Below are 72,089 nucleotides of genomic sequence, written 5' to 3'. Positions count from 1 at the left end.
TGGTGGAAACATTTAGCAGCTGGGATGCTCCTGCAGGTGTGCATATACATCCCTTGGATGGAAAGTCCAGGCCAGGTAGACAAGGGTGGCATTAACATCTGCTCAGGTAGCTTTTGATAGCCACTGGTCCCAAAATCTCCTGCAGCAGCCCATCAATGCTGATCCCCTTTTGAGGAGGGGTCGAAGAGAAGAGGGGAAAAATATATATATATATATTTTTGCATGGCTTAGGAGACATTATTCAAGGCTGTAGTGCCACCATTTGGTCTAAGAGGTTGGAATGCAAACGATCCCGCTCATCAGCAGCATAACAGAGCTAACCGTATGAGTCACTAATAAAGATTGTGAACAGGGTGATAAAAGGGGTAGCAAGAAAGAGAGCAGGACATTCAATATGATTGCAATCTCATTAATGCCATCAGGGGGAGCCAGCTGATACAGATAGGACAGCAAGAACACACACACTCTAGTCTGGGGAATCTAAAATCCTTCTACTCCTCTCCCCCCACCCCCCACCCCGCCCCAATTCTTCCTTCACTGTCTCCCTCGGCCCACATGCACACGTGGAGGCTACACACCGTTTCCCTTATTCCTGGCCTCATGACACAGAAATTTTCCACCAACCTGCACCAACAGCACACAAAAGCAAGAAGCAGCTGCCACTGAGGAATATTGGTCACCTCTGAACAAAGAGAGCCAAATTTCACAGACCACCAAAAATACAAAAATTGATCCAACTAAAAGATAGGGGAGAGGAAAAGAAGAAAGAAAAGAAAGGGAAAAAAAGGAAAGAAAGAAAGAAAGAAAGGCCACAGAATTGGCATCCAACTCCCACTTGTCCCAACCCTCCCACCACACCCATATATTTTATTATCTCTCTATATATATTTATCACACACGCACGCGCACACACAGAGACCGTGCAAAAAATCCTGGCAGAACCAGAACATGAGAGAGAGAGAGAGAGAAATCAAAAGTTAGCCCCAACCATCCCCCTCCCGCCCCCAACAGCAACCGGTGCCGGCAAGAAAAGCAAACCCAACAGGGGAGGAAGGGCGTGACAGGGGAGGACAGGAGGGAGGGGATCAACCCAAAGTAGAACCAACAGTGAGGGGCTTAGCCCACCACCCTCCCTCCTGCACTCATTTCTTGTTCTTCAGCTGGTTGGCCAGCCAATCTAAGCCCTCGTAGAGGCCATCTCCGCTGGTGGCGCAGGTGGCCTGGATGTACCAGTTGCGATGGCGCAGTGAATGCAGGCCCAGCTTGTCCGTGATTTCTGCCGCATTCATGGCGTTGGGAAGGTCCTGCGGAAGGAGACAGAAAGGAAAGAGATGAGAAACTAGATACGACCAACAGTGCTCCAAGACTTTCAGAATGAAGACCCTAGAACAGAGGTCTTCAAACTTGGCAACTTTAAGACTTGTGGACTTCAACGCCCAGAATCCCAACTCCAACTCCCAACGATGCTGGCTGGAGAATTCTGGGAGCTGAGGTCCACAAGTCTTAAAAGTTGTCAAGTTTGGAGACTCCTGTCCTAGAACAAAAAGAGGGCTCAGGAAACAACCCCTGGATTTGGTGAGGAGCCTATGCCTTTTGAATACCCCCTTCTTCTGTCTGGGGTGGGCTAAACCAGTCCCATGCAGGGAGCTGGTAGGAATCTGCTGAAAGAAACCGTTTTTGGCCTGCAAAGCTTCTCCAACTGCTTCTCTATAGTAAGTTTTTCTCTTTCCCGTTTCTTTCTTAGCTTTCTTGTTCTGCCATCCGGTTCTGTGGACTTCATTCATGGCCTCTATGGGTCTCTACAGAGTCCAAATCCCAGAAACCGAAGCATGTAATTTTGAGGCACGAAGCTCATCAAAGCAGAGATATCAACCTTAAAATAGCTTTCGTAAGAAAGCTCTTGAAATCGCCTCCTGCTCTACACAAAGGCCTGAAATAAACATTGTAGAATTGCACAAACAATCCTCTCCCTCTGCTAGTTAGGAAGGATTTTATATGAAAAATCCAATTGCTGGCATGGAGGAAGTTTACACCTATTCAATGTGTTGTACTACTCAGTGATGTGAGCTTTTTATGAATTCCTAGTTCAAGCTCTAGCTCTCCTACCACATTCATCCAGTTGCTTTACGCCGAGGATTTACTCCCAAGCAAGCACTTTACAAAAAGGTATTTGGTGCTGTCACAAAATTGAAGCGGCACAAACTGTTTCTGTAAACAGTAACCATGTGTCAACTTTCTGTCCAAGTGACAGATGAAGAAGACAGGAGAAGACAAGGAATGAGAGGGAAGAGGCACCTGGATAAATCCCCATCCCATTTCACTTTAATAGAAACTTTTGATGATAGGATTAGAAGTACAATGTTAACTTCTATCAACATTCTCCTTTTCATTCTATTCATATGTGCAAGCTGGGGAATAATGCAGACATAGTTCAAACAATACTATTTTGCATAATTTAAACTGCTTTTGCCAATGACAGGGCATCAGAACCTGAATTTAAACCTTGTTTAGTATCTATTTTTAATTTCCAAGGAGTAGCAAAGTTACAGCATCCACTCTGAAGCATATTTTTCCAATGGAAGGAGATCATAAGAGGTGTTGAACAGACCCTAGATTCCCCTTCAGAAACCAAATTTAACTCTCAATCCCAGAATTGCTGGCCTTGGCTCCTTTCTACAGCACACACTTGCCAATGAGTGAGATTTGTTTTCCCTCAGTTTTCAGTTGTCCTTACTCGCACAGCAGAAGTGACGTGACCATTCATTTTTAATAACAACACAGAAGAGTGCACCAAAGCAAGGTAAGAGCAACCTCTCTTAACAGAGATAGCAACTGATGGAAGAAGCAAATGCTTCTGCACATGTTTGACACAACTCTTTGCCATGGAAAAGAATTATTTGCACCCATCTCCCACATCACTTAATGTGTTAACTATAAGCCACTTGCATGCTGGCCAGCTACACAATGTAGCAAGGGAAAAACTTTACAATCTAAGATAACACATACCATATTTTTCGTAGTATAAGACGCACCCTTTTTACCCCCCCCCCCAAAGGTTAAAAACTTGGGTGCGTCTTATACACCAAATGTACCCCCATCCAGCCACCTTCGGTCTTTGATCTCTGCCTCCCAGAATTTATCTCCTTGCCACCAACAGCACAGTCTGATTAGCACAAGCAACTGATCAGCCTCCCAACAGCAGCCGATTAAGGCTATAGGCAGGCCCATGTGCTAAACTGAAAGTGAAAATAAAACTGCAAGGAGGCAAATTGCTGGGAGGGAGAGGCAGAATTTTATTTTCTTGTGCTAATCAGTTGCTGAAACTGGATGAAAGGAAGTAACTCTATTATTATTATTATTATTATTATTATTATTATTATTATTATTATTTATTAGATTTGTATGCCGCCCCTCTCCGCAGACTCGGGCGGCTCACAAATCTAATATTAAAAAGTGTCTAAAAAACCCTTATTTAAAAAACAGACATACGCAAAAAATACCATGCATAAATTATATAGGCCAGGGGGAGATGTCTCAGTTCCCCCATGCCTGACGGCAGAGGTGGATTTTAAGAAGTTTACGAAAGGCAAGGAGTGTGGGAGCAAACCTAATCTCTGGGGGGAGCTGGTTCCAGAGGGTCGGGGCCGCCACAGAGAAGGATCTTCCCCTGGGTCCCGCCAGACGACATTGTTTAGTCAATGGGACCCGGAGAAGGTCAACTCTGTGGCACCTAACTGGTTGCTGGGATTCGTGCGGCAGAAGGCGGACCCGAAAGTATTCTGGTCCGATGCCATGAAGGGCTTTATAGGTCATAACCAACACTTTGAATTGTGACCGGAAACTGATCAGCAACCAATGCAGACTGCGGAGTGTTGGTGTAACATAGGCATACCTAGGGAAGTCCATGATTGCTCTCGCAGCTGCATTCTGCACGATCTGAAGTTTCCGAACACTTTTCAAAGGTAGCCCCATGTAGAGAGCGTTACAGTAGTCGAACCTCGAGGTGATGAGGGCATGAGCGATTGTAAGCAATGACTCCCGGTCCAGGTAGGGCCGCAACTGGTGCACCAGGCGAACCTGGGCAAATGCCCTCCTCGCCACAGCTGAAAGATGTTTCTCTAATGTAAGCTGTGGATCGAGGAAGACGCCCAAGTTGCAGCCCCTCTCTGAGGGGGTCAGTAATTCCCCCCTCCCAGAGTAATGGACAGACAGGTGGGATTGTCCTTGGGACAATAACTATAAAGGTCTAGAATGTTCAAATTATTAGATATTTTTAAAGACTGCTTTATTATTGTTCTAGACAACTTAATAAAATGAAGCTTTTTAAAATAAATGCTATTGCTATTGTATCTTCTTTTAAATACCAGAGAACAATGTATACTTTAAACAGGACCTGTGCAAGTCTAATCTGAAATGTAACACTGTCCTGTTTAGTATTAAGATAAGGCAGCTGAGTTAAATCCTGACATAGTCATGTTTGGAGTAGATCTATTTAAATAATTGGGAGGAGTTTAGTGTGACTACATTTAAGAAAACTTTCTGGCATTAATACTGCCATAATGTACATTTCTCCAATTCTTTGCTGTTTCTATTAGTCAGGCACACATGCAGAGAAATACACAGCAAACAGCGTGCCCCCACCCTCCTCGCCTTTCGTAAGCTCCTTAAAACCCACCTCTGCCGTCAGGCATGGGGGAACTGAGATATTCTTTCCCCCTAGGCCTTTACAATTTATGCATGGTATGTTTGTTTGTACGTATGTATGTTTGGTTTTACAATAAGGGTTTTTTAGTTGTTTTAGTATTGGATTTACATGCTGTTTTTATTACTCTTGTTAGCCGCCCCGAGTCTACGGAGAGGGGCGGCATACAAATCCAATAAATAAATAAATAAATAAAATAAATATCATCTGTGCTGTTTGCTGGGAGGCAAAGGCAGATTGTTTCCCCCTTGTATCCCTCCCTCAAAACTAAGGTTCGTCTTATACTCCAATGCATCTTATACTCCCAAAAATATGGTATGCAAATGAACATTTTTTGAAGGCGGGAACTGAAACGGCCCTGGACTACAAAAAAGAGGATTCTTGATCATTCTTGTCTGTTATATACACATGGGCCAGTAATTTATCAAGTAGAGTCCCCAAAGAAGTGACCTAGAACAGGGGATGGCTTACTTCCTGTCGCCTCATGGGTTACATGGAAAGAGCTCTACACCTGTGATGGTGAACCTATGGCACGCATGCAGGAAAAGTGGCATGGAGAGACATTTCTCGGGCACGTGAGCTTGTGCACCAGTTGGTTTCCGGCACATGCATGTGTCCCAGCCAGCTGGTCTTCACATGTACATGTGTAGCAGAAACCAGAAGACCAGGTGGCCAGTGTTCATGCCCACACCAGAAACTGGAAGAGCAGCCACCTGGTGTACACATGGGTACCGGGCAGCTGCTCTTCCGGTTTCCGGCATGAGTCCATGCGTGTTCCCGTTTCGGCACTCAGTGCCGAAAAGGTTCACCAACACTGGTCTACGCAATGTAGCAACCACAAGAAAGGGTTGGGCTTGCTTCTCAACACTCATGAGACAGGGAAACGCAGACGGAATGATGCACCTTACCAAGAAGAAGCTGCATGTGCCAATGTTAAATAGACTAATATGAAAGTCTCTTAATTAACTGCACCTGATACAGAAACTTTATTTGTGTGTATTAAGTAAAGGTATTTTCGAGTTGAAGAATTCTGAGTTCAACTTTAAGTTTGTAGATATGAAAGGGGTTCATTTGGGAAAAGAAACAAGCAACCTTTCTTTGCTAAGCTTCTTAAGTAAGGCATCATTAAAGGTCCACCTATTTTCTTCTTGGGGAAAGAGATGCTGTGGTGGGTGAGGTGTTTCATAGTTGGGACATCTAATACAGGTAATCTCTGACTTACAACAGTTTGTTTAGTGAGCAATCTAAGTTACAACAGCACTAAAAAACCTCACTTATGACTGGTCTTCACACATAGTCACATGATCAAAATTCAGACAGTTTGCAGCCGATTCATATTTATGACGGTTGCAGTGATCTCCTTTTGTGATCTTCTGACAAGCAAAGTCAATTGGGGAGCCAGATTCACTTAGCAACAGTGTTATTAGCTTAACAACTGCAGTGATTCACTTAGCAATTGTGGCAAGAAATGTCAAAAGAATAGGGCAAAATCCTCTTTGTAAATGTCACACTTAGCAACAGATATTTTGGGCTTAATTGTGGTCTTACGTTGAAGACTATCTGTAGTGACTTGTTTCATAATGTATGGAGAAAAAAATACAAATGGGGAGAGAAGAACAGAAGGAGGAATGGGGGGCGGGGGCGAGGGGGAATGTCAGCCCTTAAGCTTGCCTAGATCAGGAAACATTAGATTAACAATGTGGTTGTGTTTTTCCTTCCCTCTTTCCAACACTACTCCCCTCCCAGGACTCAAGGAATCCTTCTGCCCTTTTTATTTTTCTAATCCCTTCTGAGTATTTCCCTTAAGGCTTCTACATCATTCTCTATAGAGCAAAAGCAGGGGTCTCCAACCTTGGCAACTTTAAGACTTGTGGACCCCTGGAGCAAAACTACCATACATGGACACGGGTGGATGTATGCATTGAATGGAAGAGAGAACAAGTAGTCCTCTGGAGCTCTACCTTCCTTACGTATCTCACAAATGAACCCAAAATCTTTTCTCCTGAAGGAGTGTGATTCTCAAAACACCTACCATCTTCCAAACAGGGTTTCTCCTGAATTAGTGCATAAATTGGTGACACGCTGTGAATCCTAAGCTCATCCATCAACAGAAAAAGATGATACATGCCCTTTTCAAATCTCATTGTCAAAATTATTCCTGATCCACAGCAAACTAGTAGACAGAATGTACTTAGGTTGGATGCAAATATCAACTATTCTCCATAGTTGGGAGAGACCTGCCAAACGTTCCTGCCCCCAAAACAGACTTGACCTGGAACCAACCAGCCTAATCTTCAAAGCAGTCGGCCCGTTCCACACTCACCTGCTTGTTAGCAAAGACAAGGAGAACGGCATCTCGCAGCTCATCCTCTGCCAGCATTCTCATCAGTTCCTCACGTGCCTCATTTACTCGTTCTCGATCATTGCTGTCCACTACAAAAATCAGGCCTGAAAGAGAATATAGGTCTATTTATTTAAGAGTACAGAAGAAATATACAATTAAAAGAAACTGGGTACAGTGGTACCTCTAGTTACGAACTTAATTCGTTCCGTGACCAGGTTCTTAAGTTAAAAAATTTGTAAGAAGAAGCAATTTTCCCCATAGGAATCAATGTAAAAGCAAATAATGTGTGCGATTGGGGAAACCACAGGGAGGGTAGAGGCCCTGTTTCCTCCCAGGAGGCCCCACAGAGGCTTCTCCCCGTCTTTTCCAGCCCTGTTTCCTCCCAGGAGATTCCTAGAGAGGCCCCACGGATGCTTCTCCCTGCCTTTTCCGGCTACAGTTTCAGAAGCTCGGGTTTGTAAGTGGAAAACGGTTCTTGAGAAGGGGCAAAAAAATCTTGAACACCCGGTTCTTATCTAGAAAAGTTTGTAAGTAGAGGCGTTTGTAGGTAGATGTATTTTGTAAAGCAAAGTATGAACACATGGAAGGTGGAATTATGACTCCTTCAAAAGAAGGCAGGTTAACATATCAGAAGTTCTGATTATTACAATGGGAAGATCAGTCACTCAAAAGTGCTGGAAACTTACAGAGAACAGCAAGGATATGAAAAAGCCACCACTTTGCATTCTTTAATGGGAAGAGGAAGAAAAGACTTTCCCTTGGAAGCCCACAAGTTATTTACTAAACAAGACAGATGGAAAGAAAAAAAATCCACTGGACTTTGAGTCACATTTCCAAAACAACAGTCTTAATAAATTTACTACAGTGTTTCCCTGAAAATAAAACCTTGAAATAAGTGCTTGGCTTTATTGCCATGCACTCAAAAGCCTGATTGGGCAGGAGATGTCTTATTTTGGGGGAAACAGGGTAGTAGATTAATTTTGGGCTGACAATCATAACACATTTTTACTTTTCCCTTGTCCTAAATACAGTACATGAATTGGCCTAGTTTTCACACTTGATTGGCAGAACTATGCACTAAATGAAAACACCAGCTTTTTAACTCTTCCCTTATTTAAAGACATTGCCTTATAAACCAATGCCCAAAAAGAAGATAGAAGTCCAATCAAGGTGTTTAAATCAGCCAATTAATCTTATACCTTAATCAAGCAGCCCACGTTAAGCTGCCAAATTCAAGAAATCAAGGGTTCTTTTATAGTGCATGGATTTCAAACTGTATCAGATTATCATAAAACCCTAATTCTGCAGGCTAGAAATGTTCTACTGGATCATACTGAGTAACTCCGATTAGAGCCACTACAAAGCAGGTTATTCTACACCAGTTTTGCAAGACAGGCAAAAAAAGCAACTACTTCAAAGATTTTTTTCCCATGTATCTAGCTTGCTCACACATGCCTGAATAAGTAATTTGTGGACAGAACAGAAAGTTTGAAAAAATGCAAAAAGGCATTTGGTCAATTAGATGCAATTCCTAATTTGCCTGAAGTGAGTAGCTATTTAAAGCCTTGAAAATTAAAGGAATAGGTTTTTTTGGTCGAGTTGCAAAGCTTATTTCACCGCCAGATTGTTTTTAGGGTTAGCAAGGAGTTCATAATTCTCAATATATGCATACCATTGTATAACCTATAACCACTGCATAAATTTAAATCTCAGCCGAGTCCAAGATAATTATCTCACAGGGGGAAAAAAGAAATTAAGAAACAAACAGCAGTGTTATCAGACACGTAAACTTGCTGAGCATCTTGGCTGCTTAGAAATCACTGCTTCATTTTGAAACTGAGAGACAGCTACTGCTTAATCATTGCCTCCCTTGTAAAGAATGTGTCAAAGGCTTCAAATGGACTCTGCAATTAAAGTTGTTTAGACAGCTCTTCCTAATACAACATTCTCTAGTTGGCTTACAAAACAGACCAATCAATTGAAAGCTTTTAAAAATCACAAAAGTGTGCAAAGGGAAGGAAGCTAACAGACTACTTGTGGCTGTGTTTGGACCTATTATATATATTGCCTCTATATGGATTCAATAATTTTTCAAAATATAAACAGTTCCAGTACAATGAAGCCATATAATTAAAACAACCCATTGCCTAACAAACCCATGTCAGCTAAAAGATACCTGGTGTACAGATGCCTTAGAAAGCACCATTATCTGACGGGTGTTGTGAGTGCTCCTCTGGTAATGCCAGATTCTGAGGAGGATGAGCCAGGCCCATCTGGATACCCTTGGGCCAGTGGGGTTGCCAGCTGATGCAGAGAGTGAGAGTGATGGAGAAATAGACCTGGATGAACCCGAGAAACCACCAGAGGGGGCAGATATGTCAATGGGGGATTGTTCCAAGTCAGAGGACGAAGGAGACATTAGAGTGAATGAGCCACTCTTAGATGCTAGATTCAGGTTACAAAGCAGACAACAACACTTGTATGGTAAAAGGAAATAATTTGTAGTTTTAACTCTAGGGGTTTTGCTGATCACTCCCAGCTGGTATAAAAGGGAAGGATCTTGGGTTCTAGGACACGCTCCTCTAAATACCTGATTTCTGCTCTGCAAAAGTCCTCTGCTAGAAGCTGCCTGCCTATCAGAATGTGGTGAACTGACTTTTATACCCTACCACTCATTGCCTATTTTATCTTGCTGGAATGCAATTAGGCCTGAAGCTGGTGCCTTTCCCAAAAGCTTATCTGATAACTTCGCAGCAGAGAAATCTCTTCCACGAACTTTTAAAGACTGAATTTTTCTTGTAAATGTTGCTTTTTCAAATAAAGAGTGTAATTCTAAGCTTAAATCGTGGCTTTTAGCTGCTTGTTTCAATCTGAAAAACCCGGGATAGAACAGAGGGTGGACATCTTTAAGTGCCGCACAAGAGCTTAGCTCTGAAAACAGCAGCAACTTCAAATGGGTTTCTAGTTAAGAAGCAAAGGAGCCTTAACCCTGCTGTTCTGTTCGAAAAAAGTTCCTAATGTTATGTTCCCGGGTCACCCTGACCCGGACCGAAAACTCTTCATTTGCAGTGCTTATGTTTGGTCTTTTTGAAAGCTTTTTTCACCTGGAAACATGTTTGAACATTTCTGCACACAATGGAATGAAAATTGAACTGAAAAAATTAATCCTTATTGGTTTATTTTGCACATAAATGTGCCTCCCCCCCCCCGTTTTTGTGGAAGTTTTTTCAATTTATGGATAGTTTTGCTTGCAAAATCCATTCTATTTTACTAAAGTTGGTGTGGGATTGGTAGCTTGAACATTTCTGCACACAATGATATGAAAATTGAACTGAGAAAATTAATCCTTATTGGTTTATTTTGCTCATAAATGGGCCCCCATGCTTATACTCAAATAGGCTTATACTCGAGTAGGCTTATACTCGAGTATAAAATGATATGGTCTTATATTCAAAAATAAACCAATAAGAATCATTTTTTTTCAGTTCATTTCTATTTTTCTTATGTTTAGGATTGTTCAATTTAGTATATCAAAACTTTTGAGTTTATTGATAATTTTGCCTGCAAAATGCATTCTATTTTACTATTCTATTTTGGTGTGGGATTGGTAGCTTGAACCTTTCTGAACATAATGATATGAAAATTAAACTGAAAAAATGATCCTTATTGGTTTATTTTGCTCATAAATGGGCCCCCATGCTTATACTCAAATAGGCTTATACTCGAGTAGGCTTATACTCGAGTATAAAACAATAAACCAATAAGAGTCATTTTTTTCAGTTCATTTATATTTTTCTTATATTCAGGATTGTTCAATTTAGTATATCAAACCTTTTGGGGGAAAATTCCTTAGGGATTTGTAGCCTTAAAAAATATAAATTGACACGAAATTCAAAAAGGATGGGGGGAGGGGCTTTTTGATCAAAATAAAAATATAAGTCTCAATTTTTCCAGTTCAATTTTCATATCATTATGTTCATAAATGTTCAAACTAGTTTTCCAGTGGAAAAAGTTTTCAAAAAGACCAAATTCAAGTACCTAAAAAAAATCATTTTGATCCGGGTCTATATGACCCGAACAGAGTAAATGTGACTTTTTTTTTGCCAAGAAAAAATTTTTTCCCCCACCCCCACAAATATTTTTTTGATGATCAGCATTGTTAAATTGAGTAAATGAATGCATAAGATTTTAAAGAATATTTCGGATTTGGAGCATAAAAAAATAAAAAGTGAAAATTGTTGCAAGCAGCCAGGGGGGGGGGGAGGCCTTATTTCTGATGTTAAAAAAACAGTAAGAATCATTTTTTTCAGTTCCTTTATATTTTTCTTATATTCAGAAATGTTCAAGGTACCATTCCCACACCAACTCCAGTAAAATAGACTGCATTTTGCAAGCAAAACTATCCATAAATTGAAAAAACTTTCACAAAAACGGGGGGGGAGGCACATTTATGGGCAAAATAAACCAATAAGGATTAATTTTTTCAGTTCAATTTTCATTCCATTGTGTGAAGAAATGTTCAGACTACTTTCCAAGTGAAAAAAGCTTTCAAAAAGACCAAACATAAGCACTGCAAATGAAGAGTTTTCGGTCCGGGTCAGGGTGACCCGGGAACATAACATTAGGGAGGTTTTTTTTTTCAGCAAGAAAGAAACCTCCCACCCCCCCAAAAAAATTCTCATAGAGAGAACCCCTGAAATGATGAAAAGTCATGAAATTTCAAGTTTCAGATATGCAGGGAAAATTTTTTACAGGGTCTCAAACCTTGATTTCGGGTCTCACAGACCCGAACAGAACAGCAGGGTTAAATATCTGCTAGTGTGAAGAGCAGGGGGAAAGGGAAAGCACCACTTCATTAATCCCAATAAAGGAAATATTTCCCATTTGCTCTTCCCATACCTTGGGTATTCTGAAAGTAGTGTCGCCAGAGGGGGCGTATCTTGTCCTGGCCACCAACATCCCATACAGTGAAGCTGATGTTCTTGTATTCAACTGTCTCAACATTGAAACCTGAGGAAGAATAACATAGTCAGAATTTGGGCTGCATAGCAGAAATATAGCCCACTCTGGCAAACAACACAGAATATGAAGGGGCATCCAAGAGCAGAACTGAGAATCAGCATTGCAGAAGTCATAGCTAGTCTTTATATTCAGAAGTAACATCCCTAGTCTTAACAGGACTTGGCCTATATTTATAAAAGTGCAGATGGATGTATTGCACCAAGATTAAGTTGGCAGGCCTGCTTTTCCATCTAATGCCATCTCTATGTAAAAATGAAAGGAGATAATTCTCCTGCTTACATTTATAATTTAAAAGAGGACCTTAAGCTTCAACATTCATCAACAAGAAGTACTTACTGATAAACACGTTGCAGTGAGAGATCTTAAAAGCACACCACATCCCCAATCAGAATCCCAGCTGTGGAAAAACAGCAGGTTTCAAGCAACCAGAAGCCCCATAACATTACTAGCTCTCAGTAATCTCCACAAGTGAGTCATCTTTTCCCACATACTTGGATGAAAATCAAAAGATGCAATCCATGAAGCACCATTGCTATGCAATCTGTTCACAGGGGTCCAGCATAAGCACGTCTAATGAATGGAGTCTGCGCAGCAACGTTGTACAGCCAATTGCACTCCAAACACCTTTGGAGGCCCTTCAGTGTATAACAATGCTATTTTTCCAACATCTTTTGCAAACACATTAGCTCATTTTCAGTGTTAAAAGGGGGACAGGAGAGCTCTGTTGTATTCAGAGACAACAATGACATTTTGATGGTAATGGTCTATGATGGGTAAAATGGAGTCTCCAAGCAGAAAACCAAGGGACGCGGTGGCTCATGGGCTATGATGCTGAGTTTGTTGATCGAAAGTCGGCAGTTCCACAGTTCGAATCCCTAACAGAGTGAGATCCCATTACTCGTCTCAGCTTCTGCCAACATAGCAGTTTAAAAGCATGTAAAAAAAATGCAAGCACAAAAAATAGGGGCCACCTTTGGTGGGAAGGTAACAAACATTCTGGCCCCTATTTTTGTGCTTGCATTTTTTTACATGCTTTTAAACTGCTATGTTGGCAGAAGCTGAGACGAGTAATGGGCCCTGCATAAGACCAATATAACGAGAATTACAGCACACAGAAATCCACAGATGGTGCTGGGGGCAGGCTAGGCTTGTCAATACAAGGACAGTTTCAAAACCGAAGAGCCAGTGCTGTCTGTTAGGGATTCGAACTGTGGAACTGCCGACTTTCGATCAACTTTCGATGAACTGTTTTGAAACAGATGAGCATTGCCCCCTAGAGTTGGGAATGACAAGCACCTATGTGCGAGGGGAACCTTTACCTTAAGCAGCCTGAGCAGCAGTTGCATGGAAGAAGGTTTTTTCATTATGGGGGTTGCATGCTCTTTGCATTTTCTAAAAAGATCTTAGTAATCCCTTAAGATATTCAGATCAGATAGATCTCTGGATCATTTCAGATCGATCTGGCTGACATTTTTACTGCACAAAGGCAATTTCAGAATGACTGTGTGATTAGAAGCCAAATATTCACTATTAGGAAGACCTTGCCCTAGTAGCCCTCGTAAAATGCCAATAATAAATCACGTATATGATGGCATCACAGGCAGGTTTTGCCCATGTGTGTGTGTGTGTTTCATTTTTCATCTAACTGATGCCCAGAACTGTGAGTCACCCTCATTAAGTCTAATGTGTGCCACATCAGGGAAAGAAAAAAATAGTAGTTCAGATGACAAAATGACAAGGAAATGACATTAAGTCAGCCTTAACTTGACCTGGTGCCCTCCAGATGTGTTGGATTTCAACTCCCATAATTCCAATCAACTGGAGAAAGATTATTTCAATTTATCGGCTTACATGGCTACAACATACCAATCTTTCCAGAAATTGACACAAAATCCCTGTAAAGTACACAGGAAAGATCCCATGGGAAATAAGATATTTTCTTATGCTACTGCCCTGAAATGACAGTCCAGATTCATTCTGCAACCATTCTCATGCTCACAGTTCCACTTTAGAAATGAAAGGAAAGTACTTTCCAAAAACAAGGAAGCCATACCAATAGTAGGGATAGTGGTGACAATCTCTCCCAGTTTCAGTTTGTAGAGGATGGTGGTTTTCCCAGCAGCATCAAGACCCACCATAAGGATTCTCATCTCTTTTTTGCCAATCAGGCTCTTCAGCAAGTTGCCAAATATGTTCCCCATGGTAGCAAGTTCCAACAGTGCAGGATTAGGCTTCTTCTGTTCAGCTGGTGTCAAAGGTCCTGCAAACGTGGACAATGCTATTAGATGGAGAAACAATAGCTGCCCTTAAAATGTCTTGGGGTGATCAACAGAACCATAGGAACAAATCTTGAGACTAGAGTGGCTCTTCAAACACTGTAGAACTTCGCCTCAATCAGTACACTTGACAGATTGGCTAGAATTGACAATAGTGAGCATCTACCTTTGTATTAGCAGACCTACAAGAAGGTAGGTTAGAGTAGCAGATAAATTATGCACCTTCTTATAGATCTTCTATGAGGTTTCCTGGTTCTAAAACATTTCTGAAGTCCAAATACATTCAGATACTTAACCACAAAATCTCTTAACTCAAATGCAATAGGCACTCCTTGAAATCAAAACAATACTCTCAATGATTGACAATACAAAGACATATAGGGAAGTTCTCTCTTATTAACTCACTCACACACATATTTAACATGAGAACTCAAGTTGCCATCAAAAACCTCTTGAATAAGGGTGCACAATTGGTTTCAAGCTTAGGGCTTACTTTTAAGTGAGTAGCAACCAGAGGCTATACTCCAAAAAATGCTCTGAGCCAAGACAAAGAAATAGGTACAGGACAAAAACAATGCTTTGACATTGTTTACATTTAAGTGTAATTACGATATAATTAATATATTGCTTGCATTGTTTGCACTTAACAACAGTAAAGATTACAAATTGATAACTTTTCAAGTAGCTCCGAGGATTATGTCCAAAACTTTGGGAAGCTGCAAAAAATAAAAAAAATCTCAAGGCTACCTGTTAACTTCAATCAAAAGAAAAAAAAGTATAACATGAACTGAAAGCTTGCTTTCCTGAAACCTTCTACAATTAAAATTTAACAAACCCTGTTTACCTACCATGCATTTTCCCACAATATTGTCTACATACATTTACAGCACTGGAGTTACTTGAAAGAGAAATATATCAATTTTTATGGTTAGGCATTTTTTAGTTAGTTGGTCAACTGGTGGCCATTCTTGGTCAAAGAAAAATGAAAACAGCAACTCATTACAGTAGCCTCATAATTTGTCTGCCTTCCCTTCAATAATCATGGAATATTAATCTCATTTGAACATTTCCTCACTGAGGCTTAACAACATTCATTTCTTTTAAAGCTCTCTGATACATACAAATCACTGCCTAAGTTATCAAGTGCACATTAACTTCTAAAAGCAAGTAAAACAAAATAAAATCAACCCTCATTATAAATCATACTTTTTCACCAAGTATGCAACTTTGAGTAGGGTCAAGTGCAGTAGTGGGCTACATGAATTTAATACAGCACACCCAGGCCTGAATATTAAGGAATAAAAGGAAAATTCTATTGTGTATTCCTATAAGAATACAAGGCCAAAACCAGTATACCTTAGTAGAAGGAGACATACAGAAGATAAAAAATGCATTTAAGCTTCAGATTATGTGTTATGTTTTCACATAGATGCAATCCAATTTGGAAGAGTTCAGGGCATTTACATGAGATAATTGCTTATTTTTCATCTCATATTATTTTTATCTCCTAGTCCCACTAGAAAGTTATTTTTGAGGAAGTCTGCTTTTTTAGGAGGCAACTGGACTTTCTTGGTTTTTTCCTTTGAAGACATTTCACTTTTCATCTAAGAAGATTCTTCAGTTCCTACTGGATGGTGGATTGAAGCTTCTTGGATGAGAAGCAAACCGTCTTCAAGGGGGGAAACATAAGAAAGTCCAGATTCCTCCTGAAAAATAGCACCTTTTGGATAATCATGACCTGGATGACTGAGAATCTTTACAATCCGAGGAAAGAACATGCATACATAAGACCAGGGGTTGGCAAAGTTGGCTCTTCTACGACTTGTGGACTTCAATTCCCAGAATTCCTGAGCCAATCTCGCTAGCTTAGGAATTCTGGGAGTTGAATTCCACATGTCATAGAAGAGCCAACTTTGCCTAGCCCTGCATAAGACCAATATAACGAGAATTACAGCACATAGAAATCCACAGATGGTGCTGGGGGCAGGCTAGGCTTGTCAATACAAGGACAGTTCAGTCCTGTGAGAAACCCTTTCATATTAGTAAAAAGCAAACTCGAGGCAAGGGGACACATGTGCCAGGCACCGCCTGTCACACAACGCATGCCAAGCACACTTCACAGGGCCAATGCTTAGACCTTGGCTGATTCCCCCCCCCCAAAAACACATGCCCAGCAAAAACATGGGCGTTTAGAAATGAGGCTTAGCTTCCCTGCCCCAAACTCCCCAGGGCAAGAAAAGGGACCCCTAGGAGCCTTGATGGCACAGTGATTAGAGTTCAGTACTGCCAGCCGCTTCTGCTGACTGCTAGCTGTAGTTCACCAGTTCAAATCTCACCAGGCTCAAGGTTGACTCGGTCTTCCATCTGAGGTGGTTAAAATGAGGAGCCAGATTACTGAGGGCAAAAGGCTGACTCTGTAAACCGCTTAGAGAGGACTGTAAAAGCACCGCGAAGCGGTATATAGGTCTAAGTGCTATTGATTTTGACTTTGGCAGTTTCGGGAGGCGTATCATCCACACAGCGCAGAATCCCAGCTCTGGTTTAGCCTGGAAGATGCCCCCCTTTTTCTTCAAAGACGCTTTGCCTCTTTTCCATAGCTCTTCAGTGGGATTTTTAGTTGGGGGAAAGATCAGAAGCAACGTGAGAAAATATTAATTTACTGAAAGAGTAGTAGATGCTTGGAACAAACTTCCAGCAGAGGTGGTTGATAAATCCACAGCAACTGAATTTAAACATACCTGAGATAAACATAGATCCATCCTAAGATAAAATACAGGGAATAGTATAAGGGCAGACTAGATGGACCATGAGGCCTTTTTCTGCCGTCAATCTTCTATGTTACTATGTTAAACCACAATTATTGCAGCCTTTCCCCCCCCCCCCCCGTCCACCCACCCCGCTTCTTTTCCTACTTACCTTAAAAAATGACGCCCGGGCCTTAGCAGTCAGGAGGGGTGGACGTTTCTCTCTCTCCACCTTCCACCCCCCAAAAAACACCTCTTTTTCAAACGGCTACCCGCCCGGACTCTCCCCCTCCCTCACGACGCCCCGCCTGAGCGGCACCCACCGAAAGGGGCACCCGGGTGCCATCCCTTCACGCAGCCACCCGCGTGGTGCAAAACACGCAGCCCCCCCCCCCCCCAATTCTCCTCACGGAAACCCGCGCCTACGGCTGTGGGAAGAATCCTTCGGTCGTCGACGGTGGCGCCGTCTCCGTTGCCACCGAACCTGCGACACCCACCCACCCGCCACCCCGGTCGTTGCGGAGAGCGCGCGCGCGCGGTCCCGTGGCCCCCGGCGCTGCAGCCGTTTGGACGCCCGCCCGCCCTCCCTTGTCATTGTTTCGGCTTCCAAAGGACCGACCGCCGCTAAACCTCGCTCCCCGTTTAATACGCACGGCCTCCCTTCCTCCGTCTCCCACCCACCCACGGTAAACGCCAGGCAGCCGGCACCCCGGTTCTCCCGCCTCCAACCATTGGCCCAGCCTCTCCTTCCTCGCCCTTTGGGTGACTTTTTTCCGGCCGCCGACCGGCCTCCTTCCATTTTCAGCCCCCCCACACCCTCCGCCCTCTCCCTCCGCCCCGCTGTCGACGCTCGCCTCCTTCTCCTTTCAGCGGCGGGGTTTCTTCCTTCTACAACCGCCCCCTCCACCCCCACTTCCCCAGCCCCCTCCCCCCGCTTTCACTCTGGTCACCCGCGGCGGCTTCGGTCGCAAAGCGAGACCGCGGTGGGGGGGCGGCCCGGAGAGCGAGCAAACCCACCTGCTCCTCCCGCGTGCGCGCCTCCGCCTCCCGCTTGGCCCCAGCTGACTCGGCACTCTCTGCGTCGTTCCCCTTCCAGCCGGAAGCAGCAAGCGGCGGCGGCGCGGCGGAGAGCAGCAATCAAGCAGGCCCGTGGACACGAAGCTCTCGCGATATCTCCGCCCACCCGCCCCCCTCGCCCAAATCGGGTCGAGGGCGTTCGTCTCGCGAGACTGTGTGCGGCCGTCGTCTCCATGGTAGCAGCTGCTCTGCTGCGCGCGCGCGTGGGGGGGGGGGGCGGAGAGGGAGGGGGAGCGGGGAACACTGCCGCATGGAGGGGCGTTTTTGAGTTGCATCTTTGATGCCTTTGAACCCTCCAGTTTCAATGGTTTCAATTGGTGTTTGCTATCGGAGGGCTGCTGTGTGGTGGAATGGCTTGTCAGCTCTTATATTGATTTATTTTATTTTATTTTTTATTTGTCGAAACGTGTACGAGATAGCAGTATATAAGAGGACATATGTATATAAAATAATATTTTTGTGTATAACAATATGCCTGTACTATTTTGCCTTCATGCCTGATTTAAATATTGATCGAATATAGATTAAATTTTGGGGGCAAAAAATATCCAAATGAAGAAAATTGTGATATGACTAAGTTCTAATACACCTTAGTTACTAGACTTACAATCCTAGGTTTAGAAAGCTTGGAACTACGACGCCATAAACACGACCTAAGCATAGCCCATAAAATCGTCTGCTACAACATCCTTCGGGTCAACAACTGCTTCAGCTTCAACCACAACAACACACGAGCACACAACGGATACAAACATAAAGTAAATCACATCAAACTCGACTGCAGGAAATACGACATTAGTAACCAAGTACAGTAGTTGCAATTGTTTTTAATGCTAACTATCCACTGAAGTCTGTAGCTGCCCTGTTTGGTTGCTGTACCAAACCAGACAGTTAAAGAAGTACACATGACTGACTCAATAATTCCTCTATAGAACTGTATCAACAGTTTCTGAAGCAGTCTGAACTTTCTGACTTGACAAACAGTGGCAAGCAACTTCTACATTGTGGCCAAGAAAGCAACGTGACTTACACAGATGGTTTAGAAAACAGCTTCAGTTGAGAAATTGATTCAATTTACGCACAAAAGCCTATGAGCATTGCACCCACCAGACAGATAACTCTACATCTGTTTTAAAATAGCGGTGTTGGAAAGAAAATCTTGAATTTCCTTCTATTTTCCACATCAAAAGAAAAAGTAATATTATAGTAGTGCATCAAATCACATTTCATGCTATTATGAAGGGATGAACATAATAGGTCTTAGATCAATCTGTATTACAATTGTTGTGGTTCAGCATGAGGCTGCTCAGGGACCGGCTGTGTCTCTGCTGGCTCCATGCCCGGAGGAGGATGACAGCAAAGAGAATGGGGCTGAACAGTCAGACGGGGGAGAGGAAAATCAGGAATGGGATGAAGGAGAACAGCATGAGAGCCCGGGGGGGGGGCTCTCCCCAGCCAGCAGTTTGGAGTTGCGTTATCCTGTCTTGTTTCTCGGCGTCTCTGTTCCTGGCTTGTGGCCCAGCAGCTTTGGAAGACCTGTGGGAGGTGTAGGCCTGCTATCTACAGCCTCGGCTTGGCAGTAAGAATTCTGTATTGCTGCATGGACTTTTGCCTTCATGGATATATCTGAAGATACAGCATTTTCCTGTTTGTAAGGACATTTTCTGTTACCTGTGTTCTTCTTGCATTTTATAAAACTGCCTTTGCCTTTTACCAGTGTGTCTGGCTTCTCTTTTTGGGTTGGTATTGGCTTCTGGAGTGACCTGGACAGAACATACAATGCTGAGATAATGTGTGGATAAATAGCAAGTAGGAGCTCTAAATGCTTTAGGTTCCTCTTATTTTAAATATGCTGAGTTTAAATAAAATAATACATTTAGCATTCTGTTGTGTCATAGATTATTATTTCCTGTGTTCACTGGTATCTTTTCTCTTCCTCAACTATGATTTGAAGCAAGAATAAAATGCGCAACTTCTCACAAGAAATGCCTTTAGTGGACTGAGCCATTTCCATTGATCTATTGCAGGTGGTGATTTGCTCCAAGTCTTAGATTCTTCCTGCTGCAATGGCAAGATTTTGGATCTGATCCCACTCTGACAACTGATTAACAGAGACCTTCATTTACATCACATGAAGTTCTGAAGCTACATTTAATGATGATGACAGATTGTGAAGACGTAAGTAGAATAATGTCCTGCGTGTCAGATTCTGTAGCACAACATTCATATACAGTTTGCTAATGGCGTAGTGCCGACACAGTTGTGCTTAGCTTTTGCCAGTGAAGCAGGCAGAAATTTAGAGACACGCAGCTGAAATAGCAACTGAATTCAATGGATAAACCCAGTTATTGACATATATCTTTAACTCTGACTAATTCACTAACGATCGTATTTTGAATAGAATAATTGAATTCTATAGCAAATTAATGATTGACAGAACAGTTCTGGAGAAATCTATTAAAAGAAAATCCTACTGAGCTTTAGTTGCTCCCAGGCATGCATAAAATTGCAAGCTATGGACTTAATATTCAAATTCATTTTGTATTGGTGTTATACCATTATACAGTGACATGCACAGCTAACACAAAAGCATGCTGAGAAACGTTGTAGGCAAGTTCTCTCACAGATCCTCACTGAACTGTTTCTTCTTACTCATTATAAGGTAGTATTCCTAGAGCATAAGATTGTCAAAATAGAAGATTTGTACTGTTGGAATGATATAAATTCTCATAAATGTACTGCACCCTAAGATTTTATAGCCAGATTTCATTCTGCATTTTGCCTAAAGGGATTTCAAATATTTGGTAGGTAGATAGGGATAAATAAGGAAACATATCTGTACCAGATTTCCCCCCCACCCCCCCCAAGAATTGAAGTTGGCTTCTATTGGAATAGTTGCTCATTTTGTTTGCACCTATCCCACTTTCACCTGCACTAAAATGTTTTTGAGCCAACACTAAAACCTGCAAAACATGTTTGACCAGAGATGACAGTTAGTGGGTGAGAATTATGTATACGTAAACCACAGGAAGTGAGTCCTCTCTCAAAACTACACTCAGTCTTTAAAATTTCCACTATGTGGAACATCTGTTGAAATACACAAATCCCTAAAAGGTCTACCCAAAAGTAAGCCCCCATTCCTTATTCCCTATAAGGATAAGGACAAACTTCAATGATAGGATATATGCAGTCACTCTATAAATCTTTCACCGCAAGAGAAATGGGAAAGACGGTATCAGATTCAGCGGAGATTTTCCTTCAAAGCCAGTTGTAACAAAGCAATTAAGAAACATGTCAACATAAGCATGATAGCCAAGGGACAAAATCCAAGAAGGTGTAATGTAGTTCATTGGGTGACAAGCTACTTTCTGTCCCCCTCTGTAGCTTATATGCTAATTTGTCTCTTTATGTCACCTACATTAAAATGCTCCTTTCTTTCTTATTAAGTACCCCCGTCACACATAGTTGACTGTGTGCAAACCAAACCACTCCCTGCTGAAGTGCAGGGAAAGTCGTGCAATGAAGTCATGGTCATGGGTGGAGACCAAGCTGAGTTCAGCGAGGAGACCTGGTCCAGCCTGACTCACAGCTTGTGGGTCCCTCTTGGGCTGGGACCAGAATGAGGAAACTGGGGAATGCTAAACAATTCTGCCTTCTTTCATAAAGAGCCTCCTCTGGTTGGCTTAATGAACTCAGTCTCCAGGCGTCTCTCAGCACATGAAATTTCTTAATTTAAGGAACTAAAGATGGTCAGCTGCTAGTTCTCCTTGAGTGCCACTGCGAGATGCAAGAAAGGGGGAAAGCATCAATTTGTATCCTATAAAGCAGTGTTTCCCAACCTTGGCAACTTGAAGATATTTGGACTTCAACTCCCAGAATTCCCCAGCCAGCGAATGCTGGCTGGGGAATTCTGGGAGTTGAAGTCCAAATATCTTCAAGTTGCCAAGGTTGGGAAACACTGATATAAAGGTCTGCCTTCAAAATCTGCTTCTACCGACATAGTGCTCTGCCCATGTTTTTCTCATTACTTTTTGTATGTAGAAAGAACATGCTCTATCCAGTCATATATTCTAATGTATGTGTGTATCTATATACCATTATTTATCATAATTATATGACACCCATCTCGACCAAAGCAGCTCTATGTGTAATGCATATGTATATAAAATTTTTATTAAAAGATGCTTATGTAAGAATAAAAGCAATATAAATTTTGAAAGCGAAAAGTAAGGAAAGGAAAGCAACAAGTAAAAACAGAAAAAAGAAAAATAACAAAACAGTTTCAAAGAAGTGGCTTCTGGTCTTCTTAACAGAAGTTAGAAGTACACTAATATTTTACCTTCTCCGAGGCTTACTAAACTCTCAGCTATCTGCTAGAACATCATTGAATTGGGAATGCATTCTAGGTCTTGTGGACATATCCCAACTCTTCTAAAAAATGTATTTGATTGCTCACGTTTCTATTTGGGTGCTTATGTATGAGTATTTTATTGTAAAAAATTGCATAGAGTAGATATTGCGTGGTGTTTACTATTCATTTTTCCATTTTATTCTCCTTCACCATGTAAAATGTGAAACATACACATGCAAGTAAAGAGTACTCAATTTCTTTTCTAGACAGTTGCCTACTTCTCTTTCCTTCTCATATCCTGGTTTTAATAGGTAAAATCCTCATCAAAAAGAATTTCTCTCCTAAACCAGGACTTTGAACACTAACATTTGAGTAAAAAAGTGCCCCAAAGCATATAAAAATGTTATTCTCTACTCACCCAATGCTCTTAGTAATGAATCAATAACCACTTGAGTTCAAAAAACTCTCTTTAATAACTAACATACAGATATAAAGGAAATATGCTGCAAATATAGCTTTAGCTTTATGAAAGCCTAGTGCGGCTAGCTAGGTAGATTGTGAAGAAGCTATTCCCATGTGGAAGTTGCACTACCTTGAAACAATGTGAGGCAGCTACCAGCAGGTACACCCTTATGGAAAAAGAATCCCTTTGAAATGGAAGAACAATCCCTTATAGGGTATATTCTGGGCAGATCCCATTAAATAAATGGGGCTTTAAGAGAGTTGGTATAGCCCAGGGGTAGGCAAAGTTGGCTCTTCTATGATTGGTGGACTTCAACTCCCAGAATTCCAGAACCAATCATGCTAGCTGAGGAATTCTGGTAGTTGAAGTCCACATGTCAGAGAAGAGCCAACTTTGCCTACCCCGGTATAGACCAATGATGGCAAAGATAATATGCCACATTATTTTGGATGAAACACTAGGGCTCATCCACAACTATTCTTGAAAATACACCCTGTACTCATGGAATTTTTGGAGGCTGCGGTAGAAGTGCATAGGTTCTTGCATGGCCCCCAGAGCCCCCCAATATCATGTGAGAGTGGGGTGTGCTTTCACACCATTTTTGGAGATTGCAGAGGCTGCAAAAAGAGCATACTCCAAAACTGCTTCAAAAACGAGGGCTTTATGAGATCTGGAGCAGCCTCACATAGGCTACAAGGCCCTGTCAACAGAAAGGAAAGCAGCATATGGCAGGTCCTGAGGAGCGGTGGGCTGCAAAGCAATTGCACCATCCTCTAAGGCAGTGTTTTTCAACCAGTGTGCCGCGAGACATGGTCAGGTGTGCTGCGAAGCTCAGAGAGAAAGAAAGCAAGAGAGAGAGAAAGCAAGAGAGAAAGAAAGCAAGAGAGAAAGAAAGCAAGAGAGAGAGAACAAGAGAGAGAGAAAGAAAGCAAGAGAGAGAGAAAGAGAACAAGAGAAAGAGAGAAAGAGAGAGCAAGAGAGAGAGAGAAAGCAAGAGAGAGAGAGAAAGAGAGAGAGGGAAGGAGAGAGAGAGAAAGACATAGAGGGAGGTAGAGCGGGAGAGAGAAAGAGAGCAAAAAAGAGAGGAAGGAAGGAAGAGAAAGAAAGAGGGATGGAGAGAGAGAGAAAGAAAGAGGAAGGAAGGGAGAGAAAGAGGGAGGGAGAGAGAAATAGAGCGAAGGGAAGGAAGAAAGAGAGAGATAATTTTTTTGTCCAAACTTTTTTTAGCCCCCCCCCCTTGCCCCCGCCCCGCTCAATGTGCCCCAGGGTTTCGTAAATGTAAAAAATGTGCCGTGGCTCAAAAAAGGTTGAGAATCATTGCTCTAAGGCTCCGGTGACTTGGGGAATGGCATAAGGAGATCTTTTTGAGTGGCAGTGATGATCCGGGTCTTCACGTCAGGCTTAAGTTTGGCACTGTAACCAAGTGCCACTTTTCAGGGTGACATAGGTCTTGAGAATAAAGGAGAAAGAAAATTGTTTCTCTTTTGTTTCAGATGTGTATGTGTCATACCAGCACTCTCAAATTAGGCATTTTTCAATTTTTTGACAGGCTGACCCAAAAGGCTCACCATTACTGGCATGGGCTAACTCTGGTAGATATGTCCTCCATTCAAAGCCAGCAAGGCAGCAGGAAAGGGAAGGAGTGTAATTTTCAAATTAGGCATCAAAAGGAGCAACTTTGTCCAACCTCTCAATCTCAACAAGGAACATGGGATAGGCACTATCACGGTTACGTATTAAAAAACAGAATCTGATAGCAATGTTTGGATGGATTCTGGAGGTTGCATGTCATTCAGACCCTCAGACTGTTGTATGCTTGTTTGTTTGTTTGTTTGTTTATCTATTTATTTATCTATTTATTTATCTATCTATCTACCTACCTACCTACCTACCTACCTACCTACCTACTTACTTACTTACTTACTTACTTACTTACTTACTTACTTATTTATTTGATTTGTATGCCAATATGTTTTCATTTTAGTAGCTGGCATTCTCACACTACCACTACAATCCAAACATCTTCTTGTTCAAGTGGCAGTGTGCTTTAGTGTAGCTTTTGGGGAGCATCTGGTCTATTTAGGTAACTGCAGCATCCTGAGCTGACTGGTGCTGCAGCCTTGCAGAGGCCACGTAGTAAATCACTCCAGGAAACTGGCTACAGCAAGTGCCTTGCTCAGAGGCCAGAGCCAGGGTCTGACAGAAGTCAACAAGAATTTCCACAGGCTGTGGTTTGGACTCAAAGAAAGCAATGTTTTGGCACTTAAATGCATCAAGCTAATTGCAAACACATATACATATACACACACACACACCATACGAACCACATGTATTATTATAGTCCACGCTTTTCCCACACTAACTAGACAGCAAACACTTCTAGCATGTACCTGTAACTCCTAAGCCCACCTGGTTGCATTACTGCCTCCAAACGGTAAGATATACTGCTAAAAAAAAATAAAGGGAGCACTCAAATAACACATCCTAGATCTGAATGAATGGAATATTCTCATTGAATACTTCGTTCTGTACAAAGTTGAATGTGCACAACAGCATGTGAAATTGATTGTCAATCAGTGTTGCTTCCTAAGTGGACAGTTTGATTTCACAGAAGTTTGATTTACTTGGAGTTATATTCTGTTGTTTAAGTGTTCCCTTTATATTTTTGAGCAGTGTATATGTTGAGCGACAGGCTTATATGTATACTGTACATTTTCCCCTTTTCCAGTATTTACCTGCAGTGGCATCTCCTCAATCTAATGTTACTTTAGTTTAGAGGAATATTTCTCAACCCTCATTAACTTCAACTCCCAGATTTCCCTGGTTAGCATGCTGGCTGGGGAATTGTGGGAACTAAAGTCCACAGAGTTTAAAGTTGCTGAGATGAGAAACATGGCTGTAGAAACTGGCTGCAAACCTTTTTATTACCTTCTGCTCAAGGCTTCACTTCTCAGACATTTTCAAACCAAGAACTTTCCCTGTTCAGAGTTAACCACAGCACAAAAGCCCCTTGTAAGCTCGTGAGAAAGCGTAATTCACCCTCAGTTGTAATGTAGCAACCCCTTTTATTCTGACACCATCCCAGGATAAGCTTCATGTCGGGCAAAATCTATTAGGCTTTGTCCCCTATTCCCCTGAAGGGAACTTATGGGATGGCAGTGACTTGAAACAGAGGCAGAATAAAGATGAATGGGGAAGTGTAAGACTATGTCTATTAAGTTTCTGGTGACCTAAAGGCAGGTAAACAGCATTTCAAGCATGTGGCTAAGGAGGATCCTGAAAAAAGTTTTCTTCTTGGGTACAACTGCAGAAGAAATCCCTCTCCTTTACAAAGAATTCTGCAAGCATCCAAGACAGAATTCTAAGTCCCAGCGGGCCAGAAAACCTCTAATACAGTGGTTCTCAACCTTGGGGTCGGGACTCCTTTGGGAGTCGAACGATCATTTCACAGGGGTCACCTAAGACCATGGGAAGACAAATTTCCAATGGTGTTAGCAATTAAAGCTTCTATTCTGGCATCTCGGAACATATTTTTACATTCCAACCAATCAGGCATTTAGTGGGAGTGTCCCTCTGACCTTCCTGCCAATCAGCTTAAAGTTCTGTTGGGAGAATTGGCGCTAAACTTATAGTTGGGGGTCATCACAAGACGAGGAACTGTATTAAGGGGTGGCGGCATTAGAAAGGTTGAGAACCACTGCTCTAATACAAAGAAAATGTAAATTTTGATCCAGCTTAGTTTTTGGATTTTAACAGTGTAGATATTTGTTTCTCCCCCACCCAATAGTTAGTTCTCCAGGTAATGTGCTCTGACCAGGGGGGAAATTCAGTAGGTTCTAGAGAACCAATAATGGAAATTTTGAATAATTTGGAGAACTGGAAAATACCACCTCTGGCTGGTCCCAGAGTAGGGTGGGAATGGAGGTTTTGCAGTGCCCTTCCCCCAGGAGGGGGATTTTGCAGTATGCTTCCCCTGCCACGCCCACCAAGCCACACCCCACAGAACCAGTAGTAAAAAAAAAATTGGATTTCACCAATGGCTCTGACCCCATGGATACTAGTTTGTATATCTTTCTGTTCTGGTTTCTGGTCGAAATTTAGCAATTACAAATAACTCTTATTAAATGCATTATTTCATGAAAAAAGAAACTCCATTTATTTCTCTGCTCTTCTGGAATTCAAACACATTTCATACAGGCAATTATCTGTTGGTCTGTTCTCTCCCTTAACTGCATTTCTCACATTCCTTCTCCTTCTCTACTTAACAAGATTTATTTTCCTAACAGCATGATTTCTAAAACAGCAGCCCTGACTGTTAATCAACACCGAATACTTTTGCTTACTTGGGAGCGGCAAGAAAAACCTCAATTTCTCTTCCGCAACGTTGAAACTCCACCCTTCTTCCCCACTGACCCCCTGCCATGCCAAATACATCACTACAATATTTAACCCATTCCTCTCCTTAATATCTTCTTCCAGACACCTGTTCTCTACGTTTTTGGGCCCTTCTGAATTTAGGGTTAACCCAGTGAGCATCTGATTCTCCCTCGCTAGATCCTGAACTCATAGCCCCATCCTGTGGCTGGCCTCCCACCTGTTCTACTACCTGTAACCCCAGGCCCCCACTAATTCATAAACAGTATCTGAATCTGAGTCCTCAATATCTTCATCATCCTCCAACTGACCAGGAGTATGTACAACACTTTCTATCTTGGAACCCAGTTTCCCAATCCATTCAAGTTAGTCTATAGTTAGATTTCATGGACAGGGGTTTTAAAGTTATGATGATGATGATGATGATGATGATTATGATTATGATTATGATGGTGATTGTGATTGTGATTGTGATTATGATTTAGATTTAGATTTCTATGCCGCCCTTCTTGGAGCAACTCAGGGTGGCGCACAACACTCTAAATACACACAATATATATAAGAAATCTAATTATTTTAAATGACATATGCAAAATTAATAAAAAATTTAAACCCCTTATGCAGTCATCCACATCCATCCAATTCATCATTGATACAGCCGGGGACAATCTCGTGACTCACAGTCCCCATGCCTGCTGGCAGAGGTAAGTCTTCAGAGCTTTAGGAAAAATCAGGAGGGAGGGGGCGGTATGTATCTCTGGAGGGAGTTCATTCCAGAGAGCCGGGGCCGCCACAGAGAAGGCTCTTTCCCTAGGGTCCGCCAGATGACATTGTCTGGCCGACGAGACCTGGAGAAGGCCAACTCTGTGGGGCCTAACCGGCCACTGGGATGCATGAGGCAGAAGATGGTCCCATAGACAGTCTGGTCCCAAGCCATGTAGGGCTTTATAGGTCAGAACCAGCACTTTGAATTGTGCCCGGAGACCAATTGGCAACCAATGCAGCTCACAGTGTTGTTGAAATGTGGGCAGATCTTGGGAGCCCCACAAAATAAAAATCTTCTCTATCTTTTGAATTCTAACTGGAGCAATTTCCTAAAACCAAACTGTATTTTTACTAATTGCATTGATGTTATTGTGGATTTAAACCTCAGAATTGATTTCTATAATTACAATGCTCAAATGTGCTATACTTTATGTACGAGTAGTGTTTGGTGTGAAAATCATTAAAACCATTTTATTTTAACCAAGAAACGAATACTTGTGTAAGTGAGAAAGGTAGTAAAAAAAAAATCTGTTTTGGCCAATTGACTCTGAAATCTTTAATCAAACAGAAGGGATGGGGAACTCATATTTACTGAGGGGAAGCACATAACATATGCAGATTGACAAAAGAAAAAGATGTAGATAAAACTAGAGACCGTCTTTCCCTCCATTAACTATAACAAACAGTTTTACAAATATAGATTAGTAAAAGAGGAAAATAATAAATTAATCTTGCAATACAACACCCCAGTTTCAATCTTGCCAGTGGGCTGTGCTATTAGCAAGAGCTGCAACTTTTGCAAATCTGCTGCTAATTTTTGCCCCCAAATGACCCTCTATTTCTCCTACTAATGGTAGCTGCAAACAGCAAACACCCTCCAACTAAAACTTTAATGTTCCAAATCCTTATATAGGAGAACTGAGTTTTTGCCACTTGGGTTCTTTTAGTTTCTTCCTGCAGTGCAGGACAGGATCAAGTCTATCCTCCACTCGTTAAATCATACAGGGCAGTTTGCAATAAACTGAGATAGGACCAAGCTGGCGGTCAAGAGAAGAAGAAAAAAGAGAATCTCTTTGAGGAATTCTTCTTTGCTGCTCTATTGGAAGCAAGTCTTCCCTTGGAAGGATCAGGTATGAGCAAGGGATCCACTGAAAGCAGGTCAGCAGCCCCAAACTCGCCTTTTGATCACTATGGCTGATATTGCAAGCAGGCACTTGTCACATGGCTGGCTGGAGAACGGTGGGAGGGGTTAGGGCCTTCCCTTATTCATTTGCAGACACTAACCCACTCTGTGGAAGGACACTCCTCGCACTGGACATGGCAGCACCAATGGAAACGGCACTGGCAACGCTGAGCGCGCACCTCTTGCAGCATGTTGTGGCCGCGCCCACAGCACAGGCTGCCACAGCCATCTGGCTGTGGGCTGCTCTTGACGCAAGGGCGGCCGTGGGTGCCGGAGGAACCCAGGCTCGGATCCGGCTCGCAGAAATCAGGGGAGGATTCGTAGAAGATGAGGTGCTTGGCCAGGTGGGAGCTGTGGAGTCGTGGCCAGAAGGCTCCCGAGTTTCTGTTGTCCAGCCGCGAGAGTGCGGCGTGGTCCATCCGATCCCGTAAGATGGAGCCCACGTGGCGGAAATCAGGGGCTGCTAACCAACATGTCCGAAACTGGCAGCTCCCAGAAGGGCCGTGACATTTACATCTGCGCTTGCTCAGCTCTGACACCACCTGTCAAGAGAGATCAGAAGGGAAGGTTAGCTGCAGGAAAAGGTGGAAATCCCCTGTTTCTTTTGATCCCACCAAGGAGCTGAAAATGTACCATATTTTGGGGAATATAAGATGCACCTTCCCTGCCCCCCAAAAAAGAGTTTGAGTGAGTCTTATACTCCGAATGTAGCTTTTTCGAAGCTTTCCCTCCCCTCCAGTCCTAAAGAGGTGCTAACAATCTTCCCTGCTTGCAGGATTTTTCATTACTACTCAGAATTATTTTCCCCCAGCCATAAGATTTTGTAGCCTTGTTTTTATTACTATTCTCTCCCAAAATGTTTTTTCAGCCCTAAGGAGGTGCTAATGATCTTCCCTTCTTGCAGGCTTGTTTTCATTGCTACTCCAAAGTTTTTTTTTCCAGCCCTAAGTCTTTGCAGGCTTGTTTTCATTGCTATTCCCTCCGAAAAGGGTTTTTTCAGCCTAACTAGGTGCTAACAATCTTCCCAGCTTGCAGGATTTTTTCATTGCTACTGCGAAGTTTTTTCCCAACCTTAAGTCTTTGCAAGATTGTTTTCATTGCTATTTCCACCAACAAAGGTTTTTTTCTCAGCCCAACCAGGCGATAAAATGATGTGCTGAAGCTGACCAGACTAAGGATACTAGCCAGATGAATACATGGTAGGTAGATTCCCCCCCCAATTTGCCCCCCCCAAACCTAAGGTGCGTCTTATAATCCGAAAAATACAGTATCGATGAGAATCCAAAGCCAGCATATATTTCTTTTTTTTTAAATCATGCCAATCCATAATTTAGCCATGCACTTATATAAGAGAGCTAAGAAAGCATCAGCCAAATAAGTTGGAAGGTGCTGACATCATGTGAAATTGATTGTCAATCAGTGTTGCTTCCTAAGTGGACAATTTGATTTCACAGAAGTTTGATTTACTTGGAGTTATATTGTGTCGTTTAAATGTTCCGTTTATTTTTTTGAATATATATGATTGGTAGTAGTGCATACAATATATTCATGGATAAGTCCATCTGCAGAGAAACTGAATCCAATTTTTGAGTGCATTTTGGCACCTAAAAGTCTTGGTTTGTGTTGTGGTTAGCTCTGGCCCTGCTCTGTGGATGTGGGGGAGACATCCACATGCCGCAGGCCTGTTTTGCCCCCCCTGGTGGAATCTTCTGATGAAGGCTCCTCTGTCCAAGAAGACATGAGTGACAGGGAGGAGGAGAGTGTGGCAGACAGCTCAGAAGGAGATCAATTATCTAGCTCCTCCTTGGATTCAGAACAAGAGTTAATGATACAGCCACGCATGAGGAGAGCGATGCATAGGCAACAACAACTGAGAGATTACTATCAAAGAAAATGAGGCCACCTGTGATTGGGGGGGGGGGCTGTGGTACTGGTAATTAGTGAGGCTGCTATAAAGAGCAGCCTGTGGATTTGGCCATTGTGGAGGATTATCTGATCTTTGTGTTTCGTGACTGCTTTACTGACTTTGACTTTTTGTGTGCTGATTTTCCCCCGCTTTGAAAGTAAACCAGAGCAAAGTGTGTGTCACTTTGTGAAAGAAGAAGGACTGTGAATTGCCTCACAGCTGCAAGCTAAGTATCACAGAACTGATAAGGGACTTGTACAAATTACCAGTTTGTTTGGAGACCAGTGCTCTTTGCTATACCAAAAGAGGGCTTAGGTTAAGTGAATTTTCCTTATAAAGAATATTGTTTTGAATTTTCAAACGTGTGTGTGTCTGAAATTTGTACCTGTGAATTTCTGGGAGGATTCTACCAGAGAGCCCGACAGAACAGTTTGTTTGTGAATATATACCATAACCTATTCAGGTGCAATGCACATGACTGCTTAATGTCTGATCTGGTAGCTGTTAGAGAATATAGGTGGTCTTCAAATTACAATCACAATTGGGACCAAAATTTATGTTGCTAAGTAAGATGTTTCTTAAGTAAGTCTTGTTCCATTTTATGACCTTTCTTGCCACAATTGTTAAGTGAATCATTGCAGTTGTTAAGTTACCGTAGTAACCCGTTTGTTAAGTGAATCTGGCTTCTCAATTGACTTTGCTTGTCAGAAGGTTGCAAAAGGTGATCACATGACACAAATATGAACTGGTTGCCAAGCAGACAAATTTTGATCATGGTCCAAACAGTCATAAGTGTGAAAAACGGTCACAAGTCACTTTTTTCAGTGCTGTTGTAACTTTGAACAGTCACTAAACAAACTGTTGTAAGTTGAGGGCTACCTGTACTTGCAATATATAGCTTTCATGTAGACATGTTTGCCACCTGCCTCTCAAACCTTAGCGGTTTTGAGAGTACCAACTACAGCTGACTCTGTCCACACAATATACCAGGATTTTTTTTTTTTAAAGAAAAATCTTTAAGAGGTTTCCTTTTCAAAACTGTCAAAGTAAACTTAACATCAGTGGATAAGAGGATATGTCCTTTAAAAATGAACTTTTTTTAAAAAAAATCCCCCAAATAGGATTAAATGGGTAATTTTCTAAGAGGAAAGAAGTGGAATCCCACAAGGATATTCATAATCTTGAGAAATAAGTAATGAGCTGGCTGAGTTTATGGATGACGCTGAAATATTCTAGGAGGTAAAAACTAGGCGGGATTGTGATGAGCTCCAGAGGGATCTCTTCAAGCTGGGCGAATGGTCAGCCAAACAGCAAATGGAATTCAATTTGAGTGTTAAGTGATACATCTTGAAACAAAGCCCTCTAATTTCACATCTATGCTGATGGGCTTTGAGCCATCTTTAACCAACCAAGAAAATGATTTTGGGATTGTAAAGAGTAGCTCAGTGAAAAGGTTGACTACTCAATATAGTAAAGACAGATTTCAATTAGGAAAGAGACAGAATAATAATAATAATAATAATAATAATAATAATAATAATAATAATAATTTATTGGATTTGTATGCCACCCCTCTCCGTAGACTCCGTAGATGCTAACCCTATCATAACCCTATATAAATATATATTTATAGTCGTTTGAGAAGGGTGGCATAGAAGTCCAAATTAGTAATAGTAATAGTAACAGTAACAGTAATAGTAATAGTAATAATGATGATGATGCACATCTGGAGTGAGATTTTTTGTTGACACATTGGGGGAAAAATGTTTAACAGAACTGTGGGGCAAATATGTTAAGAGGAGGACCCAAATTCAAACATCTTCCTTATGATGACAAAACCTAGTCTTCAAAACTCTTAGCTTGGGGGCTTGGGGAGAGGGATCTAATAGATCAACGGTTCTCAACCTTTCTAATGCTGCGACCCCTTAATACAGTTCCTCATGGTGTGGTGACCCCCAACCATAAGTCTGGCGCCAATTCTCGCCAACAGAGCTTTAAGCTGATTGGCAGGAAGGTCAGAGGGACACCCCCACTGTAAACACCTGATCGGTCGGAGTGTAAAAATATGTTCCAAGGTACCAGAATAGACGCTTTAGTTCCTAACACCATGGGAGATTTGTCTTTTCCCATGGTTTTAGGCGACCCCTGTGAAACGGTCATTTGACCCCCAAAGGGGTCCCGACCCCCAAGTTGGGAGCCACTGTAATAGATGAATAAAAACATTCATGGCATAATGAAAAGTTTTTCACCATGTCTCAAAATACTACAAATGCCATTCTACAAGGTGGATGAGAAAATTTAAAACAGATTGCAGAAAGCACTCCTTCACATAGTGAATAACGAACCCGAGGTAATTCTTTACCAGAAGACATGATAATGATCACTTACTTGGTGACTTGTAAAGGTGTTGGATAATTTAATGGAGGACGGGTCTATCCAAAGCAATTGATCATGGAGACATAGCATTTCCTCTACAACATGACTCCAAGGACTACCATATTTTTCAGAGTATAAGATGCACTTTTTTACCCCCCAAAAGAGAGTGAAAACCTGGGGGCATCTTATGCACCAAATGTAGCCCCACTCAGCCACCCCCATTCTTTGGCCTCTGCTCCCAGCAATTTATCTCCTTGCAGCAAATAGAAAGAGCCTGTTAAGCCAAGCCACTCATTATCAGTTTCCCGACCCTCAGCTGATTTGAGGCCACTGATAATGAAACTAGCTGCAAGGAAGCAAATTGCTGGGAGAGATACACAGATTTTTTTTTCCTGCTGAATTGGATGCAAGGAGGTATGTCAATAACTATAAATATCTGTAGAATGTTGAAATTGTTAGACTTATTTTTAAAGATTGCTTTATTATTGTTTTAGGCAACAAAATGAAGAAGCATTTTTAAAATAAATGCTTGATCTGAAGAGGTCCAGTGGTATTGTATCTTCTTTTAAATAGCAGAGAATAACTATGTTTCCAAGAAGCCACATCAATTTAAAGATCTGTAAAAGTATAATCTGAAATGTAGCAGTGTAACAATGTAATGCCGAACAGTGTCCTGTTTAGTATTAAGATAAGACAGCTGAGTTAAAACTTGACTTAGTAGATCTATTTAAATAATTGAGAGGAATTAATTGACTACATTTAAGAAAATTTCCTGACATTAATACAGTGATCCCTCGATTTTCGCGATCTCGTTCTTTGCGAAACGCTATATCGCGATTTTCCCCACCCGATGACGTCACTCTCTTCCTTCCTTTCTCATCTTTCTTTCTCTCTCTCTTTCTCTATCTTGCTTCTTCCTCTCTCACACTTTCTTCCTCCCTCTCTCATCTCTTTCTTTCCTTCTCTCTCTTTCTCTATCTCTCCCCCTCTTGCTGGCGGGCGGCGGGCGGGCGGCGGGCGGGCGGGCAAGCGGGGGCATCAGCGAGGAAGACCCAGGGAAGGTTCCTTCGGCCGCCCAGCAGCTGATCTGCTCGGCAGCGCAGCGAGGAGCCAAATTGGGGTTTCCCCTTTGCGTGGGCGGCGGGGAAACCCCGATCTTTGTCTGCTCGCTGCTGCTGCGCTGCCGAGCAGATCAGCTGCTGGGCGGCCGAAGGAACCTTCCCTGGGTCTTCCCCGCCGCCCATGCAAACTCCACCATCTACGCATGTGCGGCCATGAAAAAAAGGGCGCGCATGCGCAGATGGTGTTTTTACTTCCGCAACAATGCACAATGCCTCAATTTTGGATGATGATATACTGTACCCTGTTTTCCTGAAAATTAGTCACCCCCGAAAGTAAGACATAGAAGAGGTTTCATAGAATTGCCTAATATAAGGCATCCCCTGAAAGTAAGACGTAGGAGACATTTCGTTTTGCAGCATTCCCGAACAGAACATATATAACATATATTTGAAGAAAGTATAATTGTTGTACATGGAAATACATGTAATGGTACAGTAATAGTAAGAAATTGTTGATAGGATTCACAGTTTGTTGGGTTATGTTGGTTTGTGATGACAACTACTCTATAGTATATATTAAATGTTCATTTTTTTTTGTTCAGCAATAAATGTGAATTTTTCTTCAATGAAAAAAAATAAGACATCCCCTGAAAATAAGATGTAGCACATCTTTGGGAGCAAAATTAATTAATTAATTAATTAATTAATTAATTAATTAATTAATTAGATTTGTATGCTGCCCCTCTCTGTAGACTCGGGGCGGCTAACAACAGTAAAAAACTATATAAACAAATCTAATAGTAAAAGTAGTTTAAAAACCCCAATTTAAGAAACCAATCATACATACATGCAAACATACCATGCATAAATTTCGTAAGCCTAGGGGGAAGGGAATATCTCAGTTCCCCCATGCCTGATGACAGAGGTGGGTTTTAAGGAGCTTATGAAAGGCAAGGAGGGTGGGGGCAATTCTAATATCTGGGGGAACTTGGTTCCAGAGGGTCGGGGTCACCACAGAGAAGGCTCTTCCCCTGGGTCCCGCCAAATGGCATTGTTTAGTTGACGGGACCCGGAGAAGGCCAACTCTGTGGGACCTAACCAGTCGCTGGGATTTGTGCGGCAGAAGACGGTCCCAGAGATATAATATAATATAAGATGCTGTCTTATTGTCGGAGAAACAGGGTATGTAGACAACATCTTAAGCAAGTCTATAAACTTGCTCCCAAATGTCTTATTATCCAGAGGGTTACATGGATGTAAGCACAGTTTACTCTCTCGTATGAGAAAGTTTCATTTACAGGAGCCAAACAATTGTAATTCTGTTGGCTCAGCTACTCCAATCATACTGCCTGATTAATAGAAGCAAGCTCCATCAGAGGTTCATGCAAAAGAAGAAAACCCTAATGGTTCCCTGTATCGGGAATAAATAACATAAATAATTGTGCTAAATCTCTACATTTAATGTAGAAATATAGTAGAATTCCTCAACGGAAGCAAGCATAATTAGAATGGTAAATCATGCAGAAACACAGCAGGCATCTTCCTTCTGAGAGTAGGTTGTTGGAATGTATTTCTCTTGAACACTATGGTGTCTCAAAACATGGTTTGGGAAAAGAGTCTGAATTTAGTTGAGCCACATTTAATATTACCAACCTTATGTTCTCAAACTCATCTCCACAGCCATGATAACTGCACATTAGCAATAAACATTAAAAAATTCTGAGAATATTAAATACTGTACCATACACCAGTAATAGATTAACTGTTATGAACACCCAGTAATGCAACTATGTCAGAATTGTAGCCATGTATGCCCATGTTACACCAACACTCTGCAGTCTGCATTGGTTGCCGATCAATTTCCGGTCACAATTCAAAGTGTTGGTTATGACCTATATTTTAAATGTTTTTATTAAATATATACATTAAAAACAGGGTACAGAAAGGCAAAGGGAATATATATAATGTACATTCTAATATTTATAATTTTCTTATATAGTATAAGTAGATGGGGAAGGAGAAAAAAGAAAAGGGAGGGGGTTGGGGAAGAAGGGAAAGAGATATAAAGGGAAGGGGGATAGGAAATTGGAACAGAAGAGGAGTAGTAAGAAGAGTGTATAGGGCCAGCGTTAGAGCTGGGGCTTTCATGCTTTGCGGCCTTTGTTTTAAGTACATAGGTGGTGTAGATTTCCCTAAAGTTTTTATCTATATGTTTTTGATGTAATTGTTAGTGCCAACACGTATCAGTAGTTTAAGGGTTTGTTCATTCAGTTTCTTTGTAATTTAAAATTCGTGTCAATCGATGTTTACAATTTGTCGTTTCAGTTTGATATTATGATTTGTGACGTAGTAAACATGGGCTTTCCCAAATATGCCCATGTCATACCAACACTCCGCAGACTGCATTGGTTGCCGATCAGTTTCCAGTCACAATTCAAAGTGTTGGTTATGACCTATAAAGCCCTTCATGGCATCGGACCAGAATATCTCCGGGACCGCCTTCTGCCGCACGAATCCCAGCGACCAGTTAGATCCCACAGAGTTGGGCTTCTACGGGTCCCGTCGACTAAACAATGTCGTTTGGTGGGACCCAGGAGAAGAGCCTTCCCTGTGGCAGCCCCGACCCTCTGGAACCAGCTCCCCCCGGAGATCAGAACTGCCCCCACCCTCCTTGCCTTTCATAAAGTTCTTAAGACCCATCTCTGCCGTCAGGCATAGGGGAACTGACACATCTCCCCCGGGCCTATACAGTTTATACATGGTATGTTTGTGTGTATGCTTGCTTTTAATAATGGGGGTTTTAGTGTTTTTTAAATTATTAGATTTGTTCTTACATTGTCTTTGTTATTGTTGTGAACCGCCCGGAGTCTACGGAGAGGGGCGGCATACAAATCTAATAAATAATAATAATAATAAGATTTGTCTCTATGATTACCCATTAGGCCACATATTACTGTCAACACTTCCATCCTCCAAAACCCTGCCCAAGATTCACATCTTACCTTTCTGCCCACACGATGACTGTGTAGCTGCATCCGAGCATGGGCATCACGGGGTTTTCTTCGTGGGTCCAAAAAATGACGGGCAAATCTCTGGGCATATGCAAAATCTGCACTGCAGCCACCCCATTCCCAGGTGTCCTGCGGGCTAGGCTGCCCCCACAGTGAGGATTGCATAGGGGGCAGGCTCTTGCCCCGGCTCAGAGATTGCAGCTGGCTGAGTTTCAGTTTCTGGGTCTCCGTGCCTTGTCTGGCACAGCCACAGCTTTGTAGTTCCCCCAGACTGCAGGCAGTTGCCACTGCATGGGTCACACCAGCTGCTAGCAAGGAGAAGACAAAGGCACTTTCCCGGAAGCCTAGGAGAAAGACACAGTGAAGAGTAGAAAGTTTGCTAGCGCTTCAAGCCAAGAAGCCTTTACATAAGAAGTACTTGTGTTCAAGGTGATGTTGACTCCTGGGCATTTAGGTGTAAGATCTGCAGGGGTCAATGCAGGGGTGAAATGCTTTTTTTAAAAAAAATTTTTTATTAAGTTATATATTTTAAAAACAAACTATACAAAAGAAACAAAAGACAAAAACATCACAATAACAAAAAACACATAGAAATCATTAAAACACCACATCATTAATTAATATATCAATAATTTACACTTTACCCCATAGGGTTTTCTTACGGCTATTCCTATTGACATATTCCCAGGGTCCCTGGGGAAGAGCCTTCTCTGTGGCGGCCCCGACTCTCTGGAACCAGCTCCCCCCGGAGATTAGAACTGCCCCCACCCTCCTTGCCTTTCGTAAACTCCTTAAAACCCACCTCTGCTGTCAGGCATGGGGGAATTGAGACATCTCCCTTGGGCCTATACAATTTATGTATGGTATGCTTGTGTGTATGTCTGTTTTAATAATGGGTTTTTAAAATGTTTTTAAATTGTTAGATTTGTCATAAATTGTTTTATTTTGTTGTGAGCTGCCTCGAGTCTAAGGAGAGGGGTGGCATACAAATCTAATAAACAAACAAACAAACAAACAAACAAATAATGATTACTACTTTGGTTATTTATATTATACCTAATGTTGTTTACCTTTTTTCGGCCTTTCTGTTATCATTTCCAAAATAATTCAATTAATACAAATCTAATTTGTATTATTTGTTTATTTTATTATTTGTTCTATTAAGTATCATTTTTTAGAAAATTATTCTTTGGACATAATTAGTTTCTTTACTTTTATAGTTATTTCATTAATATACTCTGGTTTTGTTTTGTTTTTCTTATCTCTAACCATTCATAAAATATATTCCAAAATTATAATATTCCGAGTCTTCTCGGTCGTTTAATTTCATTGTCAGCATATCTGTTTCCGCGCAATCCATAGTTTTTCTAATGCAGGGGTGAAATGCTACCAGTTCGGTCCGGTTTAGGCAAATTGGTAGCGGTGGCAACCAGTGGTTCAGTGAACCGGCAGCGATGGCAGTGCGAGGCTCCACCTACCCGCTGCCATTTTCTTTTTTAACCCTCTGCGCATATGCAAAGCCTTCTGTACATGCATAGAGGGTTAAAAAGAGTGCAAATTGTGTGCTTTCGAACTGGTAAGGAAGGTAAGTAAATTTCACCGCTGGGTCAATGTCTCCTAATCCCACCATAATTCCTTAATTTTTTAAAAAAATGAGGACTTCACTCCAATTTACATCATCCTCATATCTAAATCCAAAACTGAAATAATCCTCATTTGGAAGGTTGAAGAAAGCTGGGTTGTCATTCTTTCACCAAATTAAGCATACGTGCATATGTAACAGCTAATAATTCAAACTGAATTAAAGCCATGGGTGGTCTCTGAAAATCTACTCAAAAACTATTTATCTTCACCATATAGGTGAGTTATTACAGCTTGCTTCCCTAAAGAACTTCTGGATCTCCCTGCCTCACTAATGCACTAATCCCAGGATTCCCTTGGGAAAAAAACAATTACTCCTAAATTACTCCATAGCCTAAATATGCCCTTGTCTACCGCTTTCTGTAAGCTGATGCCTCCAGATACGTTGGACCTCAACATTTCGTAAAAATCACACAGACACAACTGTTGGGCAGGTTGAGAGTTAATGTGCTGCAGTTCAACACGTCTGAAGAACATCGGGTTGAAAAACATGTATTCCTAGTTATGTTGCGTTGAACTCATTAGTATTCCTAGTTATGTTATGTTGAACTCATTAGGAGTATTCCTAGTTATGTTGCGTTGAACCCATTAGTAGTATTCCTAGTTATATTGCATTGAACTCATTATGAGTATTCCTAGTTATATTGCATTGAACTCATTAGGAGTATTCCTAGTTATATTGCGTTGAACTCATTAGCATTCCTAGTTATATTACGTTGAACTCATTAGGAGTATTCCTAGTTATATTGCGTTGAACCCATTAGTAGTATTTGTAGTTATATTGCATTGAACTCATTAGGAGTATTCCTAGTTATATTGCGTTGAACTCATTAGTATTCCTAGTTATGTTATGTTAAACCCATTAGTAGTATTCCTAGTTATATTGCATTGAACTCATTAGGAGTATTCCTAGTTATATTGCGTTGAACCCATTAGGAGTATTCCTAGTTATATTGCGTTGAACCGATTAGGAGTTTTCCTAGTTATATTGCATTGAACTCATTAGGAGTATTCCTAGTTATATTGCATTGAACTCATTAGTAGTATTCCTAGTTATATTGCATTGAACTCATTAGGAGTATTCCTAGTTATATTGCGTTGAACCCATTAGGAGTATTCCTAGTTATATTGCGTTGAACTCATTAGGAGTATTCCTAGTTATATTGCGTTGAACTCAATAGGAGTAGTCCTAGTTATGTTATGTTAAACCCATTAGTAGTATTCCTAGTTATATTGCATTGAACTCATTAGGAGTATTCCTAGTTATATTGCATTGAACTCATTAGGAGTATTCCTAGTTATATTGCGTTGAACCCATTAGGAGTATTCCTAGTTATGTTATGTTAAACCCATTAGTAGTATTCCTAGTTATATTGCATTGAACTCATTAGGAGTATTCCTAGTTATATTGCATTGAACTCATTAGGAGTATTCCTAGTTATATTGCGTTGAACTCATTAGGAGTATTCCTAGTTATGTTATGTTAAACCCATTAGTAGTATTCCTAGTTATATTGCATTGAACTCATTAGGAGTATTCCTAGTTATATTGCGTTGAACCCATTAGGAGTATTCCTAGTTATATTGCGTTGAACCAATTAGGAGTTTTCCTAGTTATATTGCATTGAACTCATTAGTAGTATTCCTAGTTATATTGCATTGAACTCATTAGTAGTATTCCTAGTTATATTGCATTGAACCCATTAGGAGTATTCCTAGTTATATTGCATTGAACCCATTAGGAGTATTCCTAGTTATATTGCGTTGAACCCATTAGGAGTATTCCTAGTTATATTGCGTTGAACCCATTAGGAGTATTCCTAGTTATATTGCATTGAACTCATTAGAGGTATTCCTAGTTATGTTGCGTTGAACTTGTTAGGGCTTTTCCTAGTTATATTGCATTGAACTCATTAGGAGTTTTCCTAGTTATATTGCATTGAACTCATTAGGAGTATTCCTAGTTATATTGCATTGAACTCATTAGTAGTATTCCTAGTTATATTGCATTGAACTCATTAGTAGTATTCCTAGTTATATTGCATTGAACTCATTAGGAGTATTCCTAGTTATATTGCATTGAACTCATTAGGAGTATTCCTAGTTATATTGCGTTGAACTCATTAGGAGTATTCCTAGTTATATTGCATTGAACTCATTAGAGGTATTCCTAGTTATGTTGCGTTGAACTTGTTAGGGCTTTTCCTAGTTATATTGCATTGAACTCATTAGGAGTTTTCCTAGTTATATTGCATTGAACTCATTAGGAGTATTCCTAGTTATATTGCATTGAACTCATTAGTAGTATTCCTAGTTATATTGCGTTGAACCCATTAGGAGTATTCCTAGTTATATTGCGTTGAACTCATTAGGAGTATTCCTAGTTATATTGCGTTGAACTCAATAGGAGTAGTCCTAGTTATGTTATGTTAAACCCATTAGTAGTATTCCTAGTTATATTGCATTGAACTCATTAGGAGTATTCCTAGTTATATTGCATTGAACTCATTAGGAGTATTCCTAGTTATATTGCGTTGAACCCATTAGGAGTATTCCTAGTTATGTTATGTTAAACCCATTAGTAGTATTCCTAGTTATATTGCATTGAACTCATTAGGAGTATTCCTAGTTATATTGCATTGAACTCATTAGGAGTATTCCTAGTTATATTGCGTTGAACTCATTAGGAGTATTCCTAGTTATGTTATGTTAAACCCATTAGTAGTATTCCTAGTTATATTGCATTGAACTCATTAGGAGTATTCCTAGTTATATTGCGTTGAACCCATTAGGAGTATTCCTAGTTATATTGCGTTGAACCAATTAGGAGTTTTCCTAGTTATATTGCATTGAACTCATTAGTAGTATTCCTAGTTATATTGCATTGAACTCATTAGTAGTATTCCTAGTTATATTGCATTGAACCCATTAGGAGTATTCCTAGTTATATTGCATTGAACCCATTAGGAGTATTCCTAGTTATATTGCGTTGAACCCATTAGGAGTATTCCTAGTTATATTGCGTTGAACCCATTAGGAGTATTCCTAGTTATATTGCATTGAACTCATTAGAGGTATTCCTAGTTATGTTGCGTTGAACTTGTTAGGGCTTTTCCTAGTTATATTGCATTGAACTCATTAGGAGTTTTCCTAGTTATATTGCATTGAACTCATTAGGAGTATTCCTAGTTATATTGCATTGAACTCATTAGTAGTATTCCTAGTTATATTGCATTGAACTCATTAGTAGTATTCCTAGTTATATTGCATTGAACTCATTAGGAGTATTCCTAGTTATATTGCATTGAACTCATTAGGAGTATTCCTAGTTATATTGCGTTGAACTCATTAGGAGTATTCCTAGTTATATTGCATTGAACTCATTAGGAGTATTCCTAGTTATGTTGCGTTGAACTCATTACGAGTGCAAAGCATCACACTTGCCTAGAGCTGGTATTTTTCTTCTTGTATTGTTGTTTACAAATTGACACAGACTTGCTTTATGATGTAAATTAGCCACGGTATCTATCCTCCCAATGCCTTCGCCTAATCCCTGGCACCCACCAGGCATTTCCTCCTTAAACCATTCTTCACCAGCCTCCCGATGCTTCCCCTATTCCTGTGAAGAAGAGCCCCGCCAAACGCCTGACACATCAAGCAGCAGCTGACACATCAAGCAGCGGCTCAGCCCAGGTGCTTGGGTTGGAGCTTGCTCCAGCTCTTGCCTGCCCAGAGGCCTCGCTTTGAACTCGGGTTTAAATTTAGAACCGGCTCCTTCAAAAGCTCGATTCATAAAAGAGATGCGGAGGACAAAAGGGAAGGGACGGCTGCCAATTTGCCTCTGGAGTCAGGTGTTGGCCACTCTTGACACAACCCAGGCAGGAGGCCTGGGTGAGGCTGCACCTGGGAAGGAAGGCAGGGGCGTAGTAAAGAAGGGCAGCCGTGACCAGGCAGGCTTTAGCAAAAATGCTCTCGGCTGCTCCCTCCACCTGGGAGACGAGGCTCGCTGCCCTGCCACCCACAGAACACAGATGCGGCCGGGCATCGGAGTCACTGCTATTTCACTGCTCCCAGCTGCCGTACCATAGATTCGCCATCACCAAGGCATGTTACTCACCCCGTGTCCTTTTAGTCACAAAAATATCCCCCTTACTGTCAATCATAAAAATATCCAGGGGTGATACATTTAGCCTCATGCACTTTGATAACCCTAATATGAAGTCCTGGAAATGTATCTCCCCTGGATATTTTTACGATTGAGAGTGACTAAAAGGACACATGGTGAGTAACGTGTCTTAGTACTTCAGCTTCAACCACAACAACAGAAGAGCACACAGCAGATTCAAGCTTAATATTAACCGCTCCAAACTTGACTGTAAAAAATACGACTTTAGTAATCGGGTTGTCAAAGCGTGGAACTCATTACCGGATGCTGTAGTATCATCCCCTAACCCCCAACATTTTCCCCTTAGACTATCCACAGTTGACCTCTCCAGATTCCTAAGAGGTCAGTAAGGGGCGTACATAACAGCACTAGAGTGCCTTCCATCCCCTGTCCTATAGTTTCTCCTATATCTCCTATATCTTCTCTACTATATCCTCTATAACCTTCATTATTGTGTATTGGACAAAATAAATAAATAGATAGATAGATAGATAGATAGATAGATAGATAGATAGATAGATAGATAGATAGATAGATAGATAGATAGATAGATAAATAAATAAATAAAAAGAGTGAATAATTCCTAAAATCCAGGGAAGCTGTTTGAGGGGTCCATTAATGGAGTTGGCCTCAGTGCAGAGATGCAGCAAGTAAATTTTACTATAGAGATGCTCTTTGAAGCCTTTTGCCTTTCTTCAGTCTCCTTATTTCTGTGACTTACCAAGGCAGAGAATTGCATGCCATTGCAATTGCTGTCTCCAACAATCTGGGACCTCATTTTACCGACCAGGGAAGAATGGAAGGCTGAGTCAACCTTGAGCCATTCAGAATCGAACTCCTGGAGGGAGCAGTGAGTTCGCCTGCAGTACTGCATTCTAATCGCTGCCTCACCATGGCTCTTTTAATATCTATTGCAGCATTCTAAAAATAATCCAGGAGGGGGTAATTAAATGCTAATATTTCTAAATGACAAAGACAGATTTCTGATGCTTATTCTCACAATACTTTCTAGGTGCAGAAGCTCATGATCCAGGTCAATTTCATCCACCAGCCTTTTAAATTTCTAATGACCTACAAAGTATGTTGATGAAACAAATCAAAAGTTGGAAGGAATTTATATTGAAGACTTTAAGGAGCCATAGAGGAAAGAAAGGATTTTATCCAAGAGGCATCATCATCATCATCATCATCATCATAATAATAATAATAATAATAATAATAATTTGAAAACCATCAGAATTGACAAAATCTCCATCTGTCAATTGCAAAAGGCCGCTTTGCTGGGATCTGCAAACATAATTCGCCGCTACATCACGCAGTCCTAGGTGCTTGGGAAGCACCTAGGTGATGAAATACAAAATCCAGCATAGTGATCTTGTTTGCTGTGTTGTATTGACATAATAATAATAATAATAATAATAATAATAATAATAATAATAATAATAATAATAATGGGACTTCCGACTTCAGACTGACCGAATTCTGAAGCATAACACACCAGACATTGTGAATCGTGGAGAAAAAGAAAGTATGGATCATTGACATCGCAATCCCAGGGGACAGCAGAATTGAGGAGAAGCAGCTAGAGAAATTAGTGAAATACGAAGATCTAAAAATTGAGCTGCAATGACTTTGGCATAAGCCCGTGAAAGTGGTCCCAGTGGTACTTGGCACGCTAGGTGCAGTGCCAAAGGATCTCAGCGGACATTTAAAAACCATTAGAATTGACAAAATCTCCATCTGTCAATTGCAAAAGGCCGCTTTACTGGGATCGGCAAACATAATTTGCCGCTACATCACGCAGTCCTAGGTGCTTGGGAAGCGCCCAACTGGTGATGAAATACGAAATCCAGCATAGTGATCTCGTTTGCTGTGTTGTACTGACATAATAATAATAATAATAATAATAATAATAATAATAGTAGTAGTAGTAGTAGTAGTAGTAGTAGTAGTAGTAGTAATAATTTATTAGATTTGTATGCCCTCCCTCTCTGAAGACTAAGTAAATCGGGGGTATCAAACCTGATTTCATTGAGAGCCACATCAAGGTTGGGTTTGATCTCTGGTGGAGGCAGAGGGTGGGCATGGTCAGTTCTACGTAACTTGTATCGAGGATGCCTATGGGGGCCTGAGCACTCTGCGTGAAAAAATGGACTCCTGAGCTCTGTTTTTAGCTATGCCGGCCTCCTGCAACCCTCTGCCCGAAAAAACGGAGCTTGGGAGGGCCCCATGCACACAGCCCTCTTGAACTCTATTTTTCCTGGCAGAGGCACCACAGGCTGGTCCTTCGCTGTTTCTAGGTCAGGCCCATGGGGCAGATCTAACCACCCTGTGCATCAGAGGTGGTCTGTGGGCCCTGAGTTTGTCACCCCTGAACTAAATGAAGACCAGCTAGATCTGAAACCAAATACTGCAGGTTCCTTTTCTACAGACAATGATCCACAGGCATGGTCTTGCCATATCTTCCTTTAGAGTGCTTGCCAGTCCTGGGTTGCTACCTGGTACGCATTATGCTGCGCACCGGTAGCGAAAATGCAGCTCCAGAGGGCGCGCACACATCCCAGTGAAATTTTGTTTCTGTGCAGGCCCAGGAAGCAAAATCTCGTGAGGGGATGTAGGCGCGCATGAGATTTCAGCAATTTTTTTGCTTCTGCTCATGCGCAGAAGCAAAAAATTTTTTTGCAAAATCTCTCTCACACACACACATGTATCCCCTTGTGAGATTTTTCTTCCTGCACATGCACAGAAGCAAAATCTCTCTGGGGCGCATGTGCATGCACACCGGTGACCTGAAGCTGCGCATGCATCGCACTGGTAATGGCGGTAAGTAGCCTGGTGCTTGCATTTACATTTTTAATTCGTGTCAAGTTACTCAGGTATACTGACATCATCACCATCATCTATTATTATTATTATTATTATTATTATTATTACTATTAATATTTTACTATATTATTATTATTATATTTATTATATTTATTATATTTATTATATTTATTATATTTATTATATTTATTATACTTATTATCAGTACAACACAGCAAACGAGATCACTATGCTGGATTTCGTATTTCATCACCAGTCGGGCTCTTCCCAAGCACCTAGGACTGCGTGATGTAGCGGCGAATTATGTTTGCTGATCCCAGTAAAGCGGCCTTTTGCAATTGACAGATGGAGATTTTGTCAATTCCGATGGTTTTCAAATGTCCGCTGAGATCGTTTGGCACGGCGCCCAGCGTGCCAAGTACCACTGGGACCACTTTCACGGGGTTATGCCAGAGTCATTGCAGCTCGATTTTTAGATCTTCGTATTTCTCTAGCTGCTTCTCCTCAATTCTGCTGTCTCCTGGGATTGCGATGTCGATGATCCATACTTTCTTTTTCTCCATGATCACAATGTCTGGTGTGTTATGTTTCAGAATTCAGTCAGTCTGAAGTCGGAAGTCCCACAGTAGTTTTGCTTGCTCATTTTCAACCACTTTTCCGGGATTATTATTATTATTATTATTATTATTATTATTATTATTATTATTATTATTATTATTATTTAGATGTGTATGCCGCCCTTCCTTGTTTTTCTTTAATCCCAGGTTACTTCATTTCTCTGTGGGCACTGTACCAGTAAAGGGGAAAAGGAGAGGATAGAATGGGATTCATGGGCAGTGAGAGATTTATTTTATTTGTTTCTTTTGTCAAGTACTCATTGGTGGTATACAAAGATATAATAGAAACATAGAAGACTGACGGCAAAAAAAGACCTCATGGTCCATCTAGTCTGCCCTTATATACATGATACCTTTTCATATACATGATACTAGTAAAAGAGAAACATTAGGACAGGGGACAGAAGGCACTCTTTTGCACTTATGCAGGCCCCTTACTGAATCGGGAGAGATCAACAGTGGATAGTCTAAGGCAGGGGTAGGCAATGTTGGCTCTTCTATGACTTGTGGACTTCAACTCCCAGAATTCATGAGCCTATCATGCTAGCTCAGGCTTGCTGGGAGTTGAAGTCCACAAGTCATAGAAGAGCCAACTTTGCCTACCCCTGGTCTAAGGGACTAACTCCTAATTTTATTCCCCACCCCAACTCCAACCCCCACCCCAACCAAGAGGGAAGAAAATCTCAGTCCCCCTGCCCGGCATTTTCTCCCACTTAGTCCTCCGCTCACCTCTCTTCAGGATAGCACTGTTAAAAAGCACAGTGCCCCCACTGCTCAGGTCCGAACAATCCCAGCGCCTCTCTTGCAACTGGTGTTGGCACTCGTGCAGGGCAAGGTGGATGCCCTGTAAGGCTGACGCCATCACCTCTGGGCTGCGTACACAGAGTCCAAATTGGCGCCGGGTCAGCCAGGGCAGAGTCATGCACATGGCATTAGAATTCAGAACAGATTCTGCCATCCCTTTGGGTCCCAAGGAACTGTGGCCCAGCATCCTAAAAGAGAGAGAGAGAAAATTGAGAGGAAAAGAGTCAATGGGCAGGAAGCATTGTATTCAGAGGTGACCTTCAGCCGGTTCGGGCGAACTGATAATAGCAACCCACGAGTGGGCCTGCTCACCCACCCAGGCCCTATACTGTTCTTTTTAGGCATGTTTTGAAGTTGCATGCACAAGCAAAACACATGTGCGGAAGGCCATATACATGCACTAGAGGGACATGTGTGATGGAAGCAAATATGTATGGGCACTCACATTTGTGAACCTGTGGGGAAAATAAATGAATACCATCCAGTAATGGGCTGCTGTCCCCATGGTGTGTGTGTGTGTGTGCAGTGGGGGTAGTAAGTTTATGCACTATTTTATCTATCTATCTATCTATCTATCTATCTATCTATCTATCTATCTATCTATCTATCTATCTATCTATATATCATCTATCTATCTATCATCTATCCATCCATCCATCTATCATCTATCCATCCATCCATCCATCCATCTATCTATCTATCATCTATCTTTCATCTATCCATCTATCTATCTATCTATCTATCTATCTATCTATCTATCTATCTATCTATCTATCTATCATCTATCTTTCATCTATCTTTCATCTATCTATCTATCTATCATCTATCTATCATCTATCTTTCATCTATCTATCTATCTATCTATCATCTATCTTTCATCTATCTTTCATCTATCTATCTATCTATCTATCTATCTATCATCTATCTTTCATCTATCTTTCATCTATCTATCTATCTATCTATCTATCTATCTATCTATCTTTCTATCTATCATCTATCTTTCATCTATCTTTCATCTATCTATCTATCTGTCATCTATCTTTCATCTATCTTTCATCTATCTTTCATCTATCTATCTATCTATCTATCTATCTATCTATCTATCTATCTATCTATCTATCTATCTATCATCTATCTTTCATCTATCTTTCATCTATCTATCTATCTATCTATCATCTATCTATCATCTATCTATCTATCTATCATCTATCTATCATCTATCTATCTATCTATCTATCATCTATCTATCTATCTATCTATCTATCTATCTATCTATCTATCTATCTATCATCTATCTTTCATCTATCTTTCATCTATCTTTCATCTATCTATCTATCTATCTATCTATCTATCTATCTATCATCTATCTTTCATCTATCTTTCATCTATCTATCTATCTATCTATCTATCTATCTATCTATCTATCTATCATCTATCTATCTATCTATCTATCTATCTATCATCTATCTTTCATCTATCTTTCATCTATCTATCTATCTATCTATCTATCTATCTATCTATCTATCTATCTATCTATCATCTATCTATCATCTATCTATTATCTATCTATCTATCTATCTATCATCTATCTATCATCTATCTATCATCTATCTATCTATCTATCATCTATCTATCTATCATCTATCTATCTATCTATCTATCTATCAATCATCTATCTATCATCTATCTATCTATCTATCTATCATCTATCTTTCATCTATCTATCTATCTATCTATCTATCTATCATCTATCTATCATCTATCTTTCATCTATCTATCTATCTATCTATCTATCTATCATCTATCTATCATCTATCTTTCATCTATCTTTCATCTATCTATCTATCTATCTATCTATCATCTATCTATCATCTATCTTTCATCTATCTATCTATCTATCTATCTATCTATCATCTATCTATCATCTATCTTTCATCTATCTTTCATCTATCTATCTATCTATCTATCTATCATCTATCTTTCATCTATCTTTCATCTATCTTTCATCTATCTATCTATCTATCTATCTATCTATCTATCTATCTATCATCTTTCATCTATCTTTCATCTATCTATCTATCTATCTATCTATCTATCTATCATCTATCTTTCATCTATCTTTCATCTATCTTTCATCTATCTATCTATCTATCTATCTATCTATCATCTATCTATCTATCTATCTATCTATCTATCTATCTATCTATCTATCATCTATCTTTCATCTATCTTTCATCTATCTTTCATCTATCTATCTATCTATCTATCTATCATCTTTCATCTATCTTTCATCTATCTATCTATCTATCTATCTATCTATCTATCTATCTATCTATCTATCTATCTATCTATCTATCTATCATCTTTCATCTATCTTTCATCTATCTATCTATCTATCTATCTATCTATCTATCATCTATCTTTCATCTATCTATCTATCTATCATCTTTCATCTATCTTTCATCTATCTATCTATCTATCTATCTTTCATCTATCTTTCATCTATCTATCTATCTATCTATCTATCTATCTATCTATCTATCTATCATCTTTCATCTATCTTTCATCTATCTATCTATCTATCTATCATCTATCTATCTATCTATCTATCTATCTATCTATCTATCATCTATCTTTCATCTATCTATCTATCTATCTATCTATCATCTATCTATCTATCATCTATCTTTCATCTATCTATCTATCTATCTATCATCTATCTATCTATCTATCTATCTATCATCTATCTATCTATCTATCTATCTATCATCTATCTATCTATCTATCTATCTATCATCTATCTATCTATCTATCTATCATCTATCTATCTATCTATCATCTATCTTTCATCTATCTATCTATCTATCTATCATCTATCTATCTATCATCTATCTTTCATCTATCTATCTATCTATCATCTATCTATCTATCTATCTATCATCTATCTATCTATCTATCTATCTATCTATCTATCTATCTATCTATCATCTATCTATCTATCTATCATCTATCTTTCATCTATCTATCTATCTATCTATCATCTATCTATCTATCATCTATCTTTCATCTATCTATCTATCTATCTATCATCTATCTATCTATCTATCTATCTATCTATCTATCTATCTATCTATCATCTATCTATCTATCTATCTATCTATCATCTATCTATCTATCTATCTATCATCTATCTATCTATCTATCTATCATCTATCTATCTATCTATCATCTATCTTTCATCTATCTATCTATCTATCTATCATCTATCTATCTATCATCTATCTTTCATCTATCTATCTATCTATCTATCTATCTATCATCTATCTATCTATCTATCTATCATCTATCTATCTATCTATCTATCTATCATCTATCTTTCATCTATCTATCTATCTATCTATCTATCATCTATCTATCTATCATCTATCTTTCATCTATCTATCTATCTATCTATCTATCATCTATCTATCTATCTATCTATCTATCTATCTATCTATCTATCTATCTATCTATCTATCTATCTATCTATCTATCTATCTATCTATCTATCTATCTATCTATCTATCTGGCTTCCATGCTGCTCCTCTCCGAAGACTTGGGGCGGCTTTCCAAATATTTTTTTATTGTCCTTCCTTCTCTAGTACCTTAGTATGATCCTTAATTACTTTTAAAATAGGAAATAATTAAAGAGTACGTTTTTACCCATAAACGCTTAAATCATTTTAATCATTATCTAGAACTGAACTTTTTTAGCAATTAAAGAAAATTGAGCTGTTTGCCTAATCTGTTATCATACTGAACCTTGTGGGTTCAGTACAAAAACCTTAAAATGTGACTGTGCACCTCAACCAATAATGCTGTCTATCATTTGTTCTTTTTGTGGCTATTCAAATAAAATAATGTGACTTAATCGACTGAAAAAAGAGTCCAAGCACCTATTTGAAAACTTATCTTGGTCGGTAAGCCACTCCCACCCAGTCACATGACCTTTAAGCCACCCGGTCACATGATTGTCAAGCCACTCCCACCTATCACATGGCCTGCAAGCCACTCCTACCCAGTCACATGACCATCGAGCCACACCCACAAAATAAGCCACGCTCACAGCGTGGCAGTAAAAATTTGGGATACCTCCCCTAAAGTTATTGCTTGATCTCAGATTAAGAATGAGTTAGGAAAGAGAGAGGGCGTGGGAGAGAGAGTGAGAGCATCCCTTGATGTAATGGAATATGTGGATCACCTTGGCCAATAAGAGAAAGAGATGCTCATTGGAAAAAAAAATCAGTAGCTTAATGGTCAGAGAAAGAAATGGATCAAGCAATTAAATGTGACGGTGGGAGGTTTGTACTCTCAGACTTGCAAGATTCTGTTCAAGTAACCTTACAATTAAGAAGGATTACTTTATCTAGTTGTATTTCTTATCTGGTGTGTCTGGGAAGGCTGACATCCGAATTGTAACATCAACATGCCCGGTAACCATTTTTTAAATCTGTTGTCCACCCAGGGTGTCAGGCTTCCCAGGTAGATCAGAAGGAAACACAACCAGATGAGGTCATTCTACTTTATCGCAAGGCTATACCGTATTAATTTGTATATTACAAAACTGAAAGTATAAATCTCTGGTTGCATCCGTTAACAGCTTGATACGTTAGAGGGAGTTTATTTCTGAGTTTCTTTCTCTGCCTGTTATGCAACTGTGGGCTCCCTCTCCTCGCCTTACTTATCTTTCCTAGGCAGCATCTCATTCCCCTGTCTCCCAAGGCCATTCCCACATACCATAGACCAGGGTTGCCTTTGCCTTTGCCCTTTCAGCAGAGCTACGGTGATTTGGAGCTATCTTTAGCTGGCCTAGTTTCAAAGTCGTGAAAGGGTTCCTCTCCTGAAACCATTTTGACCACTGATACAATCCAGATGTGAAACTCAGCACGTTCTAACAGGTTCTGGAGAACTGGTAGCGAAAATTTTGAGTAGTTCGGTAGATACCACCTCTGGCTGGCCCCAAAGTGGGGAGAGAATGGGGATTTGGCAGTATCCTTCCACTGCCATGCCCACAGAACTGGTAGGGAGGAAAAATTGAATTTCATCCTGATCTAACACAGCTTGGCTGTGGGTGTGGACAGAGTTGGGATCTGCCAAAGTCCTATAACCCATTCACATTGCTGAAAAACTGCCCTTAGTACAGTAGCCATTTGGGTTAGGTTGTGGGAAAGACTGCATGCCAGGTGCCTACCATCTGTGTTTTTCTACAAATTGTTGATGCTGCAATTTGGCAGCTCTAAGACTTGGTGGTCTTTTCAGAATTGCAGCAAATCAGACACTGATCTAGGAGGTACAGTGGTACCTCTACCTAAGAACACCTCTATTTACAAACCTTTCTACATAAGAACCGGGTGTTCAAGATTTTTTTGCCTCTTCTCAAGAACCATTTTCCACTTACAAACCCGAGCCTCCGAAACTGTAACGGAAAAGGCAGGGAGAAGCCTCCATGGGGCCTCTCTAGGAATCTCCTGGGAGGAAACAGGGCCAGAAAAGACAGGGAGAAGCCTCCATAGGGCCTCTCTAGGAATCTCCTGGGAGGAAACAGGGCCAGAAAAGGCGGGGAGAAGCCTCCATGGGGCCTCTCTAGGAATCTCCTGGGAGGAAACAGGGCCAGAAAAGGCAGGGAGAAGCCTCCATGAGGCCTCTCTAGGAATCTCCTGGGAGGGAACAGGTCCAGAAAAGGCAGGGAGAAGCCTCCATGGGGCCTCTCTAGGAATCTCCTGGGAGGAAACAGGGCCAGAAAAGGCAGGGAGAAGCCTCTGTGGGGCCTCCCTAGGAATCTCCTGGGAGGAAACAGGGCCTCCACCCTCCCTGTGGTTTGCCCAATTGCATGCAATATTTGCTTTTACATTGATTCCTATAGGAAAAATTGCTTCTTCTTACAAACTTTTCTCTTTAAGAACCTGGTCACGGAACAAATTAAGTTCATAAGTAGAGGTACCACTGTACATAGTTACTCACATATGACCTGACCAGCACTTTTCAAAAATCTAACAGGGTCTTATGTACACTCCTAATAAGTCAAGTTCTAGCATTCTTTTGAAAGGCCTGTTTTTTTTAAAAAAAAAACAAACAAATATGAGTTTAACTTTCTTTCAGAGTAGGTCTGGATCCAATGTTTAAAAATTAGGACTAAAGCTCTCACGTGATCTACAGTGTAAAAAGGAAATTAGGGTTCTGCTAATTGCATGTTATGGCTTTTGTCACATTACAATTTTATTTTCACGCTTCTGCCAACAAGGGATTTCATATGGCTGTCCTTATTACTATTTTAATTACCTGGGGCTTGGAATGGAAGAATTCTGCCTGCTCTGCTCTAATACCACGGTGGTTCTTCATGTCCTTCCAGGTGCGGCCAGCCATGGGAACAAAACTGGATTAGCTGCAATCACTGGAATCCCATTGCAGGGCTAGCTAAATATGCAGGTAGCTCACTGTCAATGGCCACTTTGCTTTATATTGTGCCCTTCTGCCTCCATCCAGGGACACATGCTTCGCTCTCTTTCAGAAAAGTGCTAGACCTGTGTTCAAAATTAGCCAACGGATCACAAACTGTGCATCTGACATCCATCTGGCAATCTGACAGGTGGATAAATGTATTATTATTATTATTATTATTATTATTATTATTATTATTATTATTATTTATTTATTGGATTTGTATGCCGCCCCTCTCCGCAGACTCGGAGAGGGGCAGTACAACAAAATCCAATACTAAAAAAACAGTTAAAAACCCATTATATAAAAACCAATCATACATACAAACATACCATGCATAGAATTGTAAAGGCCTAGGGGGAAAGAGTATCTCAGTTCCCCCATGCCTGAGGGCAGAGGTGGGTTTTAAGCAGCTTACGAAAGGCAAGGAGGGTGGGGGCAATTCTAATCTCTGGGGGGAGTTGGTTCCAGAGGGTCGGGGCCGCCACAGAGAAGGGCTGTTCCTCTGGGTCCCGCCAAGCGACATTGTTTGGTTGACGGGACCCGGAGAAGACCCACTCTGTGGGACCTAACTGGTCGCTGGGATTCGTGCGGCAGAAGGCGGTCTCTGAGATATTCTGGCCCAGTGCCATGAAGGGCTTTATAGGTCATAACCAACACTTTGAATTGTGACCGGAAACTGATCGGCAACCAATGCAGACTGCCGAGTGTTGGAGTAACATGGGCATATTTGGGAAAGCCCATGATTGCTCTCGCAGCTGCATTCTGCACGATCTGGAGTTTCCGAACACTCTTCAAAGGTAGCCCCATGTAGAGAGCGTTACAGTAGTCGAGCCTCGAGGTGATGAGGGCATGAGTGACTGTGAGTAGTGACTTCCGGTCCAAACAGGGTCGCAACTGGTGCACCAGGCGAACCTGGGCGAACGTCCCCCTGTAGTCTCTCAAATACTCGCCGACACTCACTCAACTGTGTCTGATCCCTGATGGGAATGTGATTGGTATTTGCTGTCCTACCAGCAAGTGATGCTTGGTGAGAAATGATCAGCGATAACATTTAGACTTATATACCACTTCATAGTGCTTTGCAGCCCTCTCTAAGCAGTTTACAGAGTCAGTCTGTGGTCCCCAACAATCTGGCTCCTCATTTTACCCACCTCGGAAGGATGGAAGGCTGAGTCCACCTTGCGTCGGTCAGGATCGAACTGCTGGCAGTCGGCAGAATTAGCCCGCAGTACTGCATTCTAATCACTGTGCCACCATAGGCTCAAGGTCAAGGTTGGAGGACTCCACCAATCACATTTCTTAACTATTCCCACATTAAAACTGTAATGGTAGCATCAATTGCCATACTTGTTAAAGAGATAGAATAGGATTCATGAGTCTGGGCAGGTGTACAGTATTCTGTGAGGTTGGAGGTGGGATTCAGGAGGTTTTGACCAGTTCTGGAGAACCGACAGTGGAAAATTTGAGTCGTTTGGAGAACTGGTAAATACCACCTCTGATTGGCCTGGCCTCTGTCTATTCTCTGCCTCCCAAGTCCCAGCTGATCAGGAGGAAAAGGGGATTTTTCCGTAACTTTCTCCTGGAGTAGAGTGGGAATGGAGATTTTACAGTATCCTTCCCCTGCCACGCCCACCAAACCACGCCATACCATGCCCACCAAGCCATGCCCACAGAACCGATAGTAAAAAAATTGAATTCCACCACTGTGCGAGATACTTTTCTACCAGAGTAGTAACTGATGAATATTACTTTCCTATGGTCATTGAGCTATGTCCAGGATCTCCAATTAAGGGACCAGTCACTGACTGAGTAAAAGTATTCCTAACCACCAGACCAGGGAACAGAAGAGAATAGTTGTAACAGCTGGTAGTAGCTGCTTATTGTGCTATGCTGCTTATTTTTTATTAGAGGAAATTTGTATGTATTATAAATAACCTAACCCAGCAGGAAATGGTCGTGGCTCTCTGGCTTAAATACCAAGCAAGAGGGAGAGGCTTGTGAATCAAGGGAAGGCTTGCGAGGGTAGCTTCTAACATGCCACACAAAATGCTGGAGCAGCACAATTTCTGCCTCTTTTCCCAGGCACCAGAATTCTTTCTTTTCCAAGTATTTTCAGATAGGGGAGGTATTCTCCACTTCCAGGTGAGAATTGAAGAATGAAGTTGACCCGTTCTGAAACTCCAAAGACCACCGGAGTTGGTCGGCTAATAAATTTAAATACAGGTAGTCCTCAACTGACAACAGTTCATTTAGTGACTGTTTGAATGGTGCTGGGGAAAAAGAGGGACTGATGATCGTTTTTGACATTTACAATCATTGCAACTTATTTATTTATTTATTAGATTTGTATGCTGCCCCTCTCCGTAGACTCGGGGCCAGTGTTCCCTCTAATTTTTTTGGGGGGTGGGCGGAAAAGTATACTGTCTGAGCGGCAGTCCCTTCGGGACTGGGCGGCACAGAAATAATAAATAAATAAATAAATAAACAAACAAACAAACAAATAAAAAACCCACCCTGTTTTGCCTCAGAGAATTTCAAAATAAAATACTGTACTGTGTGTCTATAACAGTGAGCTCATAATAGGGCAACTCTATCAATATCAAAATGCCACTTAAATAGTTGAGCTAGTTTCAAACTAGATTTTGATTTTCTTTCTCTCTTCCTTACTCCCATTCTTTTTCTTTCTCTTTTCCTTCCTCTCTTTTTTCTATCTGTTTCTCTCTCTTCCTCTCTCTCTCCTTCCCTCTCACTCTTTCCCTCTCGACTTCTGGGCAGGTTTGGAAAACTCTTAGTTGATGATGATTTTTAAGTGAGCGATTGGTCACTGCTCAGCTTAGAGGGAACTATGCTCGGGGCGGCATACTATGGTCAAAATCCAGACACTTGACAACTGGTTCTTATTTATGGTGGTTGCGATACCTTGGGGTCTCCTTTTGTGACTTTCTGGCAAATAAAATCAATGGATGAACCAGATTCACTTAGCAACTGGGTTACTAGCTTAACAACTGGAGTTGTCCATTTAACAACTGTGGCAAGAAAGGTGGTAAAATGGAGCAAAACTCACTTAACAAATGCTTCGCTTAGCAACAGAACTTTTGGGCTCAATTATGGTTGTACTGTAGGTCAAGGGTTATTGTACACACACACACACATACATACAATATGTATGTATGTATGTATGTATGTATGTATGGACATGTGATACACACATACATACATACATACATACATACATACATAAATACATACATACATACATTGGATACTGTAGCCTAGAGGATAATTCTCTGCCTTACAAGGCAAAGATTGCAGGTTCAAGTCCCAGTGGGTATGGCTAGCTGATGAGGCCAAAATAAGGCCGAAATAGATCTGTGAAACTCACTACTGACATACACACACATGCATGCATACATATATGCATACAGTGGTACCTCTACCTACAAACGCCACTACTTATAAACTTTTCTAGATAAGAACCGGGTGTTCGAGATTTTTTTGCCTCTTCTCAAAAACCATTTTCCACGTACACACCCGAGCCTCTGAAATTGTAACCAGAAAAGGCAGGGAGAAGCCTCTATGGGACCTCTCTAGGAATCTCCTGGGAGGAAACAGGGCCAGCAAAGGTGGGGAGAAGCCTCTGTGGGGCCTCTCTAGGAATCTCCTGGGAGGAAACAGGGCCAGCAAAGGTGGGGAGAAGCCTCTGTGGGGCCTCTCTAGGAATCTCCTGGGAGGAAACAGGGCCAGCAAAGGCGGGGAGAAGCCTCTGTGGGGCCTCTCTAGGAATCTCCTGGGAGGACACAGGGCCAGCAAAGGTGGGGAGAAGCCTCTGTGGGGCCTCTCTAGGAATCTCCTGGGAGGAAACAGGGCCAGCAAAGGCGGGGAGAAGCCTCTGTGGGGCCTCTCTAGGAATCTCCTGGGAAGAAACAGGGCTGGCAGAGATGGGAAGAAGCCTCCGTGGGGCCTCTCTAAGAATCTCCTGGGAGGAAACAGGGCCTCCACCCTCCCTGTGGTTTCCCCAATCACACGCATTATTTGCTTTTACATTGATTCCTGTGGGAAAAATTGCTTCTTCTTGCAAACTTTTCTACTTAAGAACCTGGTCATGGAACAAATTACGTTTGTAAGTAGAGGTACCACTGTATTTTCCTCTTATCTCTGCCATGAGAGAGAAGAGGACCCAGATGTCTTGGCCACCAACCCTGGCTCCACTACAAAACCTTCTAGATGGTTTTATATTCTGACAGAGGGGCAGAAGGCAAACTGATGGAGCGTGTGAGAGAAATAGGCAATGAAAATCCCTATCTCCTTCATTTTAATTTTTAATCCACGCAGGTTTCTTTCTCCACATAGAGCCGGGCTAAGTGCATCTTGTCAAACATTTGTGAAGATTTGTTGTTGTTGTTTTAAAAAGGCTTTATGGCCATCCAGCCAGGCTCCCCCACCTAAGGGAGAGGGCTTGCACCTGGGTGGTGGAGTTTGCAGGGGGAAATTCCCTACCTGGGCCCCCTCTGGCACTAGATAAAAGCAAGGTTGGAGATCAAAAGTATCCCCCCAAGGCTCAGCACCCAAAAATGGGCGAGGGGGAAGGGGAGGATGTTCCCATGACAAAAGGCAGCGCCCCTCCCAGATCTAAAGCAGGGTGTCTCTGCAGCAGTGGGAGCAGAGTAGGAGTAGCCCAGGCAGTGGGAGACACAGACATACGAATGTGGGAAAAGGGAAGGGAGCCAGGCTTCCTGATGAGAAGAGGCCACCATAGCAACCACCCAATGGGCTCAGGACATCCGCCCAGCAGTTGGATGTACAGCTTTAACATGCTGTGCTATTGCCATCATACACAGTCTTCCAGGAAAGTATCTCATAACAACCGCAAATGCTTTCTGCCTAAACGGAATTCTACAGATGAATTCTGCCAAAGACCAAGCACTGTCTCGGTCCTTCTCCATTTGATACGACCCCCCCCCCCAAAAAGCAGTTTTTCACTGGGGACAGGAATAAGTCTTTACCACCAAGCCTGGGGACATTAGATCTGCCCCCTGACCAACGAATGTCGTTGGTACGATTTATTGGATGAATTATATTTATTTATTTATTGGATTTGTATGCCACCCCTCTCCGTAGACTTGGGGCGGCTAACAACAGTGATAAAAACAGCATGTAACAATCCAATATTAAAACAGCTAAAAACCCTTGTTATAAAACCAATAATACATACATACATGCCATGCATAAATTGTAGAAGCCTAGGGGGAAAGAATATCTCAGTTCCCCTATGCCTGATGGCAGAGGTGGGTTTTAAGGAGCTTACGAAAGGCAAGGAGGGTGGGGGCTATTCTAATCTCTGGGGGGAGTCGGTTCCAGAGGGTCGGGGCCGCCACAGAGAAGGCTCTTCCCCTGGGTCCCACCAAACAACATTGTTTAGTTGACAGGACACGGAGAAGGCCCACTCTGTGGGACCTTATCGGCCGCTGGGATTTGTGCGGCAGAAGGTGGTCCCTGAGATAATCTGGCCCGGTTGCCATGAAGGACTTTATAGGTCATAACCAACACTTTGAATTGTGACCGGAAACTGATCGGCAACCAATGCAGACTGCGGAGTGTTGGTGTAACATGGGCATATTTGGGAAAGCCCATGATTGCTCTCGCAGCTGCATTCTGCACGATCTGAAGTTTCCGAACACTTTTCAAAGGTAGCCCCATGTAGAGAGCGTTACAGTAGTCGAGCCTTGAGGTGATGAGGGCATGAGTGACTGTGAGCAATGACTCCCGGTCCAGATAGGGCCGCAACTGGTGCACCAGGTGAACCTGGGCAAATGCCCCCCTCGCCACAGCTGAAAGGTGTTTCTCTAATGTGAGCTGTGGATCGAGGAGGATGTAATGAATGTTTTAAAGTTAGAATTTTAAAGAATCTTTTTAGTATATTGATTGGATAAATTGTATTGTTATGTTTTTTGGTATATGCTGTGAGCTGCCCCGAATCCTCAGAGAGGGGCGGCATACAAATCCAATCAACCAACCAACCAACCAACCAACCAACCAACCAACCAACCAACCAACCAACCAACCTGGATACCGGAAGATGTCACATCTGCATTTCTCATTCATAGTAGTGGCACAAGAGAAGCATGACTGCAGCATTCGAAAAAGCAGGTTGCATTCCTGGAAAGTAAACTAGAAATATATGCTGCCTTACAGTGCTTTACAGCCCTCTCTAAGTGGTTTACTCAGAGTCAGCATATATTGCCCTCAACAATCTGGGTCCTCCTTTTACCCACCTCCAAAGGATGGAAGGCTGAGTCAACCTTGAGCCTGGTGGGATTCGATCTGCCAAACTGCTGGTAACTGGTGATCAGCAGAAATAGCCTGCAGTACTGCACTCTAACCAGTGCGCCACCGTGGCTAAACTAATAATAATAATAATAATAATAATAATAATAATAATAATAATAATAATAATAAAAATAAATAAATTTATTGTCATTGTCAAAAACAACGAATTGTCATATGCAATGAAAGTCGTGGGACACCCAGAGACCAGTCCCACCATACATAAATATAGAACAGGTACATTTAAAAATAGAATAAAAAATAGAATAAAAAAAATAGAATAAAATGTCCCACCCACTACAAATTCCCCACCCTAAACCAGTCAACCATCTACATGACAAACTGAGTAATATTGTCCAACAGTTCACTGATGATGACCTTTTACATTAAGCAGTGAGGTTTACCCTTAAGGGTGCAGCAGACCTGTTACCTGAAGACCTCATTCTTATAGTTTGGGTGTGAAACGTGTTTGAATCCAGCGGAACATTCAGCTGACACCGAACAAGCTGAGGACGATGCTGTAACTCAGTGATTTTCAACCTTTTTTGAGCCATAGCACATTTTTTACATTTACAAAATCCTGGGGCACATTGAGTTGGGGGGGGGGGGGGCTAAAAAAAGTTTGGACATTTTTTTTCTCTCTTCCTCCCTTCCGCTCTATTTCTCTCTCCCTCCCTCTTTCTCTCCCTTCTTTTTTCTCTCTCTCTCCATCCCTCTTTCTCTCTTCCTTCCTTCCTCTCTTTTTTGCTCTCTTTCTCCCTCCCTCCCTCCCTCCCTCCCTCTGTCTTTCTCTCTCCCACCTCCCCTCCCTCTCTTTCTCTCTCTCTTTCTCTCTCTCTCTTTCTTCATTTCTCTCTTGTTTTCTTTCTCTCTCTTGTTCTCTCTCTCTCTTTCTTTCTTTCTTTCTTTCTCTCTCTTTCTTCCTTTCTTTCTCTCTTGTTTTCTTTCTCTCTTTCTTTCTCTCTCTCTCTTTCTTTCTCTCTCTCTCTTTTTCTTTCTTTCTTTCTTTCTTTCTTTCTTTCTCTCTCTCTTGTTTTCTTTCTCTCTCTGAGCTTCGCGGCACACCTGACCATGTCTCACGGCACACTAGTGTGCCGCGGCACACTGGTTAAAAAACACTGCTGTAACTGGCTCATCGTAATCTATAGTGGCTACTCATAAACCAGAGCTAAGTTCCCCAGAGCTTTCATGATCATTGTGATAAATTATGGGAGTGGTGGTGTGATGACTTCTATTCCTGCTCTGCAGAATGGAAAACATCCACTCCTAGTATTTCCCATTAGGGCTGTGAGATGCATTGGATTGGATTTTTCACCCCCCCCCAAAAAAAGGGGGGGGAATGGCTTTGGAGCTTTCAGTCTTTACATACATTAATTAAAGTCTACAGAGGCTGCGATGAGCCCGTAAATCTCCAAAAGGACCGCAGGACCTCTTTCTTCCCTGGAGCTGGGGGTGTCCACAAAGCATCTGAGATTGGGGGAAAGGCCATCACCTGATGGCACAGCTTGGGTCCCAAAGTTGCACACAGACACATATGTAGACACACACATGAAACCCTCCGTGTTCCCCCAAATTGTACTTTTTTAATGGGCAAAGGCAGAAAATGCCGAACCTATTGCGAGGTTTAAATTAAAGCAGATTGAATCTGGTGCCAGAGATCTACCCACTTTTTTGGAATGCAACCCTTGACGTGCCACCAAAAGGCCAAGGGTGACCCTTGAATAGTTATGCAGCCTGGAAAAAAAACACCGAAAAAGGACCATGCAAATTCCTCTCTCTCTCTCTCCAAAGCCCACTCACACAAACACTCCAGTAGAGAAGCTCTCCAGGGCCGCTGCGTTTTGCCACTTGCTTAGTCGATCAACAGTGGCAAGCAGGTGACTTAAGGCAGAGACTGTTGCCTTAGGCCTCATTCTCCCTGCTAACTTTAAAGCTTTGGTTTTTCCAAATGGATATCTTCCAAATGTGCAAGGCTTGCAAACTTCTCATTGGCTACCTGTCTGGTTAACAGGTAACAGGCTTCCAGAGTTGTTAACCTGATCCTACGTAGTTTCTGCTCCGGCAATCTCACACTACTGACAAGAGCCTACAAAACTTATGCCAGACCCATTCCCGAATACAGCTCATCTGTCTGGAACCCATACCACATCTCGGACATCAACACCCTCGAAAACGTCCAAAGATATTTCACCAGAAGAGCCCTTCACTCCTCCACTCGAAACAGAATACCCTACGAAAATAGACTAGCTATCTTGGGTCTAGAAAGTTTAGAACTACGGCGCCTAAAACACGATTTAAGTATTGCCCACAAGATCATATGCTGCAACGTCCTTCTGGTCAATGACTACTTCAGCTTCAACCGCAACAGCACAAGAGCATGCCACACCGTGTCCAAATTTCAACACGGTTTAAAACAGGGAACATCCTGGTTTCTGTTCCACTCTCAGAGGCAGAGGTCCTTGATCTACAGAAGGAGAAATTATGGAATTATGGAACAGGACATTAGGTCCTAGATCTTTCTACTCTAGTGAGGTCACTGGGTTACATGAGAAGCAGGAGCTTTCTCCAATCCTCAGCTTGGCCATCTGGAATCTTTTAGCTAAATGCATCGGACCAACACAATGCAGGTTGTCCTTGACTTACAACCATGCATTTAGTGATAGTTCAAAGTTATGGTGGCGCTGAAAAAAAGTGACTTATGACACTTATCCCCACTTATAATTGTCACAGTGTTCCTGCAATCACATGTTGAAAATTCACGCTGTGGCAACGAAGAATAGAATAGAACAGAGCAGAACAGAACAGAATTTTATTGGCCAAGTATGATTGGACACACAAGGAATTTGTCTTTGGTGCATATGCTCTCAGTGTACATAAGTGTACATAAAGATACATTTGTCAAGAATCACGTGGTACAACACAATGATTGTCATAGGGGTCAAATAAGCAATCAGGAAACAATCAATATTAATAATAATCTTAAGGATATAAGCAAGAAGTTATGGTCATAGTTGCAGTATCAAAGGGTCACGTGATCTCCATTTGCACCCTCCTAACCAAGGTCCAACAACCAAAGTCAATGGGGGAATCTAGATTTGCTTAACAACTGCAGGTTTCATACAACAATGACAGCTTCACTTAATGACCATGGCTAAAATGACTGTGACTCATTTAACAACCACTTCACTTAGCAATGGAAGTTCTGGTTCCAATCGTGGTTGTAAGTCAAAGTCTAGTTGTAACTGGGCTTGTCAGAGGTGGTAAGAATTTGAGTCCAGTACCTGCGGTGGAAGGGGCATTAGAGCGAGAAAGGCTCTATAAATGCATAAAGACAAACAGTCTGGAAAATTTCACAAAAATACCTGTCAGAGTAGAGTAGAGTAGAGTAGAGTAGAGTAGAGTAGAGTAGAGTAGAGTAGAGTAGAGTAGAGTAGAGTAGAGTAGAGTAGAGTAGAGTAGAATAGACTACCTCCGGAACCGCCTGCTACCGCACGAATCCCAGTGACCGATAAGGTCCCACAGAGTTGGCCTTCTCCGGGTCCTGTCGACTAAACAATGTCGTTTGGTGGGCCCCAGGGGAAGAGCCTTCTCTGTGGTGGCCCCGGCCCCTCTGGAACCAACTCCCCCTGGAGATTAGAATTGCCCCCACCCTCCCTGTCTTTCATAAACTACTCAAGACTCATTTATATCGCCAGGCATGGGGGAGTTGAGATATTCCTTCCCCCTAGGCCATTACAAGTTATTCATGGTATGTCTGTGTGTATGTTTGGTTTTATAATAAGGGTTTTTAGTTGTTTTATTATTGGATTGTCAAATGCTGTTTTTATCATTGTTGTTAGCCGCCCCGAGTCTACAGAGAGGGGCGGCATACAAATCCAATAAATTATTATTAATTATTATTATTATTTTTTAAAATAATAGTTAATACTGGAGCACTGCTAATGGCAGTTGCCCATTTCAGTTTCATTCTAATTCTTGGCTTTACAAAAGATGCCCGACACATACATCAGAAATACAGTGATCCCTCGATTTTCGCGATCTCGTTCTTCGCGAAACGCTATATCGCGATTTTTCCCACCCGATGACTTCACTCTCTTCCTTACTTTCTCATCTTTCTTTCTCTCTCTCTTTCTCTATCTTGCTTCTTCCTCTCTCACACTCTCTTCCTCCCTCTCTCATCTCTTTCTTTCCTCCTCTCTCTTTCTCTATCTCTCCCCCTCTTGCTGGCGGGCGGCGGGCGGGCGGCGGGCGGGCGAGCGGGGGGCATCAGCGAGGAAGACCCAGGGAAGGTTCCTTCGGCCGCCCAGCAGCTGATCTGCTCGGCAGCGCAGCGAGGAGCCGAATCGGGGTTTCCCCTTTGCATGGGCGGCGGGGAAACCCCGATCTTCGTCTGCTCGCTGCTGCTGCGCTGCCGAGCAGATCAGCTGCTGGGTGGCCGAAGGAACCTTCCCTGGGTCTTCCCCGCCGCCCACGCAAACTCCACCATCTGCGCATGCGCAGCCATGAAAAAAAGGGCGCGCATGCGCAGATGGTGTTTTTACTTCCGCAACCCTACATCGCGAAAAATCGATTATCGCGAGGGGTCTTGGAACGGAACCCTCGCGATAATCGAGGAATCACTGTACCTCCATAGTTGTTCCACATAGGGCTATTACAGCATCTATTTTAGCCAACATGAAAATCACCCTTAATGATAGCTGCTTGCTGAGATGAAAAAACATGACGTACAACTCTTGTCCTACATTCAGCACCAAAAGCAACCATCCTTGGCTCATGGATGACATCCACCTGACCCTCTGGCCAGTGGACAAAGATACTCTCTCAAACATTCCCCTACCCACCTCACCCAACTGCGTCCTCATCCCTGATGGCAACGTGGTTGGTATTTGTTGTCTTACCAGTGTGAGAAGATTGGAGGATTCCACCCACCTTCCAGATTTCTGAACATTCCACATTTCACATTCCACTTTTATTAACTGTTCCCACAATAAAACGATAAGCGCGTCATCCAATCTCCTTTCCCACGATTCTCCACTCCCTCTGGCCACCTCGTGTTTATAGGGCTATCTGGGGCATGCTCAGAGGCGATCAACTCATCCCACAAATAATGTTCAAGGTCACATTCTGGGGAGACCTACTTCTTGCTTCCCTCAATTTAAATTCTAAGCCCTGCTTTGTCTTCTTCTGGCATTTAGGAATTGTGCTCACATTTAATGGGAGGGGGGAGAGGAAAAGGGAAAAACTGAGCTGAGACTATAGCTGCAGAGGCTGTTTCTCACCTTATTATTGGCTCTGTGGAGAGGGGTGGGTGGGGAAATGTGCTTAAAGTAGACTGCTCTTCTTCAGTACTCCTTGCCCTGATCCCAAAGCTCTTCAAAGTGGTTTCAAAACCCACATCCTCTTGAGGCTACCTCTTCCAGAACAGACACCTCCACTCTCAACAGTCATATCACTTACCCTCTCCAAAGGCACAGGCAAGCAGCAAAAAGGCAAGTATTCACATGGGGGTTCCTCGGGGCCATACTGAACTCCACCTGGATGCGTTGGGTTGGTTCTCTAGTGCGGTTGGATGACGCCCTCTCCCTCATGTCCCTGCCAGGGAGGGATGGGGGTGAAGAACCTGCCAAAGAAGAACCAGGTGGAAAGCAAGTTGTTTGGAGTTGGTGGCTGAGCTCACATACAATATGGAGGCCTGGTGGCCATACACAGGCAACACATTAAGCTGGATTAGTTTAACCTTCTATATGTTTTCATGTGGTATGTTGGGCTAGTTTAGTTTAGTTTGTGCAAACCAACAACAGAGTAGAGTGGAGTAGAGTAGAGTAGAGTGGAGTGGAGAGGAGTAGAACAGAATTCTTTATTGGCCAAGTGTGATTGGACACACAAGGAATTTGTCTTTGGTGCATATGCTCTCAGTGTACATAAAAGATACATTCGCCAAGAATCATGAAGTACAGCACTTAATGATTGTCAAAAAGCAAATTCAACTAAAAGTGTTACTGTATATAAAGGTAGATAGCATAGAGCATGGATAGGCAAAGTTGGCTCTTATGTGACATGTGGACTTGAACTCCCAGGATTCCTGAGCTAGCATGATGGGCTCAGGAATTCTGGGAGTTGAAGTCCACAAGTCATAGAAGAGCCCACTTTGCCTACCGTTGGCATAGAGTAATAGAGAATGGGTTGACTGGATCAAGTATTTATGTCTATGGAGATGACCTCAGCCTACTTCTAAGATGTTATGAGGATAAAACAAGTAGAGATAGGCATTCCTTTCATTTTCAGGAGGAGGCTATACATGTAGCGAAAAATTAACCTTTCCCAAAACTGCCATCCTCTTAGGAATTATTCTTAGATTACTGGAGTGGGGGACTGTTATATAATTGTATGCGGATATCTCATGGAGGCTTCTCTTCGGAACATTTGCTGTCAATGGCAACTTTTCAGAAATATGAAAACAAATAATAAAGAGGGCCCTTAAGGAAATAGCCCAGCCTCACCCTCCTGGATTGGATTCCCTCCAGTTTATGTCTAATCATGGCTTCTACGCAGCTTTCTACAAGCAATATCGAATCCTAGCTATTGCTATTCACAGAAGCTCTTTCCTCTCAAGCAACTCAAACCACGTCTGCTTCATAGACTAGTCTGGATATAGTGTTCTAAGGAAGAAAAAAAGGAATCTGGTAGATAAAGCTCTTCCAAACAGCTGGGGGGGGAAAACAAACAAGACCTTAAGAATCCAAGGGCCCAACTGGATCAGATCAACGTTGATTGCCAACCAATGGCCAACTGGATGCCCCTAAGATGTTCCCAGGCAGAAAACAAAGATGACACACATTCTTCCTTGTACTCTTCTATATCTAGCTCTGTGGCAGGCAGGCTGTCCCCAATCTATAACCCTAATCATATGCACGCCAGGTATTCTGGAGTCAGAGTTTCCAAACTTTTTTTTCCTTGAATAGACACTGGATGACAGTCAGAAATTCACTAGCTACCAATCTCCCCAATTGTAGTGGTACAACAAGGAAGGGCAATTTTACAGGTGGCACTTCTTCTGCCTGTTCAACCTTATTCAAGATACAAGCGACCGGCCAGAAGAAGAAGGAGAAGGAGAAGGAGAAGAAGGAGAAGGAGAAGGAGAAGGAGAAGGAGAAGGAGAAGAAGAAGAAGAAGAAGAAGAAGAAGAAGAAGAGAGAGGGGGAGGGAAAGAGGGAGGGAGGGGAGAGGGAGGGAGGGAGAGAGAGAGAAAGAGAGAGAGGGAGGGAGAGAGAGAGGGAGAGAGAAAGAGAGAGAGAGGGGGAGAGAGGGAGAGGGAGGGAGGGAGGGGGAGGGGAGAGAGAGAGAGAGAGAGAGAGAGAGAGGAGAGAGAGAGAGAGAGAGATGGATATGCAACAGTGAACCCAGGCGGGGAACCCTACCTGTCTCATTTCTTCCTTTGAGGCTCCCGCAATCGCTGCTTTCCTCCGGGCACCTTGTGCCCCAAACCCTTCCCCGGAGTTTACTTAAGCTGGAAAGCCTCTTCCGAGACCCCCGCAGGGTAGACCACCCTTCAACGCCCCATCGATCAAAACCACCCTTTAGCGGCTCCTCTTCCTTTCCTTCCGCGGGACCGTCCCCGCACCAGCCAAAGCTTACCGTCTCGGCAGCCGCCTCCTCCTCCTCATCTACCTGCCCCTTCTTCTCGCTCGCTGGCTCGCTCCGTAAGTCCCGAAAGCCTCGCCCGGGCGAGTTTTTCCCCCATCCCCTCCCCATCCGGGGGCAGCCGAAGCCGGGAAGCAGCTGTTCAATTCCTTCGGGTGCGGTTGGAGCGCAATGCCTACACCCACGGGCGTGGACCGATGTCCCACCGGGGTCCCACGGGCAGCGTTCGCCACCTCTCGCCTCCCCCGGAGCGCAAAGCCGGGCGCGGACACCCTCCCTCGCTCTCCAGTGGGGATCTCTTTGAGGGAGAGGGCTGTCAATGTCTTCAGAGACCTTCATCCACATCAGATCCTTCCCCCCCCTTTTTTTTCGCGGGGGAAGGTTTTCTCCACGCTTCCTCCGCAGATTTTTTCCCCCTGGGCTTTCTCACCCTTCCATCACTCAGGTCTCAACTCGCCCCGCTTACCTTTCTCCACGCTCGGAGTCCAAGCGCTTCTCTTCCGCGCGCTCGTCCTCTACCCGATCTTGCTTCGCGGTTCCCTCCCGTCTCTGGTCGACGGTCCCACCCTATGCGCGAGGAGTGGGTCCCCCTGGCTTTCCCCTCCCTCTCGAACGGTGGGGGGGAGAGTCACGCGAAGTCACGGAAGGGAGGCGAGACCCAAAGGCCATCTAGTCTAACCCCTCCTCCCAGTAATTCCATGACGCACTCGCCTTTTCAAGGGATTTCCTGCGGGTCCGCACGGACGGCTTCGGCGATCCTTAGATGGGGCAGCCTAGGACGCGCGCGTCGTTTTCGCCGGGAGTTCTGCCTCTCGCGTCCCGTGGGGAAAGGGGCTTGGCTGGTACTGAAGTGCTCCCTCGCTGCCTCATTACACCCACGTTTGCAGAAATGATATCTAAACAGCCCGAAATCTCCACTGCTGAAAAAAAATCAAGGGAACACTTAAACAATACACTATAACTCCAAGTAAATCAAATTTCTGTGAGATCAAACTGTCCACTCAGGAAGCAAAACTGATGGACAATCAATTTCACCTGCTGTTGTGCACATTCGACTTTGTACAGAACAAAGTATTCAATGAGAATATTTCATTCATTCAGATCTAGGATGTGTTCTTTGAGTGTTCCCTTTATTTTTTTGAGCAGTGTATATATAAAGGATGCTATTAAATTCCGAACCGCAGCTCATTGCACAACAAGCCTTCAATAGCCATCCAGGCGCCCAAGGAATATATAGCCACCCTCTCCGAGATACAGAGGAATTACATGCACAATTGTTCATACACCTATGCCGTGCTAATTTTGGTTAAAAGCCTTCACTGGGCATCCCATCTCACAAGAAAAGCTGTGTATAAAATCTCACAATGAAATGTAGAGTTAAACTCAGGTAGTCTCAACATTATCTAACACGCCTGTTATCGGAGCTGCTTACTCCTGAGGGCTTGCATAGCTTCAGATGTTTAAAACATGTTGAACCTCAGCTAGGTAGAATCTATGAATCTATCTATCTATCTATCTATCTATCTATCTATCTATCTATCTATCTATCTATCTATCTATCTATGAATCTATCTATCTATCTATCTATCTATCTATCTATCTATCTATCTATCTATCTATCTATCTATCTATGAATCTATCTATCTATCTATCTATCTATCTATCTATCTATCTATCTATCTATCTATCTATCTATCTATCTATCTATCTATCTATCTATCTATCTATCTATCTATCTATCTAACTAATCCATCCACCCACCCATCCACCCTACCCAGGCTTCATGCTCTTGGGCAGGGGTAGGCAAAGTTGGCTCTTCTATGACATGTGGACTTCAAGTCCTAGAATTCCTCAGATAGCATGATTGGCTCAGGAATTCTGGGAGTTGAAGTCCATAAGTCATAGAAGAGCCAACTTTGCCAACCCCTGCTCTGGGGAATCCAGAGCATACCATGGTCTTTCGAGACTGAAGGATGCCAATGTAAGGAAGGATGTCAAGCATGTACAAGGTAGCAAGTTTGGGTATAAATGTAAACACAAGCGAAGTAGGTACAGGTAAATTAGGCAATAGGACAGGGAAGGTAGGCACAATGGTATGCACGCCCCTTACAGACCCCTTAGGAATGGAGTGACGTCGACTGTAGACAGTCTAAGGTTAAAGTATTTGGGGTTTGGGGAAGAAACCACAGATATGCAACTTGTAGCTTTCCATTTAAAGAAGGCAATCTTGCAAATGTCTTTTCAGGTAAAAAACAACAACTACGGAGGACTCGTTTGTATTTGAAGGTTTTCTGCTGAAAAAAAAACACACCATAGCAAAACTTGAAAAAAGGACACGGGACTCCCCACTCGCTTTTACAAGCAGAAGGGTCCCGCAATTGCTCGGTCGCTTTTGCTTCTTTCTGCTTAAAAAAAAAAGATCGAAGCGAAAGTCTTCCTCTCCCACACCGCTGGCAGTTATCCCTCGAGTGTCCGAGTAACTTAAAAACATCATCCTTGGCGCTCCCAAATGTTTTATTATTCATTGTATAGAATTGCAAGAATTTTACCCAGGGGGGAAAGCGTTTCCTCTTTAGGATTATTACGCAACCGTCGAAGCGAAAGGAGACGCGTTCATAACGTTGGCAGGAGGGGGAAAATGGCCTCCTAAATAAGAATTTACTCGACTGGCACGTGGGTACCCCAAGCTTAGGCTGGGATAGGCAAAGTTGGCTCTTCTGTGACTTGTGGACTTCAGCTCCCAGAATTCCTGAGTTAGCATGAATGGCTCAGGAATTCTGGGAGTTGAAGTCTACAAGTCACAGAGGAGCCAACTTTGCCTACCCCTGGCTTAGGAAGCAAATTCCGTAAGCATCAAAAATGTGGGCCCGGTTCAGACGAAGCGCAGTAGAAGAGCAACAGCTCACGCGTTCAATTGGCGACTTTAGCAGCGCGGTCGAGTCAATTGTTTTCTAATCTAGAGCGTCGGCTTGCAAAGCAAGTCTCGCCGGCTTAAGTATTGACAAGCAAAGTATAAAGTCTTTTACGAAGACAACGTTACTTCATCGCAGTTAATACCGCATTTGGTGGAGACTTAACTCAATATTGCATTTGGTGGAGACTTAAGCGCGCTTAGCATAAGTGCACCAAAATGCCTTCCGTCCCTTGTCCTAATGTTTCTCCTTTTCTAGTATCATGTATATAAATATTATTATATCTTTGTAGTACACGTGCAAAGGAGAATATAGAAGTGGAAGCCGATTAGCCCGCTTTCCCCTCCCCCTCCACATATAATCCCCTCGCTGTTAAAACTACCACAGACTCCCATGCAAACTACCCGCAGGACAGGTGCAGGTCGGATGTAGCTCTGCCTCACGAGCACTTTTAGCAAGGAAGCCATCCTATGTAGTAAAAAAAAAAAAAAGGCGGGGTGTTTTGCATTGTTGCTCCCTGAAAAGCATTGTGCCGCCGCTAGCGGGTGGATATTTTCCGCCTTTGGCGGTTTGATTACGATTCGCTTTGCCCCGCGGGACGCTCTTCCAAGTTTCCAGGCCGCTGGAGGCCGGGTGCGCCTCGGCCACGGGAGCTCCTGACGCCCCTTCCCTCCCTTAGTCTCCACAACAGTCGAGTTGGCGGGAAGGGGAAAAAAAAAACCCGCCCTGCCCGCTTCATCTGCAAAGACAGGGACTTTCCAGGGCGAGGTCGATTAATCTCCAGGCGTGCTGGTGGGCTTTGCCTGTGCCGGTTTCCCCACAAAGTTGGGGCCTTCCCCGGAGTCAGGTTTTGAAGCAGGGGCGGAGCGGGCTGCTGTTTTTAATGGCGCGCGTGGCAGTTAGTTGCAAATTGCGCTGCTCGCAGCGGTGGCTTCCCTCCCTTTTCTCTCTCTCTCCCCCCCCTCTCCAACCCGTTTATCTTTGCTGCGGGGGATGATTATGTGGTTGAGTAAGTCAGGAGGAAA

General features: G+C 42.2%; 2 protein-coding genes across 2 annotated transcripts in view; both read right to left on the bottom strand.

The window, feature by feature from the left end:
* The window catches only part of ARF3 (ARF GTPase 3), an 18,810-nt gene extending 553 nt beyond the window's left edge, over positions 1–18,257 (bottom strand). The window contains exons 1-5 of the mRNA XM_070740596.1: positions 18,106–18,257; positions 14,122–14,328; positions 11,946–12,056; positions 7,026–7,150; positions 1–1,304 (exon numbers count right to left, since the gene is read on the bottom strand). The exon at positions 1–1,304 is cut by the window's left edge and continues 553 nt beyond it. Of these exons, the coding sequence (XP_070596697.1) occupies positions 1,143–1,304; positions 7,026–7,150; positions 11,946–12,056; positions 14,122–14,269 (546 nt within the window). The 5' untranslated portion in view covers positions 14,270–14,328; positions 18,106–18,257 and the 3' untranslated portion in view covers positions 1–1,142. The remainder of the gene's footprint in view (positions 1,305–7,025; positions 7,151–11,945; positions 12,057–14,121; positions 14,329–18,105) is intronic.
* Positions 18,258–28,649: 10,392 nt separating this feature from the next.
* Positions 28,650–68,697, bottom strand: WNT10B (Wnt family member 10B). The gene is made up of 5 exons (XM_070736019.1): positions 68,619–68,697; positions 65,969–66,131; positions 47,633–47,895; positions 37,647–37,999; positions 28,650–29,843 (listed from the first exon to the last, which is right to left on the bottom strand). Exons 2-5 carry the CDS (start codon positions 66,097–66,099, stop codon positions 29,385–29,387), a joined length of 1,206 nt encoding a protein of 401 aa, XP_070592120.1. The 5' UTR covers positions 66,100–66,131; positions 68,619–68,697; the 3' UTR covers positions 28,650–29,384.
* Between the last annotated feature and the right edge of the window lie 3,392 nt (positions 68,698–72,089).

The sequence above is a fragment of the Erythrolamprus reginae genome, chromosome 2 (assembly GCF_031021105.1).
Source record: "Erythrolamprus reginae isolate rEryReg1 chromosome 2, rEryReg1.hap1, whole genome shotgun sequence".
NCBI lineage: Eukaryota > Metazoa > Chordata > Lepidosauria > Squamata > Dipsadidae > Erythrolamprus > Erythrolamprus reginae.
This window is presented reverse-complemented; position numbering and strand designations above follow the sequence as displayed.

Excerpts from the sequence above, each read along its gene's own strand:
- WNT10B (XM_070736019.1), bottom strand. The coding sequence starts at position 66,099 with ATGAGGGAGAGGGCGTCATCCAACCGCACTAGAGAACCAACCCAACGC. Across the intron at positions 47,896-65,968 it reads TGCCTGTGCCTTTGGAGAGG|GATGCTGGGCCACAGTTCCT; the intron begins GTAAGTGATATG and ends TCTCTCTTTTAG. Across the intron at positions 29,844-37,646 it reads GTCATCGTGTGGGCAGAAAG|GTGGTGTCAGAGCTGAGCAA; the intron begins GTAAGATGTGAA and ends CTCTCTTGACAG.